The 71,461-nt window shown below is 45.5% G+C and overlaps 2 protein-coding genes across 2 annotated transcripts; both read right to left on the minus strand.

The window, feature by feature from the left end:
* Positions 1-3,560: 3,560 nt before the first annotated feature.
* On the minus strand, positions 3,561-41,369 carry RPF2 (ribosome production factor 2 homolog). The gene is made up of 10 exons (XM_058658856.1): positions 41,277-41,369; positions 39,769-39,901; positions 35,923-35,960; positions 31,151-31,190; positions 26,497-26,578; positions 24,763-24,839; positions 18,151-18,250; positions 11,699-11,801; positions 4,962-5,106; positions 3,561-4,150 (listed from the first exon to the last, which is right to left on the minus strand). The coding sequence occupies exons 1-10, from the start codon at positions 41,297-41,299 to the stop codon at positions 3,971-3,973; spliced, it is 921 nt and encodes a 306-aa protein (XP_058514839.1). The 5' UTR covers positions 41,300-41,369; the 3' UTR covers positions 3,561-3,970.
* Positions 41,370-44,975: 3,606 nt separating this feature from the next.
* Positions 44,976-51,652, minus strand: GTF3C6 (general transcription factor IIIC subunit 6). Its single transcript, XM_012925573.2, has 6 exons — positions 51,366-51,652; positions 50,979-51,059; positions 50,474-50,537; positions 50,216-50,260; positions 48,042-48,158; positions 44,976-45,305 (listed from the first exon to the last, which is right to left on the minus strand). The coding sequence occupies exons 1-6, from the start codon at positions 51,468-51,470 to the stop codon at positions 45,004-45,006; spliced, it is 714 nt and encodes a 237-aa protein (XP_012781027.2). The 5' UTR covers positions 51,471-51,652; the 3' UTR covers positions 44,976-45,003.
* Positions 51,653-71,461: the final 19,809 nt, after the last annotated feature.

Genomic DNA, 71,461 nt, shown 5'->3' on the forward strand with positions numbered 1-71,461 from the left:
AAATGGAATCAACCGACAACTCTTCGCTCCCAGGCACCCATGGTGGCTCCCAAGCCAAGAACTTCTAAGACATCTATGCAATAAGCTTCCCAAAATGTTGAGACTAAACTACAAGATACCCACGTGTCCCCAGTCCCCTTTATTGCTCTGCTTCCCACGCTTCTTCAGAATTAAGTGACTACACTGTCCTGGGAATGAGATTCTAAGCCATCTCCACCGGCCTTGTGCTTTCCATACCACCGCTCACCTATCCTGAAGTTGGGCTGCTCTGACAGTTAAGAATGGAAATCAGAATTCTATTGTCTCTGCTTAATCAGATTCCCTGCTGAAACCCTTCGCCATACTACCACAAAAGCAAACCCTTATTCATCATCCTTTGTATTTTTGGAAGAACTCTTAAGAACTTTTTAACATTGTGCTTAGGGATCCATGCCACTGATAAGTGTGCCCCATGCTTGGGGTTCTTGTCCTCTCAAATTTCTGCTGGGCTCTCAGATCATGGCTGGGTTCCTTAGGGTGTACCGTCACCAAGGTTCAAACACTGCAGTTTCTCTCAGCCTGGACCCTCCCCTTCTCTGGGCTGACTCTACAGCCAGATATCTGTCTTCATGAAGCACACTTGCTAGTGGCCTTTACTGATCGGTCTTCGAAGTCTCTGGCTAATCTTTACCCTAAAGAGGGAGGTGTAGACCTGTTTGTGGCATAAACCAGCTTTCAGTGAACCATGCGGATGGAAATGCTAAGTACCATACTCTTTTCCCATGTCAGACACCCCCCCAGGCACTAGAGGGTTAGACACCATGTTCCCTAAAGCAGTACCTCTACCCAGCCTATGCCACTTGCTTGGTCAGGTAAACGACTAGGAGAACCAGCTAGGGCATGAGGGAAATAAACTGCTCAACTTCATGGAAAATCTTCAGAGACATTCATAGAGGTTGCTTTACCTTCCAGAAATCCCTGATCTCACTGGTGGCAACTGGATGGATGAGAGAGGTGGCCGAGAAGCCTTGGCCTTGGCCTGGCTCCAGCTCTGGCTCCCCATGACTTCCTTACCTCAGTGGCTGCATCTGAACCTTCAGAAATACAGCCTGAGCTGGGAGTCCACGCCAATCGGCAGAAGCGCTAATCCTGAGGGGCAATGATCTTGGCTGGGCAAAAGCTTTGACTGCTGAGTTCCAAATGCTCCACTCTGCCTGGTGATAATCCGTTTTCATAACAACAGAATAGCCAGGAGAAGTCCACTCCATAGAGAATATGTTTACTTTGGCTCAGTTCTGCAGGTTCACATAATAAGACTGGTGCCCCACGCCCCGGTTGGGCATCAAGGCATAACTTACTTGCTGGCAAGCTTCACTTGGCAAAAGGGAGCATGTCTGTGCCACTCCTGATGAAGCCACCAGAATCATGGGCCCTCCACTGAGACAATGCAATCCACACAAAAGTTTCTTCCCTCAGTGCCACTAAGACCCTCGGTGCCACTTTAACACCCAGGCCTTTGAGGGAACACCCAACTAACACCCATCTCTGCCCAGAAGAAGACCCTGCCCCCGAGCTTGGAATCCACTTTCTGATTTTTGGAGGGCAAAGGCAAGATGGGTTGGAGATAGGTGCGTGGAGCAAGGATCCAAGGTGTTTCAACAATTGCTAACTGTAATACATCTATAAGCAAGATGATAAACTCCAACAATTCCCAGATATTAACCACATAGGACACAGAGGGACATGGTATCAAATCTAACAAGATGGTTATTCACTGAAACCAACCAACCAAAACCTACTCTAAGATAGTACCCCATCTTTGGTTAAGTCTGGCTGGAGTCAGCATGCAGGAATACTAGCAGAGGTCACAAGTGGCCAGTGAGGACAGGAGATCCCCACAGGCATCAGCTGGACCAAGCAGGGGTCAGGAATGGGGAAGGACTGTGCATTAATAATTTCTGACTCCGTTCTCATTCAGGATATGAATTCTTTTACTCACTTCTCATTCAGACATGATACGCAAATGCCTGGTTCAGTCACAAGATTCTGGTCTGGCTAAATATGTAATCAAGCAACAAACCTAAGTGATCCTGGGTCAGTTATGTATTTATTTACAAGCCTGAGTTATACAGAGAATCTGCCATCTTCTCTGATCACAATAGCTGGGGCTGAATCAGGCCAAAGCCAAGAGCTTCTTCCAGGTCTCTCGCACAGGTTCAGGGGCCCAAGCACTTGAGACACCTTTCACTTCTTTCCTAGGCACATTAGCATGGAGCTGGACTGGAAGCGGAGCAGTACATATGAGATGCCGACACTGCAGGCAGTGGCTTCACCTGCCATAATGCTGGCCAAGCAATGGGTTCCCATGAGAATGGAAAAGATGCAAGGCAAAACTGAGACTCCAGCTTCTGCCTGCTGCTCGCACATCTGCTCACATACATGCATGCACACACAAGCACAGGGGATCTCACATGAAATGAAAAAGAATGGCATGGGGCTCGGCGGCGTGGCCTAGTGGCTAAGGTCCTCGCCTTGATCCCATATGGCTGTTGGTTCTAATCCCGGCAGCTCCACTTCCTCTCTGTCTCTCCTCCTCTCAGTATATCTGACTTTGTAATAAAAATAAAATAAATCTTAAAAAAAAAAAAAAAAAAAAAAAAAAAAAAGAAAAAGAATGGCATTCCTACAACACCAAACAAATTACACTTTATATATGTTTGTGTTTTTATACCATAATTGGCTTGCGCATGTAGAAACACGTATATTTGCCGGAGAATCAGGTAATATAAATCCTCCTATCTGGAGAAACAAGTACGCAAGACTAACAAGAGAAAGCAGAGGCTTCTTCCTGTGTACCGCAGCACAGGGCTGGACTTCGAGAACCTTTCTTCTTTTTTTTTAAGATGTATTTATTATTTTTATTGCAAAGTCAGATATACAGAGAGGAGAAGAGACAGAGAGGAAGATCTTCTGTCCGATGATTCACTCCCCAAGTGACCACAATGGCCGGTGACGTGCAAATCCGAAGCCAGGAACCTGAAACTTCCTCCGGGGCTCCCATGCAGATGCAGGGTTCCAAGGCTTTAGGCCGTCCTCGCCTGCTTTCCCAGACCACAAGCAGGGAGCTGGATGGGAAGTGGAGTTGCCGGGATTAAAACCGGTGCCCATATAGGATCCCAGCATGTTCAAGGCGAGGACTTTAGCCGCTAGGCCATGCTGCCGGGCCTGACTTTGAGAGCCTTTCAAGACAAGCAGTCAGGCCCTGGCTGAATTCTCCGTCCGTGAGTGCCTTAACACAACCTGCAGCTGCCTAGGACTAACCAGGTCCCAAAGCGCCCTGTGACCTCAGAGTCATCTGTTCCTTTCTCCTTCTACTTCAGTGGGGGCTTCACTTCAGTAGCAGAGTCAACGAAAATACTTCATAGCAAGGTAAGATGCCAACATCAGGTAGCCAACCACCCTTTCAGACATTTGTATTTTAACGCACAAAGCTTAAAATCTCAAGTCAATCTCTTAAATGGAAATGGCTTCAGGAAAAATAATACGAAAGTATAAAATAAAAATCAGGCCATAGACACGTGTTGGGAGGTGGAGTAAATGTTTTATCTTAAGCTTTTGTACAGCTCCTTTGGGTCCTGTCTGCCTTCAAAGGCTCAAGGCTTTCTGTATTTATCTAGTGCTCCATCTAGAATTTTCTTTATAAGACCAGTGGTTACAAAGATCACACCTCTCTCACTCACCCACTGAGAGAAGAGTTTCAGGAGGACAGGAGACAGCTTATCACAGAGAAAAAACAGCTCACCAGGGAGTAAAGCCACAAGCAGGAAGCTCCAACTTAGGACGAGCACATTACTGTCCATAATATAAAATAAGATATTATGTAATAAAAATACACAATAAAATATTGCCAGAAACTCTGAACAAAACGAAGCTTGACAATTCTTTCAAGTAAACAGACTATAATAGGGCCATGGCTGTTAGCCAAATTCCATCAATTTTTTTTAATTCTCTTTGATTTTTCCTCCTGGTCTTCTTTTGTCCTTTCTGCAGGTCGCTTCTTCAACCCCTTCATTTTCCTGGTTTGTAGTTTGCTTAGATCTTGCTTCTGCATATGAATCTTCCCATAAGTTGTACCAAAAGTGTCATGGGAGATATTTTTCTTCTTCTTTGGCTAAGAAATAAGAATACGCATACATGTAGATATGCATGTACATGTACATTTAATAAGCTTCTATTATGAAGTAGAAAAAGCCCAGTCTATAGCAACTGTGTTCGTAATAATTTCCATCAGAGAGCAACCCTTCAAAGTCAAAGATTAAATTAAGGTGCTTCGATAAGTTCATGGAAGATGGAATTCAAACTTATCTGCTTTACCAAGAACATTTCGAAGTGCCCTCATTCATCCCCATATACTTTCTTCTCAAGCCTAAGTGTGCTTTAAGTGTGCACCTCAGGATCTTGTTAGAATGCAGATTCTAAACAAGCAGTTTAAAGGGTGGGTAAGCTGTCAGGTCAACTGCCAGACACATTTTGAGAAGACTACAGACTATATACTACCAATGGCCAAGCTGAGAGAATTCCCACCCTGGCTTAAGAAATTGTCATGTCATTTCAATCTCTCCTGGCATTCTAGACAAACCTTTCCAATATAGAATATGCTAAATGCACATGTTGTTTATATACTCTGTGCTTTAACCCGGGCTCCACAATGCCCAGAGATGATTCTTCCTTCTGAAGATGGCAGTCTTGCCTATCAGAAAGCTCTCGGGCAAACTGGACACCTGTCTTCTGCAGTTCTTTTGATTACGCTGTGTGCTTGGCCTATTTGGTTCTTTCTCCTTTTCTTGATTCTGAAAGTCTAGTTTTATGTATTTCATGGGTCTCTTTAAGTATATCCCTCAATATAAATAACACAACTTCATTTCGCGAAAAAAAAAATACACTATACAAATAAATATGACTGCACACTGTGGCTTGTGTACCTTGAGAGCTTTGGGCATTTTCATAGATAATTTATAAAGGTCATCTGATGCCAAGTGTGTCCTCCTCAGAACCATATCCAGTGAGGGTCCCATCTCTTCCAGTTCAATCCGAGGCGTTCTGCAACCAGATTTCTTCAAGAGCAACCTTTGTGAAACAGGGGGGAAAGAAATGCTGCTTTGACCCTTGCCAAAATGTGTTTATTCAAGAGAACTATAGTTCTAGAATAATGCTTAGAAAACTAAGCTTTGACAATACTTAATAAATTTAGGACAAGGATAGCCTTTGGATTATATATTTTGAAAGCTCAGAGAGACACAGTGGCATAGCAGGTAAAGCTACCACCTGTCACGCTGGTATCCCTTATGAGAGATGGTTTATGTCCCAGTCGCTCCACTTCCAAACCAGTTCCCTGCTAATGCACTTGGGGAAAACAGCAGAGGATGGTTCAAGTGTGAACCCCTGCCACCCACATGGGAGACCTAGATGAAACTCCTGGCTTCAGTCTGGCCAAGCCCTGGCTGTTGCAGCCACCTGGAGTCAAACAGCACATGGTAGACCTCTTTGTCTCTTTCAGGCTTGTCTCCCTCTTTCTCTGTAACTATGACTCTCAAATAAATAAATAAAACAAAAATTAGAAACAAAGTATAAAACATTGTTGGAAAACAGTGAGATTTTTCTAGGTCCAGTGTGATGGCTCAGTGCCTAAATCCTAGACTTGCAAGCAATGGGATTCCATATGGGTACCAGTTCATGTTTCAGCTGTTCCACATCCCTTCCCATTTCCTGCTTGTGGCCTGCGAAAGCAGTCGAGGATGGTCCAAAGCCTTAGGACTCTGTACCCATGTGGGAGACCCAGTGGAAGCTCCTGGCTCCTGGCCTCGGATCGGCTCAGATCTGGCCACTGCACCCATTTGAACTAGCAGACAGAAGATCTTTCTCTGTCTGTCCTTCTCTCTGTAAATCTGCCTTCCCAATAAAAAAAAATAAATAAAAATAATATTTTTTCTCAAAAAAGAAATGGAACCTTTTGACTTGACTTTGTCACCCCACTTATAGATATCCACACATATGAAAATAATTGTACAGGTGGATGCATACTGCAGCAGGTTAGGACCCACATTCCATACTGCACCACTGGTTCAGTCCACTTTCGATCAAGCTTCCTGCTAATGCACCTGGGAAAGCAGCAGAAAATGGCTCAGGTGCTTGGGTCCCTGCCGTTCATGTGAATCTGCTAAATGAAGTTCCTGGGATCCAGCTACAGCCTGCCCAGTCATTTGGGGAAAGAACCAGAAGACGAACCATCTGTGTCATTCTGCCATCACAAAAATGAAGAAACCTGATCTTCAAAACAGTATTCTTCCATGATTAACGAAGTCCTAGGACTATAAAAGTTAAATGAATCCATCCAAATGAACCTTTCCCTACAGCACAGATACTGGCTGGTCTCTGTGGACTGCAGCAAACTGAAGACTCTGAGCAAAATCACAACTTTCCACTATGTGCGGGCTGCAGCTGGAAAGACTTGCAAACTCTTTTGGGAAAGACACCACTAGAACAATCAAAAGCAATGAAGATAACATTATTGTTCCAGCAGGCAGCAGGTCTTCACAGGGAGAAAAAGGGTTGACTGAATGACAGTGTTGGTAAAAGAGCAACCCTTTCACACAACTACAGAAGAGGGAGAGAAGCAGGAGGTAAGCAGAGAAAAGGTGAACAGAACACATAGGCTGGGAACAGACAGCAGCAGGTGCCAAGAAGCAAAACCAAGTGTGCATTAAGGCCCAGTAGCAGCTCTCTGGTCCCAGGCATGTCACACACACACAGTCAACCAAGACAGCCCACCACGAGAAACCCGTTTGCTGGTTACATGGAGAGTTCCACCCCGAACACTTTGTATTGGACATTCACTTATGCTTAACTGAACAAGGCAAAACTAACAGCCAAGAATCTATAAAGAACATTAGTGTCAAGCACCAAGATCCCAAATGGATGCTGGTTCATGTCCCAGCTGCTCCAATTCCCACCTAGCTTCTTGTTTGTAGCCTGGGAAGTCAGTGGAGTATGGCCCAAGGTCTTGGGACCCTGAACCCACGTGGAAGACCCAGAAGAGGCTTCCAGTTCCTGGCTTCAGATCGTTCAATGCTGGTCATCGCAGCCATTTGGGGAGTAAACCAGCAGACAGATCTTTCTCTTCGATACTCCCTCTCTGTATATCTGCCTCCCAATAAAATAAATGAATCTTAAAAAAAAAGATATCAAGGGTACTCCAGGTCAAACAAGTACAAACAAAAATGCAAAATGAATTGTTAGCAGAGCACAGGCAAGAGACAAACCCAAGGCCAGGGCGACCTAAATGAGCGCTGTGAGGCCACTCTCTATTAGTGAGGTTCCAAGAGAAGAGACTTGAGGGTGGCCCACTGTGAATCCTTTTTTAGAGGCTCAAGTTGGCTGGCTGAGGGCATCGTTCCTAGGAGCTAATTCAAGGCCTAAGAGGCCACAAATCACTGGACTCTGCTGGGTGCCTGTACTTCTACACCCATGTGCACATTTTCAGTACTTTCAGATAAATGACAAGCACAATAATGAACCATAAAGGTCTCCCACCAAGAAACCAAGAATGCAGGTCCGAATTTCAAATTTTTAATTAAAATATTTTCTGTTACTTAATGACTTTTTTCCCCTTCCATTTGAGACAGAGAGCAGGAGACAGACTGCAGGGGAGAGGGACGAATCGGTCTTCCATTTGTTGGGTCTCTCCCAAAAGTTCTGTAACAGTCACAGGTAGGCCATACTGAATCTAGGAGCCAGGAACTCAGTGTGGGCCCTCCCACGTGGATGGCAGCGACCCCAGCACTTGGGTCATCATCTGTTCTCTCCCAGGGTGCATGTTAATTATACACTGGACAGGAAGGAAAGTAGTCAGAACTCAAACCAGGCACTCCCAACATGGAACGTGATGACCCAACCACTACATCAAATGCCCACCCAAAGTGCTCATTTTCGGCTAAATGGAAAATTATGTCAATCCAAAACAGCTAATGGTATGTCTTTGTTGCCAAAATTTCTCTAATGCCCCTTTTTATTTATACAAATGTCTTCCTAATAAAGTAGTTTTTTGAGCGGTACCTATAATTAAGGTCATTTCCAAACAACCGCGTATAACCTGCTGTGTTGCAACTACATTGAAGAATTACATTGCAGTGCCACAGCTTGCACCTCACTGAGTATGCTTACGGGCAGAAGAAACGGATCCGAGAAGGACAGGCTCCCACTCTCAGTTCGCTGTGTGTGGTCCCTGCAGATAGGCTCATCGTCCTCTCCCTTTGTTAAACTTTTAACAGTGAAGTCTAAAAAGCCCAGATACTATCGTTGCTCTTACAGGTTTAAAATTACTTAGGAGAAAACACATATACACTGACTTATCAATGTTTTATCACATTATGACTGCCTTATTTCTCCCCATAAGAAAATAAACTGCCACTTTTCTTCCCTTATATATTAAGTATATGCTAAGGGTCTCGGCATTTAAATTTAGAAGGATTTAACAGTCCAAGTTACAAAGAGATGGGGAGACAGAGACAATTTTCCATCTGCTGGTTACTCCCTAAATGGCCACAATGGTAGACAGTGGGCCAGATCAAAGCCAGGAGCTTCTCTTCAGTTTCCCATATGGGTGCAGGAATCTAAGCACTTGGGCTATTTTCCGCTGTTCTCCCAGCCATCAGCACGGAGCTGGACTGGAAGCAGAGAAGCCAGGACATGAATTAGTGCCCATATGGGATGCGGGTATTGCACACAAGCAATGATTTTCTACTACGCCACAATACCAGCCCCAATGCTACATTCTTCAAGTTAATAAGTTTTTCTTCAATGATAAATCAAAGCTGCCAATCTTTCAACCTTTAAAAAAACAATCTGGGGAATGGTATTGTGGCACAGTAGGTTAAACTGCTACTTGGGACACTAGCATACCAGATTAGAGTACTGATTCATATCCAGTTACTCTACTTCTGATCAGCTCCCACCTCATGTGGAAGTCGTGGGCTCCTACCACCCTGTGGGAAACAGATGGAATTCCACTTTCCTAGCTTTAGCTCTGACCAGTTCTAGCTATTAACACCCATCTGAGGAATGAACCAGAAGATCACAGATCTTCTCTCACTTGTCGTTCTGCCTTTGGAAAAGCAACCTACTTATGCATCCTCACAGAGCAAATGCATTAACAGAGAATTTATAAATTATTTTTAGGACCACGTTAGGCAAAAATGAAGACACTAGTTGAAACACTGAGCTAAAAAAAGCAGCCAAAACTAATACTACCTCCTCCATCCTTACCCAACGTACTGGGTTTCTCTTTTAGAAACAGACCTTTCGGGCCCGGAAGCATGGCCTAGCGGCTAAAGTCCTTGCCTTGAATGCCCCAGGATCCCATATGCGCTCCAGTTCTAATCCCGGCAGCTCCACTTCCCATCCAGCTCCCTGCTTGTGGCCTGGGAAAGCAGGCGAGGACAGCCCAATGCTTTGGGACACTGCACCCACGTGGGAGACCTGGAAGAGGCTCCTGGTTCCCGGCTTCGGATTGGCGCAGCACTGGCCATTGTGGTCACTTGGGGAGTGAATCATCAGACGGAAGATCTTCCTCTCTGTCTCTCCTCCTCTCTGTATATCTAACTTTGTAATAAAAATAAACAAATCTTTAATCAAGAAAAGAAACTTCCAGGTTTCCCTGTCTCCAGCCAAACACCAACTGCCGTAAATGTATCCCACATGTCCAACAACTGACCTCAGACCCTAACCTGTCGTCTTTCCCCTGATATAGGATCTAAGTCAAACTCTCAGTGCCACAAGGTGGTGGGGGAGAAAGGGCAGTGACCCAGCATGGACCCCTGCCGCTTTCCTCTCCAGAGAGCCAAGGCGGACAGGCTGATGGGCAAACACCACAGACTCCAAAACCCTCTTTGCCCATTTCTTGAGAAACTCTCGCTCAGAAATGCCCTGATTTCCCCCCTGCCATACACCCCTCTGGCAGACCTTCTATGCTTTCATTAGGTAAACTCCTTCACTGCAAAGCTTGGGTTTGCTTTCAGAAGTACACTAACACTTCCGGTTTTGCCTCTTTCCCTCCATAACCAATGCCATGACAGAGGAATATGCGACAGGTTACTAAATTTTCTGCTTCCTACTAAGGGTCCTAACCATATAGTGAATAAAACTCTCCAGAGAAAACAAGTGGTCACTCACACTGCAGAAATGATTATGGGATGCACAGGAAGAGGTCACCAGCACTATGATTTATTCCCCCTAAAGGGCATGTCAGAGGTTCTATTAATATATAATTTCATGTTCAGTGTTTGTTTCATCCAAGAAGCCCGGAACTACTTTACAGGCCTTATTAAAATTCACAAATAATGTGTGTGAATATTAACTACTACCCTTTGCACGGTGCTCAAGGGCTAATTTGCAGGGAGAAAGAGGAAAAGGACCCCAAAGTGTAGCCTGTGAGATGCCTGAGGCACTGAGGGAGGGGAGCCTCACTTTTTTGGCACATTCTCACCCAACCCGCACCCCTCAGCAGGACCTCGGGTCTCTAAATGGTATCATTACACTTGGCAGAGGAAGAAATGGAGGACCTGCCCCCGTCAGGTGACTCAGTGCGGTTCACGGGCAGTCACTGGGCTCGGCAGTGAAGCTCATCCTGGAATGACCCCATCTTCCTCCTCACCATTCCCCGACGGCACAAGCCCCTTGGGGCTAAGCTGACCCCTCCAAGCAGCACTTCACTCTGAACTGCATCATACATAGCACACCTAGAGCATCTGTAGATTTAAATTCCTCATCAGAGTCACTGATTCAAAAACATTTGCTTCCATGACGTAAGATGCCTGGCTATTCTGAAGGTGACTTCAGGAAACAGTCATCAGTAGAAACATGCAGTCCTGTGGGGTTGTTGTTGCTCTGAACTCTGAATTGAACATTTCCACTGTTTTGTCACCTGGATGCCTTTCGGCACACTTTACACCAAGAGTTTCTGTGATATCATCTTATCTCAAGAGGCACAGTTATAGCTCCTTAATCAGCATAGCACCTGCCTGCCAGAACTGATACTATATTTACTTACTTTGAAGGATGGCAAAATGAAATCCAACCAATGATTCTTACTCCTTTCAGAGTTCACTGCTTAAATTTAGGGCTTTGAGCTTCGTGTTGGTTGGCTAACTGGTGACCTGCTGCCCTAAACCCAGTTACAGGCAATCAAACAATACAAATATCCCGTAACCAAAACACATAGAAATGGAAGTTTTCAGATTGCAGAGTTTTCCAGATTTAGTGCAGCTGCCTAGACATTACTGAGTAAATAACCCTGAAGCGGCAACTCAAAATGCTCCCAAATCCAAAATCTTTTTGAGCATCAAGTGAGTGGTTTGGAACACAGAGAATTTTGGATTAGGCATTCCACGTGTATACACAGACGACAGAGATACCTTACTGAGCTGCAGGTGCAGAGAGAGTGCCATCTGAGGTGCTCTGGGACCTGGGAGAGCAGGTTTTGGTGGCACAGGCTAGCAGGGCAGCCGACACAAGGACGGGTGCAGAGTTGCTACCATGCTGGGCTGCCAGCTCTAAAAAACACATTTGGGGCCAGACACCAGTTCTAGGTCTGAGCTCTGGAAAACAGTCCCAGCACAATGCCAACCTGGAAGACAGAACACAGCAAGCAAGGAAGCACACTTACTTATAGCTTCGGAAGTAAATCTTCCCGTTCAGGGCGGTGAAGTGCAAAACGTACTCCAATCCAGCCAGGCGAATGTTTGGGACCGTGGGGCCTCGGAAGAAATCTAAAAGCACACAGAAAGTTAAAAAAAGGAAAACAAAACAAAAGACAGACAGGTGGTGCAAGAAACGACACAACTCTGGCCATTACAGCAATTGTGAAGTGAACCAGCGCACGGGAGAGATCCCTCCCTCTCCATCTCTCTTTCTATAAAAGCTCACCTTTCAAATAATTAAATGAATGTTCAAAAAAATCCAATGTACAGGACAGGCAGGTGAACATGACACACTCTTATCAATTTTACCAGGAAATGGTATTCTGGTCCCAATCTGCAGCCACCTTGCCTTTTTTGTCCCTTTTCCTGTTAGTCCCTCAGACAGGAATTATTGTCAGGAGTACAGGGACACACACCTCCCACTGTGTGCTCCTCCTCTCTCACATTCCACACGTCAGCACTGCTATCTAGAACAGGCACAGGTGTGTGCACCCACACACAGCAGCCTTCCCACTCCCCCACGCAAAAACCCTCAGGAACATTTTAGAACCCAGATTGCTGATCTAAAGGACACCATTCAAATGTTTTCCAAAAATTTGCCCAAACATGACTCTCCTTCAGTGATCCCATTAATAAAGTCCATCTGTTATGATACACTTATATGGAAGAATGATATAGCTGTAATTGTTGAAGGACTACACTGTTTTTATAACACAGGAGAAAACAGTGAAGACAAAGAGGGTTTGGAAGGGTGCAAAAGGAAACCTGAGCCTAAGGAACTATATCATGAAACATGTAAGAAAAAGAAAGAAAAATAAATAAACAAAAAGCATTCTTGACATGCAAGTTCCAGGCTTCTGTGTTTTCCCCATATGCTTTCACGAAGAAAACAAAGGGAGAACATGTTAAGAACAAAATAAATATCAAGGAACTTACTCTTTAGCAATTCAAAATGTCAAAGGCAGTAAATATAAAAAAACTTGGAATGTGTATCCAACAGTGCTTCACAGTACTCCTCTAATTCTAACACTGTACCTAACTGCCAAAATGATACTCCACTCCGGTGTGCATTGGTGGATCACAAACATGCATAAGGAGAAGGCTTGAGGAGGCAGGGGTGCCAGGGTCCGTGCAGTAGGTGTGAATGACACAAAGGTGTGAAGAGAACAGCTCCCTGCATGGCAGGGCCCAGGGAGCTTCCAGCTACTTGGCAGGGCCTAGCGGATTCATCTCTGACCACCTTGACGCAGTTTTCACTCCCTTTCGCATGGGCACTCAACCACCCCACTAAGAACTTTGTATTGAGGCATTGTCTGCCCCCGTGAGATGGCTTTTACAACCAACATGAGCTTAAGAGTTAATGTTACTGATAATGTCCTCGTGAGTGGGCCTTTAACTGCACACAGGAGTACATTCAAGCCCATGCTGTTTCCAGACACCTTATTGTGTACCTACCCATTGCCATAAAATCTGGCCCGGACATTTAGCATGCTTCCTGGGAAATGGCTTGATAAGAATTTTACAAACTAATGGAAATGATGGGAGTATGGGTTAAGGCTGTCAGGACAAAAAATATAGCTACTGGGACCCTAAAAGCTATCTTGTTACTGGGACCCTAAAAGTTATCTTGTTACTGTGACCCTAAAGGCTATCATGTTACTGGGACCCTAAAGGCTATCCTGCTAAGGCAAAAAATATAGTTACTGTGACCTTAAGGGTTAGCCTGTCCTTGCAACTCTTTAGAACATAGAAACTGTAGTTGCTTTAGCTGCTTTCATAATTTCTAACTAGAGGAAATATAGGCTGATTTCACTAACATCACAAAGATACACTTTTGATTATTGTTTGATCACTTATGAGGTTGTAGAACCTGCAGTTGTAGAGGAACTTAATGTTTGAAACCTTTTGTCTTAGATCTTTGTTTTTTCTCTTTTGATGTATTTCTCCCATTAAGTGATGGATAAGTTGTAGAATAAGAATTGTAGTAAGAGTGTATTACTGAATAAGATGTGTTGTCTACTGAGAAATTCTTGGCTGCAACGTTGGAATGGATAATACCCTGTCTTGAGGTGAAACAATTTGTAGAACTGTCTTTGGAAACACTCACTTGTCAATTGCAGAATTGAAACTTAAATGGAGTAAACTTGGCTCATTGCTAATTATAATTCTTTCCGCCGTTATAACTCTTGCTTTACTTGTTCAGATAACAAACTGTGTGAGCTTGCTGACCTAATGGCCTTTAGTGCCAATGGCCCGTAATCCCCATAGACCAAGACCCCGGACTTACTAACCCATACATAATTCAAGGTAGGGGCCTGGTTGTCACAGGTGGCGCCAAGGTTAGAGCCCAGACCTGAGGAGAGCGGATGAAGACTGGCAAACCAAGATAAGCAAGGAATGTGGGACCCTTCCTCAATCATTTCTCAAGAAGTTGTAAATTGTGCCCCCCTGAAGCTATGTCAAAATGCCCCTAAAAGAAAACTTTGTACTGCTTCTGTATAAATAAAGCGGACAGCTTTCTTGCAATGTCCACAATCATCAAGGAATCCTAGTGGTCCGTCTCTCCTTTCTTTCTCTCTTCTCCTTTCTACGCCTATCTCACGCACCCTTCTCGAGCTCCGAACTCTCGGCTGGAGCTGGACTCCGGCACAGGGGTAGTGGGCAGCACCCAGCAATCCCAAGGCAGACGTCTAATAGTACAGTATAATCTGATTAGAAAGGCACATGATGGGCCCGGCAGCATGGCCTAGTAGCTAAAGTCCTCGCCTTGAAAGCCCCGGGATCCCATATGGGCGCCGATTCTAATTCCAGCTGCTCCACTTCCCATCCAGCTCCCTGCTTGTGGCCTGGGAAAGCAGTCGAGGACGGCCCAATGCATTGGGACACTGCACCCGCGTGGGAGACCCGGAAGAGGCTCCAGGTTCCCGGCTTCGGATCGGCACAGCACCGGCCCGTTGCGGCTCACTTGGGGAATGAATCATCGGACGGAAGATCTTCCTCTCTGTCTCTCCTCCTCTCTGTATATCTGGCTGTAATAAAATGAATAAATCTTAAAAAAAAAAAAAAAAGGCACATGATATTGCCTACAAATGAATCCAGCTGGCAAAAATCCATTCCCTTACACAGGATGTACCAGGGCAGCAACTGTGTACAATGCACTGTGCTGGGTGTAATAGTGATAAAAAGATAACAACATACAGCCTTTTCCTCCCATGGGCCCAGTTTTCTAGACAGACTAGATATGAATACCAGCAACTGTAATTTAAGGCCGCACACAAAATACAATGTTCCAAAAATCCTAACCAGATACAGATGATTTCTGGTTTGCAAAGACTTTATAGAAATGGCAACTGCAAGCCTAGAGTGATGGCTCAGCAGCTGAATCCTCAGCTAAACCCTCAGTAGATAAATCTGCCAGGATCCCGTATAAGTACCAGTTGGTGTCCCGGCTGTTCCACTTCCCATCCAGCTCCCTGCCTGTGGCCTGGGAAAGCAGTGGAGGATGGCTCAGAGCCTTGGGACCCTGAACCCATGTGGAAGATCCAGAGGTGGCTCCTGATTCCTGGCTTCAGATCGGCTCAGCTGTGGCTGTTACAGCCACTTGGGAAGGGAAGCTCTTTCTGCATCTCCTTCTCTGTAAATCTGCATTTCAAAAAAAAAGGGGGGGTGCATTTGCATTGCAAAGGATTTGACAAGTGAAAGGGCAACAAGCATTCTAGGCTAAGGCCAACAAGAATTAAATAAGACTGCCATGTTAGAGGGAGTGACCAGCATCTACAAAACAGAAAATGGGATAGAGGCATGGCTGTAAAAGCTGGAAAAGATATCAAAGTTCCATTCTGTTCTCATGCTTTTACAAAGCAACAAAAGAACATCCAAGTAAAGATTTCCAATCAGCACTGGCATGTAGATTCAGAGTCCTAAAATATGTCAGTACTATTAAAGGACAGTACTATTTTTTTTAAAAGATTTATTTATTTTATTGGAAAGGCAGATATACAGAGAGGAAGAGAGACAGAGAGGAAGATCTTCCGTCCGATGATTTATTCCCCAAGTGACCACGACGGCCGGTGCTGTGCCGATCTGAACCCAGGAGCCAGGAACTTCTTTCCGGGTCTCCTATGCGGATGCAAGGTCCCAAAGCTTTGGGCCGTCCTCGACTACTTTCCCAGGCCACAAGCAGGGAGCTGGATGGGAAGTGGAGCTTTCAGGATTCGAACCAGCGCCCATATGGGATCCCGGCGTGTTCAAGGCGAGGACCTTAACCATTACGCTATCACACCGGGCCCACGACAGTACTATTAAACGGCACTTTTCAAAGAAAGGCTATCAAAACAAAAAAGTACTCAACGTAACAGGAGACTGGGACATTTATACAAGGACATTATACCCTTAAAACAAACAGTGTCTCCATATGGAACTATGGGGTGACCTCTAAAAGATAAATATCCCAACTAGAGAACCTTACGCTCAGTGAAGCAAGCCAATCCCAAAAGGACAACAGGGATGGGGGGAGAGGATGGGGAGAGACGGGAAAATCTCTGAGCCTATGGAACTCTATAATGAAAAATAAAAATTAAACAACCACACTGAGCTCTGACCAAAAAAAAAAAAAAGTGTTTGCTTAAATAAAAAAAAAAAAAAAAAAAGAAGTCTTACCCAACCAGAATCTGGATGGCAAAACTTTCACAAAATGTTGGTGAGGACGTGGCAAACAGAGGTCCTAGGGCACTGCTAATGGAACTAGAGCTTGCCGCACCACTCTGGAGAGCAAACTGGTTATGCACAGGGGAGTATTTCCAGACTCGGCAATTCTCCTTCCGAAAACGCAAAGGGACCCCCTAAGGTTTAAGTGTAAAGAACTACAAGCAGTTCAGGCGTCCACGCAGGGAAACGGCTCACAAGACACAGTGGATGCAGGTTGTGAGGCAATGGCTCCAATCCCACGCATCCTCAAAACACAGCACTGAGGGAAACACAGTAGGACCAGTGAGACCTACAGAAATTCAAGATGGACACAAGGCTCCTGGGCAGATCAACTTCTGCCCAGTGGTTAAGATGCAGGTGGCCAATGCTGTGGCGCCTGGGGGAGGGGCCTGGCCCTGGCTCCTGACCAGTTTCCTGTAAACACGGATGAGAGCTCCTTGCTTTTCAAACCGTTCAACAAAAAAAAAAAAAAAAAAGAAAAAGAAAAAGAAGAAAAAAGAAAAGAAAAGAAAAAAGTAAGGTGAATCAAGGACAAGTCTGAGGTTTTGAACTGGACTGATGGGGACGATGATTATCACTGCCAGGAAGGACGTCAACCCTTGATAACTTGTTCTTTCTCTACTGATCTACTGCTTCCTTCGAATATGCAACATTGACCAATGAACTCTGTAAAGTCCCCTTTGGTCAGCCCTGAGAAGCCGTCTTCCTCTTATGCTGCATGACCTATCTCACTGTGTTCCTCTCCGGCTGTCCTGCTTCTCTCTACAGACTTCCTGGGTTTCCTTCCCTGCTCTGCCTCACTGCACTCTGTGGTCATTCCTGCCATCTAGTGGAAGCAGGGGAAAAAAAAAGAAAGCAGCCTAACAAAATCTATTCAGATGACGCAAAACAAAGCACTCTCCCTTAGAACAAATTTCAAATGCTGATCTCACTAACAATAAATCTCTAGAAGAACCAGGGAAGAAAAGTCAGGAAGTCTGGGTCAAACAAGTAATACAAAGCTGGGCTAACAATGTAACTGCAAAAATACCCCCGACTTATATTGAAAGAACAGCCACTGCCTCTCAGGGATGCATTTCAGTTCCTGGAAAACATGGGTCAGAACCTATGGACAAAGCTGAGGGCTGCAGCGCCTGGGCACATTGTCATTATTTTTTTTTTATTTTATTTCGAATACTGTTTATATAGTTGAGGGATGCATGCCCATATAACAATGCCTTTAATTCAACAGAAACATGTAGGCATGGGGCCAGAGCTGTGGCTTAGTAGGTATGCCATCAGCATCCCAAGTTTCAGTCCTAGCTACTACACTGTGATCTAGTTCCCGAAGCTAATGCACCAGGGAAACCAATAGAAGGCAGCCTGGGTGCTCGGGTCCCTCCCTGCACCCACATGGAAGACGTGGAAGAAGCTCCGATTCCCCTGCTTCGGTCTGGTAGAAACTCAGCCACTGCGGCCATTTGAGGAGTCAGCAAACAAAAGAACTTCCTGACACACACAAGCATGTGCACACTTTCTTGCTCTCTTTATCTCTCCTTCTCAGGAGCTCTGCCTTTCAAACACGTAAGTGTTTAGGTACTGTCCTACTGTTGGTGCAAGGAAAGAATAGTCAAAAGGAAATAAAAAGGAAAAGGGAAAGAAAAGTTGCACACCTAGAACAAACTGGTAAAATGGCCTGAGTGACCTTGTATATAGTAAATATTATACTTACCAATAAGAAGACTTTTTAGTCTTCTATAGTCCTCCGTTACATCAAAATCATCACCAGCAAATATCAACATGGGCTTTGTGCCCTCAGGACATTTACTATTCTATGAAACAAACAAAACAATTATTTAAATACCAAAATCTAAACAGTTTTACATGCTGACTTTAAAGTATTCAGGGAGGGCATGGTGTGGCGGTCTAGCAGTTAAAGTCCTCGCCTTGAACACGCTGGGATCCCATATGGGCGCTGGTTCTAATCCTGGCAGCTCCATTTCCCATCCAGCTCCCATCCAGCTTGTTGCCTGAGAAAGCAGTTGAGGAAGGCCTAAAGCCTTGGGACCCTGCACCAGTGTGGGAGACATGGAGGAAGTTCCTGGCTCCTGGCTTCGGATCGGCCGTTGTGGTCACTTGGGGAGTGAATCATCAGATAGAAGATCTTCCTCTATCTCTCCTCCTCCCTGTATATCTGACTTTACAATAAAAATAAATGGAAAAAAAAAAGTTTTATTCACTTTCATTATTGAATAGGGAATCCAAAAAGATGTAATCTACATATTATCAATAGTCTATTATACAAAGAATAAAATTTAAAGCTACACTTAGAGACAGACATTTGGCACAAGGGGTAGGATATGACCTGCAACATCGGAATCCTTATGGAAGAACCTGGGTTCAAGTCTCAGCTGCACTCTGGCAGGTAGAAGGTGATGGTTCAAGTAACTGGGTCCCTGGCACCCTCAGGAAGTCCTGGAGGGAGTGCCTGGCTCCTGGACCAGCCCTGGCTACTGAAGGCATATAAGGAACGAATCAGCAGATGGGAGAACTCTTACACTGTCCCTCTGCCTCCACGTTAAAAACAAATTTAAAAGCTACACTTGCAAAAATCCACAAAACAAAACTCAGAAAAACAAAAAAGCGCTAACAGCCTGCCTCCAAGCACCAAAACAAGTTTATTTGCAGGGAAAGTACTTATGTGAAATGTATTTGAATTATTGGTCCCACCATGTTGTGCCTGCTATGCTACATAAAGGGTTTTCTTAATTTAATTTTACTTGAGAGGCAGACAGAGAAACACAGTTCCCTTGCTGATTTACTCCCTAAGAGAATTTGTAAATGACGGCTAACCTGGACATTTACATGGGGAGCAGTGTAACTACCTAAACGACAGAAAATATGGGCAAATCCTTACTCATGGAGCAGAAACTTTTTCTAAATGTATCCTGCTCAGTTCTGGATTTTCTATGCCAAGAAGAAAGTGGATTTGGTTGCCACCAAAGAGAAGATATTAGAACAGAAAAATGTTTGTAACCTGAAGAACTGATAGGAGGTAAATGGTTGTTGGTTTGAGCTACTAATTAATTTCGCTGAAAAATAATCAAATCAAGCAAACAAAATAAGACCAAATACGGCAACGACATACAGGGCAGAAAAACAGCCTGCTGTTTCCCTGCTCCCCAGGACGCTCTGGTTGACTTTCTCTGCTCTCAACACCCCAAACCAAACATGTGCACTCAGAAGATGGTAATGTGCCCAACAGACCGTCCAGATCCAAAACTCTTCCCCGACTGGCGCTCTCTGTGCCTGCCTGACCTGAGGGCTGTGGGGGCCCATATGTATAGTAGGTAGGACAAAGTAGGGCAACATCAACAAATCATCCTGAGCACAGTGCATAACAACTAAAAATACATCTTCCATTAAAAAAAACTGAACTATGATATAACATACTAAAAACATTGTACTTAGCAAGTCCTTGAAACACCCCTTTGAGAGCTATCAAGCAAAGGAAATAACTCTTAAAAATTATATCACATCCAGAAATTTTTCAAGTAAAGTACCCTGTTTACAATGTAAATGTAATCATCTTGGCTCAGAAATGGTTATTTCACGCCTGTTTTGCTCATGTGTGGTCATACCAGAAAACAGGCTTCTGGGGCAGGCTTTTGGCATGGTAGACACACTGCTCAAGACCTCAAAGGGCTAGTGCTGTGGAGAATCAGCTTAAGCCTCACCAGTTGCTCCACTTATGAACCAACTTCCTGCTAATAGTCTGGGAAAACAGAAGATGGCCCAAATGTTTGGGCCTGTAAACCCATGTTGGAGACCCAAAAAAAGCTTCTGGCTCTTGGCTTTGGATAGGACTAACTCAGGACAAATGCAGCCATTTGGAAAGTGAACCAGTAGATGGCAAATCGGTCTGTCCTCCTCTCTTTCTCTTTTGTAATAAAATAAAAATAAATAAAGCCTTTAAAAACTAACAAAAAAAGACAAGATTCCATATTGGCGTGCCTAAATTCAAGTCTGAGCTGGACTTCCAAGTCTATCTTGCTGTTAACATCCACCCTGAGGGCCCAGCGGCGTGGCCTAGCGGCTAAAGTCCTCGCCTTGAACGCCCCGGGATCCCATATGGGCGCCGGTTCTAGTCCCGGAGGCTCCACTTCCCATCCAGCTCCCTGCTTGTGGCCTGGGAAAGCAGTTGAGGACGGCCCAATGCATTGGGACACTGCACCCGCGTGGGAAACCCGGAAGAGGTTCCAGGTTCCCGGCTTCGGATCGGCGCGCACCGGCCCGTTGCGGCTCACTTGGGGAGTGAATCATCGGACGGAAGATCTTCCTCTCTGTCTCTCCTCTGTATATATCTGGCTGTAATAAAATGAATAAATCTTTAAAAAAAAAAAAAAAAAAAAAAAAAAAAAAAAAAAAAAACATCCACCCTGAGAGGTAGCAGGTGAGGGTTCAAGTCCTTGGGTTCCTGCCACCCAGGTGGGAGAGGTGCCAGCCTGAGTTCCTTGCTCTTAGCCTCAGCCTGGCCAACACAGGCCCCTTAGAGGCACCTGGGGAGCGAAGCAATGCTTGGGAGATTTGTAGGTCTAGTTTTTTATTTTTTAATTTTATGATACAGTTTTTCATAGGCTCTGGATTTCCCTTGCCCCCTCCCTAAGTTCTCTCCCCCACGAATGATTTTCCCTATATTATTACAATAGTACAGTCCTTCAGTCCTAAGTCTATCATTCCGCTATTCAAGTGTATCCTGACATTGCTATTACAGACAATGGCAGACAGTCCAGCATCCTATTGTCAAGACATTCCAAGAGTTTCATCAGGAGTGCATCTTTGCTTTGGAAGTAGAGATGCATACTGCATTGTATCTCCACATCTGGATATGGCAGCTCTATTATACAATTACTTTTTTTTTTTTTTTTAAAGATTTTATTATTACTGAAAAGCCGGATATACAGAGAGGAGGAGAGACAGAGAGGAAGATCTTCCATCCGATGTTTCACTCCCCAAGTGAGCCGCAACGGGCCGGTACGCGCCAAACCGATGCCGGGACCAGGAACCTCTTCCAGGTCTCCCACGCAGGTGCAGGGTCCCAAAGCTTTGGGCCGTGCTCAACTGCTTTCCCAGGCCACAAGCAGGGAGCTAGATGGGAAGTGGAGCTGCCGGGATTAGAACCGGCGCCCATATGGGATCCCGGGGCTGTCAAGGCGAGGACTTTAGCCGCTAGGCCACGCCGCCGGGCCCAATTACACAATTACTATATATTCCTTTAAATAAAAAACCATAAAGTAAAATCAACAACAGGAATAAAGTTAAAAATATTTACAACACCATGGAATTTAAATAACATATTATCAAATAACCAATGTGTCAATGAAGAAATAAAACAGAAAACAAAACGCCTTCTTGAGAAAATGGTGTTACTATATGATCAATGAGTCAATGAAGAATTTAAAAAAAGAAAAAACTATTTTGAAGAAGTAAAAAACAAAAAATATCAAAAATATCAAAAACATCATGGGTTGTAGCAAAAACAATCCCATCTTTTATTTTTTTAAAGATTTTTCTTTTTATTTTTATTACAAAGTCAGATATACAGAGAGGAGAGACAGAGAGGAAGATCTTCTGTCCGATGTTTCACTCCCCAAGTGAGCCGCAACGGCCGGTTCTGCGCCGATCCAAAGCCGGGAACCTGGAGCCTCTTCCGGGTCTCCCACAAGGGTGCAGTATCTCAAAGCTTTGGGCCGTCCTCAACCACTTTCCCAGGCCACAAGCAGAGAGCTGATGGGAAGTGGAGCTGCCGGGATTAGAACCGGCGCCCATATGGGAAGACCAGCATTCAAGGCGAGGACTTTAGCCGCTAGGCCACGCTGTGGGCCCCCATATTTTAAAAATAAATAAATAAAGGGGTGTGGATGTGGCGAGACAGCACAGCAAGCTAATCCTACACACACATACAGCTGGAAATGATGTAACCTAAAAGGCCAAGACGAGCCTCCTGCCCAGGTGGTTTGCCTCTATATTCAACGTGAGGCCACTGCTCTGCCCTGTCCCCAGTCAAGGGGGTTAATGACTACATGGGACCCGGCAAGACCCTTATTTCAAGGCTATAAGATAAAGATACTTTCATTAATAAACCTGGAAGGAATACCCTATTTTTAGAGGAAAACTGGGAAAGGTGGTGATTACATACCTGCTACAATTTAACACAACTATATCCTAAGCCTGAAAACCCCATAAAAACAAGTAAGCACAGCAGTTCAGAGTGCTACATCCCACATTGGAGTCTCTGTGTTCAAGCCCTGGCTCTACACTCAATTCCAGCCTCCTGCTGATGACTAACCCAGGTGGGCAACATGTGATGACAAGTCACCAGCTTGGGTCCTGGCCATGCACATCACAGACCTGGATTGAGTTTTTGGTTGGTGAATATCTGGAGAGTGAACTAGCTAATGGGAATTCTAAAGCTACATAAACAACAACAACAAAAACAAAACACTGAAAAACCCATACACTAGGGACTAGCTCGGTGGCCTGCAAGTTAAGCCTCCGCCTGCAGTGCCAGTATTGCCATATGAGCACTGGCTCAAGTTCTGGCTGCTCCATTTCCAATCCAGCTCCCTGCTAATGGCCTGGGAAGACAGCAGAGGATGAGCAGAGTCCTTAGACTCCAACACCCACGTGGGAGACCAGTAAAAAGCTCCTGGCTCCCAGCTTCAAATCAGTGCAGCTCTGGCTGTTCAGGTAATGAACTAGAGATGGAAGATCTCTTTCTCTCTCTCTTTATGTCTCTGTAAACAATCCAAGTAAAATAAATAAATCTTTAGTAAAATACAATACAACAAACTGACAATAATTAGCCAACTTTCCATGTTATACTGTCTCTTAAAGCCCCTGAGTCCTCGTCTAGGTTACATTAGCTGCATGTGAATTCAGGTCACCAATGGAACCTCTCTGAGTGGCAATTTCTGAGTAATACAATGGGTACATCACTTCAGCCTCATCTGGCACAGCTAAGAGGTCCAGGTGAAACAATGCACCTGTGGGGACAGACTCAGCCAGAAACAGAGCTCAGATGAAACATGCTGAATCCGGTCCCAGACAGGCGGTAGGCCAGTCTTCCGTCTTTCTGAGCTAATCTTTACCACTGGGTACTACTTTCAATTCCATAATCCCATTTTAACAATGCAGATACAAAGATGGAAGTCCTCAAGGAAGGCGGAGTCAGCAATTAGCAATTCTACTGTTAAAATTCTGTAGGCTCGGGCCCGGCAGCGTGGCCTAGCGGCTAAAGTCCTTTGCCTTGAAAGCCACAGGATCCCATATGGGCGCCGGTTCTAGTCCCGGCAGCTCCACTTCCCATCCAGCTCCCTGCTTGTGGCCTGGGAAAGCAGTCGAGGACGGCCCAAAGCTTTTGGGACCCTGCACCTGCGTGGGAGACCTGGAAGTGGTTCCTGGTTCCCGGCATCGGATTGGCGCGTACTGGCCCGTTGCGGCTCACTTGGGGAGTGAAACATTGGATGGAAGATCTTCCTCTCTGTATATCCGGCTTTCCAATAATAATAAAATCTTTAAAAAAAAAAAAATTCTGTAGGCTCATGCAGATTATCCTGGAGTGAAAGCAGGGATCAATCCAACAATTCTGGTATTTATTAGACCGCTTCACCTACATGCTGTGACAACACAGAGGAAAGGGGTGGCATTTTAAATTCTGGACTCAGACAAGCTTTAGTAAGTACAGTCTGAATTTCCCCTGAACAAAGACCCACATGTATTATACACTCCTTACCTACTCTTCTCAATTCAGGGGTACATATATGGTGAGGCAGTAAGTACATTAGGGATACTTGCTTTCCATACTGGTGCACTTGGTTCAAGTTCCTGCCAACGCATATCCTAGGAGGCAGTAGATGGCGGCTCTGGATGCTGGGTGCCTGGCACCTGTGAGGGAGACCTGAATCGAGCTGCCAGCTTCTGTCTTTAGTGGGGACCAGCGCTGGCTATTGTGGACATTTGGGGAGTGAACAAACAAATCTGCCCAGCTTGCTCACTTCCTGTCTCTCTGCCTTTCAAAAAAATGTTTTGTTCCGAAAAAGTAAAGGGGATAAAAAGATGTATTTTTTGTTTCAGATGATGGCGGAATAAAATACCAAATCCATACCACACATCAGTAGTCTTCACTACAAGATGTCATGAGTGTAAAGATCGTGAACAACAATACAATAAGAATAAGAAAAAAAAAAAAAAATACAATAAAATATATTAAAAAAAAAAATGTCACGAGTGGCCTACAGCAGCACTGTGAAGTATTTTTTGGTTTTTACCATCAGTTTCTTACCTTAATATCTTTTAGCGAGACAAACTTCTCAATACCTAATTCAATCATATCCAGCACATGGTAGTCATACATGCGACCTAGAAGGAAAATGAATTTGAAGCATGCATTTCTCCCAGTTGCCTGAACACATGTATTTACATATCCAGAATGACTTAACACCGACACGATCACTCTCCTCTTTCTCACCATACACCCCATACAAGCAAGCATCTTTTTAAGATTTTCAACTGTTCCCACCCCCTGCAGACCCTGGAGGAAAAAAAAAAAAAAAAAAAGAAGCATTTGCCCCACTCACCTTTCTCCATGTCTTAACCCTCCCAACATGGAAGTGTAGCCCTCTCAACTACGTAAACAATGTTAAAAATAAAATTTGAGGGGCTTGGCAGTGTGGCCTAGTGGCTAAGGTCCTCGCCTTGATCCCATATGGCCGCTGGTTCTAATCCCGGCAGCTCCACTTCCTCTCTGTCTCTCCTCCTCTCAGTACATCTGACTTTGTAATAAAAATAAAATAAATCTTAAAAAAAATAAATAAATAAATAAAATAAAATAAAATTTGAAAAGAAAGTTTTCAGTTGTACTTAAAATAGTGCTCAGAGAGTAGTCACAGAAAAGACTCAGGAGATCATGATGTTAGTACAACTCTTTTATTTTACAGACTACTCAAAGGGCACAGATGCTAGAACTTGTCTGTGCCAGACCAAATCTCAATACACACAGGCAAAGATTCTTTTTTCTTTTTTAAGATCTATTTATTTTTTTATTTGAAAGGCAGAATTAGAGAGTTCTTCCATCTGCTGGCTTATTCCCCAAACAAAGGAAAATAAAGTATTCTACCCCTAACATGAATTAACCCAATGTAGTCACCCAATCTTGGATCTGAACTACTGGAGTTAAATAACCTTTTTCTCTTTTTTATTTTTGTAAAGATTTAATTATTTTATTGGAAAGGCAGATTTTATGGAAAGGAAGAGAAAAAAAGATCTTCCAACCTCTGATTCACTCCCCAAATGGCCACCAACAGCAGGACCTAAGCCAATTTGAAGCCAGGAGCCTCCTCCAGGTCTCCCACATAGGTACAGGGTGCCAAGGCTTCTGGCCATCCTCCATTGCTTTCCCAGGCCGTAAGTATGGAACTGCATCAGACGTAGAGCAACTGGGATACAAACCAGTGCCCATATGAGATGTCAGCACTTGCAAGCAGAGAAGAGAGCCATTATGCCAGCCCGAATCTTTTTATACTTAGTTCTTTCTGGTATTTCACTGTAGTAACAAAAAGCCGATTTACAGAGTTGGGCACTATGGCACAGTGCATTAAACCACTGCTTGGGACGACCACATCCCACGTCGGCCAGTGCCTGGCTTGTGTTCTGACTACCAGCTTCTATTTCAGTTCCCTCTAGGTGAGAACTGGAGGCAGCAGATGATGGCTCAAGTACTTCGGTCCCTGCCATTCATATAGTAGGTTATATGAAGTGGCTGATTCGTGGCCTTGGTCTGGCCCAGCGCTGGCTGTTGCAGCCATTTGGAAAGAGGACTAGTAAACAAAAGACCTCTCTCTCTGCCACTCTGCCTTTCACAGAAATGAATGTTTTTTGTTTTTTTTTTTTTTTAAGCTGATTTATACAATTTTGTTGGAGCTTACTGTTTGCTCTTGGATTTTCAACACCTACACTTCATTTGACACACAGAGTTGACGCTTATAAATAAAAACAGTAACAAGTTATTGACACTTACCTAGTACTAGATTATTTGGTCGCTTCTTATTATGGGAACCAAACATAAATAACGAACAATCTGATTTCTTTGAAAAGAATTCCTATGTAAAAAAAAAAAAAATTCAATGAAATTCCATTTATTCAATATATAAATATAAGCACCTTTAGAATCTTGCCTCTAAACTTGAGAAAATACATCAGGTTTGTTCAGCAGAAGTTCACAATAAACTAAGTAGGAATATACAGAGGAAAATTACTAGCATCAACAGTATATCTTAGGGCCCGGCAGCGTGGCCTAGCGGCTAAAGTCCTCGCCTTGAAAGCTGGTCTTCCCATATGGGCGCCGGTTCTAATCCCAGCTCCACTTCCCATCCAGCTCCCTGCTTGTGGCCTGGGAAAGCAGTCGAGGATGGCCCAATGCATTGGGACCCTGCACCCACGTGGGAGACCCAGAAGAGGTTCCTGGTTCCTGGCATCAGATCGGCGCAGCACCGGCCCATTGTGGCTCACTTGGGGAGTGAAACATCGGACAGAAGATCTTCCTCTCTGTCTCTCTTTCTCTCTCTCTCTGCATATCTGACTTTGTAATAAAAATAAGTAAATCTTTAAAAAAAAAAACAGTATAGCTTAGCATATATTAAAAACATGCATGGGGCCCGGCAGCGTGGCCTAGCGGCTGAGGTCCTCGCCTTGAACGCCCTGGGATCCCATATGCGCTCCAGTTCTAATCCCAGCGGCTCCACTTCCCATCCAGCTCCCTGCTTGTGGCCTGGGAAAGCAGATGAGGACAGCCCAATGCATTGGGACACTGCACCCACGTGGGAGACCCGGAAGAGGTTCCAGGTTCCCGGCTTCAGATCGGCACGTACCAGCCGTTGCAGCTCACTTGGGGAGTGAATCATCAGACGGAAGATCTTCCTCTCTGTCTCTCCTCTCTATATATCTGACTTTGTAATAAAAATGAATAAATCTTTAAAAAAAAAAACATGCATGGTGGCAAACGTCTGGCACAGCAGCTAGCACACTCTTGGGCTGCCTGTATCTCATATCTGACAGTGCCTAGGTTCTGGACCACTCGTGATTTTAGTGTCCCGCTAATGCCCAACACTGTTGCAGCAGCTGATGGCTCAAGTATTTGTATCCTGTCACTCACTTGGGAGACCTGAGCTCCAGGATCCCAGCTTCAGAGACGGCAGATGAGAGATTTCTGCCTCTGTTCTACAAAGATAAGTGGCAGAAAGGACTTAGAAATGAGTAAAGGTCCAATAGGGTGGCAGGCTAGTTCTCCACCTGTGGCACTGGCACAATCATATATGAGCACTGGTTTGAGTCTAAGCTATTCCACTTTTGATCCAGTTTCCTGCTTACACTCTGGGAAAGCAGCAGATGGTGACCCAACATGAGATCTACATAGGAGACCCAGGAAGAGCTCCTGACTCCTGGCTTTGGATTGGCTCAGCTGCAGCTTTGCAACCATTTGGAGACTAAACCAGCAGATGAAAGATACCTATGTGTGTGTGTCTCTCTTTCTCTGTAACTCTGACTCTCAAGTAAAATACATAAATCTTTTAAAAGAAATTAAAGTAAATATTAAAAAAGCTTAAAAATATAAATTTTTTAAAAAATCAAGCATGCAGGAACTAGCGCAGAAGCATAATGGTTAAAGTCACTGCGTTGCATGCACTAGTATTGCATACAGGCACTGGTTCGTGTCCTGACTGCTCCACTTCCCTTCCAGCTCCCACCTTGTGACTTGAGAAAGCAGTTGAGGGTGGCCCAAAGCCTTGGGAACCCTGCACCCACGTGGGAGACCTGGAGGAAGCTCTCCTGGCTCCTGGTCTCGGACCGGCTGATGCCCGACCGCTGCGGCCACTTGGGAAGTGAACCAGTGGATGCAGGATCTTTCTGTCTCTCCTCTCTGTAAATCTGCCTTCCCAATTTAAAAAAAAAAAAAATCAAGCATCCATAAATACACAGATCTACATGAATTTACCAATATAATGATTTTGGATGTCCATAATTCAATTCAGGAGTTCCTAAAGTCTACAGCTACTTTGCACAGCTAACTGCATTGCACAGGAACCTTGCCCAGCTGGAACTATTCCCTGCTGTGCACCCAGCAGGGTCTGATGGGCAGGTCTATCACCTTCCAGCTCTATTCGGCTCTCAGAATTGCTGGAATCAATTACAGATTTGAAAGTGGAAATATAAATTTAAGATTCCAATTCCAGAAAATGCCTTTTACAGTACACTTTCTACAACTCATATTCTGCTTTGACTTACTACGATTATATTACAATGTGTTCTAGTACTAAAATCAGCTGAAAAGTCTTAATTAATGAGAGACAACTAAAAAATGACAGAATAACTGTGAATCTCAACTTGGCTTCACTGGTTACAAGAAGCTCGGAGGTGCAGGCTCATACAGCTTGGCTACCATCCACTCCATTTAAAAAAAAATAAAATAAAATTCATTTTATTTTTAATGATGTCTACATAGCTAAGAAGGATGCATGCCCCTGTGGACCATCAACCAGGGTCGGGGCATGGGTACCATCCATTTCCACGTCTAAGCAGGAGAAACTCCCAGTAGTGGGGATAAAGTCAGAGGCCAGAAATTCTCTCTGCCACATGCTGTGGCATCTGGACAAAGTGACCTTTTGAGAACTAATTTTAAAATCAGGGACAATAACACCTGCAAAAATTTGCAAGAGGAGTCAGTACTGTAGCTTACCTGATCAACCCTCCCTGAAGTACCCCATATGGGCACCAGTCAGAGTCTTGGCTGCTGTACTTCCAACCAAGCTCCCTGTTAGCCTTTGGGAAAACAGAAGATGGCCCAAGTGCTTGGGGCCCTGCACCCACATGGAAGATTCTGAACAAAGAAGCTCCAGACTCCTGCTTTTGCCTGGCTCATCCTAAGCCATTACAGCTGCCTGAACCAACAGACAGAAGTTCATGCACTCACTCTCTGTCTATCTCTAGTCGCCCCATAACTCTGCTTTCAAATAAATAAAACATGAATCTTAAAAGAAAAAAAGTTTGCAAGAGCTGCATGAATGTCCTATGTGAGCTGACCTTGTGTAGTTTCAGCTTGCAAGTAAGTATTAAAATTATTTATTCTCGGGTCCAGTGTGATAGCCTAGCATGTGTCGGGATCCTATATGGGCAAGGGTTCTAATTCCAGTGGCCTTGATTTCCATCCAGTTCCCTGGTTCCTGGCTTTGGCCTGACTCATGACTGGATGTTGCAGACATTTGAAGAATGGATCAGCAAAGGAAAAAGTGCTCCCTCTCTCCCATGCTGTCCTTCTGTCTTTCAAATAAACAAAACTTTTTTAAAAATGAAAAATAAAAAACAACTAACCAAGATATACAACTAGAGAACATCCCTTACCCAGGAAGTTTTACCTAAAAGGGCTGCAATAAGCTGTCTTTTGACCATTGATTATGCACTTTTTAAAAGGGAACTCAAATTTTTAAAAATATTTATTTTTATTGGAAATTTATATATACATAGAGGAGGAGAGACACAGAGGAAGATCTTCACTCCCCAAGCAGCCTCAGTGGCTGGAGTTGAGCCAATCTGAAGCCAGGAGTCCAGAGCTTGGAGCCTCTTCCCGGTTTCGCACATGGGTACAGAGTCCCAAAGCTTTGGGCCATCCTCAACTGCTTTCCCTAGATGCACGCAGGGAACTGGATGGGAAGCAGGGCTGCCAGGATTAGAATCAGCACCCATATGGGATCCAGCATGTATGAGACAAGGACTCTAGCCACTAGGCTATAGCACCAGGCCCAATCTTTTTCCTTTTTATTGGAAAGTTGGATATACAGAGAGGAAGAGAAACAGAGAAGATCTTCCATCCACTGATTCACTCCCCAAGCGAATGCAAAGGCCAGAGCTGCACGATCCAAAGCCAGGAGCATGGAGTCTTTTCCGGGTCTCCCATGCAGGTCCCAAGGCCTTGGGCCATCCCCCACTGCTTTCCCAGGCCACAGCAGGGAGCTGGATGGGAAGTGGGGCCACTGGGATCAGAACCAGTGCCCATCTGGGATCCTAGAGCATAAGAGGCAAGGAATTTAGCTGCTAGTCTACTGTATCAGGCCCAGGAACGCAATTTTTAAACATTCAATAAATATCCTTGCAAACATTACTAGTCTTAGTGAGGTATGTTTTTCTGTTTTTGTTTTTGAAAGAAGGCTTATGTCACATGAAAATTCTCTCACACACAATGAAACCTAATTTAAAAATCACAAATCAGGCCCAGCGTGATAGCGTAGTGGTTAAAGTCCTTGCCTTGCACGCACTGGGATCCCATATGGGCGCCGGTTCTAGTCCTAGCGCCCCTGCTTCCCATCCAGCTCTTCGCTTGTGGCCTGGGAAAGCAGTCAAGGATGGCCCAAAGTCTTGCGATCCTGTACCCGCATGGGAGACCCGGAAGAGTTCCTGGCTCCTGGCTTCAGACTGGCTCAGCTCCAACCGTTGCAGCCACTTGGGGAGTGAACCACCGGACAGAAGATCTTTCTGTCTCTCCTCCTCTGTATATTCGCCTTTCCAATAAAAATAAACAAATCTTTTTTTAAAAATCACAAATCATGAATTGGAGTACAACAGGAATTATTTTGAATAACCATTTTCATGCTCTCTCATATCAGAAAGACTCCTATACTTACCAATGATGTCTGATCCTCAAATGGTCTTGTAATATTTTTCCTAAGGATATTAAAAAAGTGTTCATGATTTCAATAATCTTGATATGTAAATTCAACTAAGATAATTTTATATTCAATTATTACATTCATAAACTGGAAGGATATTTATTCATGCTGATATTTATTTAGCTCCTGTTACATACCATACACTGTAATAGGAGCTAGAGGTACTATACCACTTGTCAAACAAGATGAGATACTTGCTTACACACAGCTTATATTATTGTGGGAAAATAATTACACAAAATGGGCTGTGGGGCCAGCACAATGGTTCAATTAACTGATCCTCCATCTGCAAGTGCCGGGAACGCAGATGGGCACTGGTTCAAGTCCCAGCTGCTCCACTTACCTTCTAACTCCCTGCTTGTGGCCTGAGAAAGCAGCCAAGGATGGCCCAAAGCCTTGGGACCCTGCACCCACATGGGAGACCTAGAAGAAGCTCCTGGCTCCTGGCTTTGGGTTGGCTCAGCTAGAGCCATGGCAGCCACTCGGGCAGTGAACCAGAGCATGGAAAATCTGTCTCCCTATCTCTCTTTCTCTCCGTAAATTTACCTTCCAAATAAAACAAATAAATCTTAAAACAAAGCAAAACAAAACAAAGAAACAACAACAACAACAACAAAAACAGTCGGTTGCATAAAAAAACCTAGCAGTTGTGAACCTTGCTAAAACACCTGCTGCGGGGGCAGTCATTGAGGTGCAACAGATTACGCCACAGCTTGGGCTGCCCAAGTCCCAAACTAGAACGCTAGTGTCCTGGCACCTCAGCTTCCAACCCAGCTCCCCACCCCTGAACCTTGGAAGCATCAGATGATGGCTCATGTACTTGGGTTCCGGCCACAAACATGGATTATCCACAGGGTGTTGCTGACTTCAGTCTAGCCCAGGTGCAGCTGTTGAGGGCTTTTGGGGTGTGAACCAGTGAATGGAGGAGCCGTGTGTGTGTGTGTGTGTGTGTGTGTGTGTGTGTGTGTGTGATTCTGCCTTTCAAATAAGCACATGTTTAAGAAAAAATAAAATATCCGCTGCCCCCATCACATTGACTCCCAGCTCTGGTTCCTAACTCCACCTTCCTGTTGGTGCAGACTCTGCAGCAGGTGATGGGTCAGGCACTTGGATCTCTGCCAGTCACGTGGGGTCCCAGACTGGGCAGGCCAAGACTCAAGCCAAGGACACTGCAGGCATTTGGCGAGTGAACCAGTGAATGGGACTCACTAGTTCTGTCTCAAACACTTGTGAAGGGGGAAGGGGAATGACAGCATTGTGGCATAGTAGGCTAAGTTGACGCTTGCAATGCTGGCACAGGTTCGAGTCCCTGTGGGGAGTGGCCGACCCCACATGGATTAGGGGCTTCAAGATGGTGACTGACCGAGTGCTAGGAGGCAGGACTTGCCCCGTCAGTTGGGCAGGCAGGAAGTCACAAGGATAGGCTAATTCTCCCTGGCTGCGATTGCTGGCCTATCAGATAGTGCTCCGTGGACCACGTGCAGAAGTAATTGGTGGAAGAACTGTATATAAGCAGCTCGCTTTCGGCAATAAAGGCCTTTTTGGTTCGCCCTCTCGTTTTGGTTTTGTCTCTCTCCTTTTTGGTTCGTGACATTCTGGTGGCCCTTACGGGGGAATACAGAAACGGGAAGAATTGGGAAGAAGGGTGGTGGAAAATGGGAGGAAGGGTGGCGAAGAAGCGGGTAGGAAAGCTTAGACAGACGGGGACAGGAGCAGCGGAGAAAAGGTTTTAAAACGCAGCCGCTTTTGCCAGTTTTTCCCGGACCTCCAAGAATATTCCTCGTCATTTTAGTGTCACTGCAGGGCGGCGACAAGTCCCAGCTGCTCCACTTCCCATACAACTCCCAAATGGCCTGGGAAGGTAGTGGAAGATGGCCCAAGTCCTTGGGTCCCTGCCACCTACACGGGAGACAGCAACTAAGTTCTAGGATCATGGCTTTGGCCTGGCCCAGCCCCTACCATGTGCAGTCTTTTGGGGGAGTGAACAATTCGTGAATGGAAGATTTCTCTCTGTCTTGTTTTCTCTCTCTGTAATTGCCTTTCAAAGAATTAAGTCAACAGTAAAATAAAAAAAGAACAAAAAAAAGAAAGAAGTCAAAAAAGCTAATAAAGTAATTATTACAATAAAAACACTGTAGTAAGTCAAAGTGAAAAGGTGAATTACTACTTAAACTGAACCTTGGATTTTTTGTTTTTGTTTTTTGGGGGATTTTATTTTTCTTAGAATGTCAGATATACAGAGAGGAGGAGAGACAGAGAGGAAGATCTTCCGTCTGATGATTCACTTGGGGCTGGATGGGAAGTGGGGGCTGATGGGACTAGAACCAGTGTCCATATGGGATCCTGGTGTGTCCAAGGCAAGGAATTTAGCCTCTAGGCTACTGTACCAGACCCAAACTTTGGTTGCTAACATTTTTAAAAATTTGAGGTTAAAGTTATTCTAAAAGGGAAACAGACTGAACAATTCTAAGCTACATATAGTTCATGCTTTTCAAAAAACTGAAAGGCAGCAGTGTCACTGGAATTCACTGGGCAAAGGGTATGATGCCGGTCACAAGTTCAGATACAGACCAGGCCCAGACTGCAAAGGGTCACATATGAGTGTCAAAGCAAAGTGTACAGATCAGACACTAGGAAAGCAACAGGAAACAAAGGTCAGATTTTGGCAGGAGAATGATATGATCAGATTTAAATTCTCCTTTTAAAGGATCACTCTGTCTGCTATATGACAATGGACTACACTACAACCACACAGAGCAATCTGAACAAATGCTATCACTGAATTATAACCCAGAAATACATAATAAATATGTAAGTTTACACTGATGGAAGCAACCTAAACAGGTGGAGAAGGAGCAGATTTTTCCTTCAGAATTGTAGTTTCTATAAAAGGAAATGAAGGTAACAGAATATCACCACAGTAAACACTGTTGGAAACAACAGCCCCCTAAAATTAATGAGCAAAAGTTTAGGAAAAAAGGACACAGCCCTATATCTTTGCAAGTTCCACACTAATAGACTCCACCAACCATGGATCCAAAAAATAGATTTTCAGAGTGGGCATTTGTAGCAGCAGTTAAAACACTGCCTGAGGCATCTACAGCCCAAGTTGGGAGAGCCTGGGTTTGCGTCCCAGCTCTGCTTCCAATTCTAGCTTCCCGCTAAGGTGCACCTGGACGGGGTCCCTTCAAAGTGGGAGACCAAGACGATTACCAGATCTTCACCTGCTTGGATCATTTGCAAAATGCCAACAATTGCTACAACCGGGTCTCCCCTGTGAGCAGCAGGGACCCAAGTACTTGGGTCATCATCTACTGCCTTCCCAGGCACATTAGCAGGACAGGAAGAGGAATAGCTGGCCCTTGAACCAGCACTGTTACGGAATGCAAGTGTCCCAAATGGGAGCTACTACAGCAACTGCCCTGACATAATTCTTTTTATTCCCTAATTAGTATGTACAACAGTTATTCACATATCTTTGCACTGTATTGGATATCATAAGCACTCTAGAAATTATCTAAAACATGTTGGAGCATGCAGAAAGGCTACATGCAAACACTACATCTTTTTCGTAAGTAACTGAGTGTCCTCAGATTTGGTATGCACAGGCATCTTAGAAACAATCCCCAGACACAGCAGATGACTGCTCTGTATAGTCCATGCACCATGTCCGAGCACCTTCTCCAAATACTAACTACAAAGGGAAAGATGATTTAACTGTGGTGAAGAAACCCAGCAGATGAGAAGGGTTAATGTCATGAATAGAAGACACACTGACATCCTTTGCAGCTTCTGCTAGGATTTACTGAGAAGCACTGAGAATTTTGTGACATTCTTGGCAAAAGGCATAAACTCAATGTAGTCATGAGAAAACTTGAGACAAACCCAAATGGAGGGATAATTTACTGACAGAACCAACATCAAAAGCCAAGGTCATGAAAGACAAAGACTTAACCATCACAAGCTGGAGAAGCCTACGGAGAAGGACAACTGAGACAGCAAAAGGCTATTATGTTAGGGCCCGGCGGCGTGGCCTAGCGGCTAAAGTCCTCACCTTGAACGCCCCGGGATCCCATATGGACGCCGGTTCAAATCCCGGCAGCTCCACCTCCCATCCAGCTCCCTGCTTATGGCCTGGGAAAGCAGTCGAGGACTGCCCAAAGCTTTGGGACCCTGCACCTGCGTGGGAGACCTGGAAGAGGTTCCTGGTTCCCGGCATCGGGTCGGCGCGCACCGGCCCGTTGCAGCTCACTTGGGGAGTGAAACATTGGATGGAAGATCTTCCTGTCTCTCCTCCTCTCTGTATATCCGGCTTTCCAATAATAATAAATCTTTAAAAAAAAAAAAAAAAGGCTATTATGTTAGTATGAAGAGAAACTGAAGAAACCAAGCAAACCTGTAATTTAGTTTAACATGGCACCAATGCTAATTTCTTAGTTTTCATCACTCTACTACATAACCATGGTATAACATGAGAAGTTGATGGGAGAAAGGTACACAGGAGTTCAAGTTTTTGCAACCTTCCTGTAAAGCTACAATTTTTTCACAGTAAAATGTATATGTTATAAGTATTCATGAACATCCAACATAAACGAAAAAAACAAAGTAGCTTCATGGAAAGAATTATGTTTTTCTATAACAAAATTTCTGCAAATGTTTCAAAATGGTGGTCTCTTTCATAATGCAACAAAATAATTTAAAATCAAGTAAAAGAACTCATGACTTACTTCTTATACAGCACTCCATATGGCTTTTTCAGTGCATACTGTAAAACATAAATAGTTTTCAAAACAAAACATTCTGAAAAGCAGAGATAAAAGTAAAGCATCCCAACACATACTCGACAAGCTTAATATTGGTCCTTACATCCTGCTGACTCCTGCTCAGCTCCCTTTTGATGATTTCAAATAACTGGTAAGTTTAATATTCCTAGCCTGGACTTTCTGAAGCAAAGGTTTCTGAGCACTTTCAACAGTCTGTGCAACTTAGATGGTTCCTTCCACTTCTTTAACTTTACCTAATCCATTCTCTCCAGGAAAACTATGTGAGAGTAGAAAGAAGAGCAGAAGAAAACAAAAAAATACATAAACTGTAGTAAGAAAGGCTAGCAGAGTTGAAGCTACATTGCCTAGATATGAGAACTCAGAAACTGGTGAGTGACAACCACAATCCTTGCAAGAGTTTAAACGCAGTCTAAGGGATATTCAGCTGCCAGGTAAGATGCTGGTTGGGAATACCCACACCCCTACTGTATTCTTTTTTTTTTTTTTAAAGACTTACTTATTTTATTAGAAAGGCAAAAATACAGAGGGAAGGAGAGACAAGAGAATAAGATCTTCCATCCACCAGTTCATTCACCAAATACCACAACAGCTGGAGCTAACCTGATGTGAAAATCCTGATACGAAATCCCCCTCATCTTCCTACATTTGTATTTATTTACCTGAGAAGCAAGAAGATGGAGAGAGACAGAAAGAAGGACAGAGACAAAGAGAACTCACACATGCTAGTTCACTCTCCAAACGCCTGCAGTGGCACGGGGTGCTGCTGGTTTGACACTGGGAGTCAGAAACTCAACATAGGCATCCCACCGAGAACGGCAGGGACTCAGTCACTTCAACTTCTACACAGGGCACTTCAACTTTCAATACTGCTTTTTTAAGCAATAAAACGTTTGAGGACTCCACTAAATATTTCCCTGTCTCAATGTAGTAAACATGACCTTTTCTTAACCACTCAGACTGATCATTATGAATGTTAACTATTATAATAGCATGTAGTCATATGCTGCTCTTAGAGCTTATTAAAAAAATTATTTATTTATTTACTTGAAAGGCAGTTACAGGAGAGAGTGAGCAAAAGGGAGACAGCACGTGCAATAGCCAGGGCGGGCCAAGGCAGAGCCAGGAGCCTGCTACTCCATCCAGGTCTCTCACATGGTTGACAGGGACCTAAGCTCTTGAGCCATCTTCTGCTACTTTTTCAGACCCATTAACAGGGAGCTGGAACAGAAATGGAGCAACTGAGACGAGTTGGAATCAGTGATCCAATATAGAATGCCAGCATCATAGGTAGATGATGCTGGCCCCTTAGAGCTTATTCAAATATGTGCTGGAGGCCCGGCGCCGTGGCCTAGCAGCTAAAGTCCTCGCCTTGAACGCCGGGATCCCATATGGGCGCCAGTTCGAATCCCAGCAACCCTGCTTCCCATCCAGCTCCCTGCTCATGGCCTGGGAAAGCAGTCGAGGACAGCCCAATGCTTTGGGACCCTGCACCCATGTGGGAGACCTGGAAGAAATTCCTGGTTCCCGGCTTCGGATCAGCGCAGCACCGGCCATTGCGGTCACTTGGGGGGTGAATCATCGGACGGAAGATCTTTCTCTCTGTCTCTCCTCCTCTCTGTATATCTAACTTTGTAATAAAAATAAATAAATCTTACAAAAAAAATTATGTGCTGGGAATAAAGGAAGAAGGGCAGTACCCCATTAAACACAACATTCAAACACTTTAAGAAAGCTGAAGCATACATTAAGCATTTAGAAAGCTGAACAATCACATTTAATAAGCATGGAGAGAGTTTAGTCAAGTTTTAAGTGTACATAATTACTTCGCTGATTCAACTCAAAGGTAAGAGCTGCATTGAAGGTTTAAACACTCAACTTACCAAATAATTACACCTACTATGCCTTTCACTCATTTATATCATATTTATTGAGCACTTACTATGTCCTTACACTGAACTAGACATTAGGCTATAGAGGGAGAAAACTACAGAGCTTGCCTTCATTATTCTAATGTCCCAGACTGAATGTTATCACCTCTCTCATCCAGCCTGCTTCACCCGACACATTCTCCAACTGGCATTACTGACCACCAGGCCCTGAGGTCAGGAATCTGGGAAGTTATACTTTCCACTAACGCCCAAGCTCTTCTACCCCCAACGTGTTTTCTCTCTGGCCAGCACCAGACTCCACCTTGCTTCACCCAGATGACAGCAATAGCTCTGCTGCTTCTTCACTCTCAGTCCTCTCTAACCAAGCCAGCTAGAAGTACCGATCAAATCTCTCAACTGAAACCTTGCAATGGCTCCACAGAGTTTCCTATTATTCCTATTATTATGTCATTCCTGCCTCCTCCTCTCACTTCATCTAGCCCACTCCCCTTTGGCCAGTCCTGTATGCTGTTCTCCAAATGCTTATGCTCCCTGACACCCCCTTGGGCACAGGCTCCTTCCTCAGCTTTACAGAGGCTCTTCTTCCACGTCTTGTTCCAAACTCCTTCCAAAAGAAGGGAAGCCCTCCTTGTGCGGGGGACCCCTGCAGTATGGTTCTAACTGTCTCCCATAGCACTGAATGCATGCCTCTAGCCCAGCACTTGCAATGCTTAACTTTTTTTTCACATTACGAACTACTTTGTTGGGACCAGCACATTGAACCACTGACCACAACTCTGGCATCCCACATCAGGGCACCAGTTTGAGTCCCAGCTGATCCACTTCCCGATCTAGCTTGCTGACAATGTCCTAAGAAAGCAACAAATGACCCAAGCACTCTGGCCCCTGCCACCTAGGAGATCTGGATATTGTTCCTGGCTCCTATTTTTGGCCTGGCGCAGTCCCAGCTTTTGTGGCCACTTGCAGAGTGATTCTCCCTCTGCTTTTCCCTTGCTGTAACTCTGCTTTCAAATAAATAAATAATTAGAGGGAAAAAAAAAAAAAAAAACAAGAGAAGAAAAGGAGCCTAGGCAAAACAGTGATCTGGTCCTTCCAGCCATCTGACAGAGTGAGTCGGTGCTACAGTATTCAGCCCATTAGTGCCCACCAACCATGACAGTACCACAGGCCACAACTGTGTCCCTGTCTGGCCCTGTGCCTGAGCTCACTGCAGACAGGGACCGTGTCCTATATAACTAATAACTCCCATAACCTAGCACAGTAACTGGCATTGCTGAATGTATAAGTACACAATTACATGCAGTTACGCCACTTTACAAATTAGATATCTTCCTAAAATGTACGTAAATTAAATTCCAATAATGAAAATTAGTTCAGGCTTATATCAAGGGAACAGGCTGCTTTAAGGCAAATCACTAGATAGTACCTTGGGTCAGGCAAATAATCTCTAACTTTAGCTTTTCTAAGGCTAATAGCTCAGGGATGACATGAACACCAACATATTTCCCCAGCAGCAACTCAGTTCCGTTAGTTTCTAAAGCGATTTCAATACCATTTAACTGCAAGGGTAGATGTTACAATACCAGTGGGGATATCTGATTCCCACATTAAGGTACCAGGGTCAGCACCCAGCTCCAGCTCGTGATTCACAATATCTGGCTATGGCAGATCCTGCAAGGCACAGGTGACAGTTTAAGTAACTGGGTTCCTGCCACCTACAAGGGACGTTTGGCTTGAGTTTCCAGCCAGCCGCTGGCTTCAGCCTGCCTCACCATGACCACTGCAGGTATCAGCGGGGTAAGCCAGGATGGGAGCTCTTTCTCCCCTCTTCTCACTCCATCTGCCTCTTGAATAAACACAAAAATGAAAAACTAAAAATAAATTCAAAATAAATACATACCATGTCTCTAAGGACTTGTGTTACTGTCGCATTTGCATTTCCCCCTTTAATCAGCATGGCATTTTTAACATTTTCATTAAGCTTCGGTTCTCTCTTCTCAAGGAATCTCTTGGCCCTTTTTGTTTTGGGTTTTCTGTTCAGAAAAGAATGCAAACCATTTTAACATTTTCCTCATATTGAAAAACGATGACTAATGTACAAATGCATAAAAAAAATCAATTTATTTGTTGGTTAGGACTCCATCATTAAACACTTTTTAGGGAACTATTAGTCAAAGGCACTTCATTATTGCTGGTAAGTACGTGTTCTGTTTGGATTGAGTCCTGCGGAACAGCAAGGTACACCTCTATTTGGGGTACCAGCACCCCATGTAGGAGCACTAGTTCAAGTTCCAGCTACTGTACTTGACATCCAGCATCCTGTCAATGTGCCTGGGAGGCAGCAGACAATGGCTCAACAACTTGGGTTCCTGCCATCCTTGGGGGACACCTCAGCAGAATTCCTGGCTCCTAGTTTTAGCCCTGGCTCAATCCTGGCTGCCACAGCCAGTTGGAGAGTGAACCAGCAGACACATCTCCCTTAATCCCTCTCCTTCACACTCCTGTCACTCTCCTTCAAATAAAAGTTTATTTAAGTGTTTTATTAGTTCGTAAAAAAAGTTTCCATTTTGACATTCCAACATTCTCTTCTGTTTTTTTTTTTTCTTAATTAAAAAATTAAGGACAGTAGCCCAGAGCAGAGGCTCAACTGGCTAATCCTCCCCTTACAAGCACCGTGATCCAATTTGGGCCATCCTCTGCTGCTTTCCCAGGTGAATCAGCAGGGAACTGGAGCAACTGGGACACCAACCTCCACTGGGATACCAGCCAGAAAGACACAGCAAGCAGCTCAATTCTCCACACCACAGATCCAACCGCTACCCCCCCCCCCAACCTGAGGATTCTACATTTGTATGTTAATATGGCAAAAAGTGCATTGTCAGTGTGCATATATTTCATGAGGTCTGTTACTTCTTATTAATCAGCAACTGCACCTGATGTTTCATTAGCTGTTTGTCCAATTAGTAAACAAGTTTACACCTTTGTATTCCCCAATACAGCAGGTGTGAAAACACTGCTAAGTTAATGAGTAAGAAACACTCACGTTAACCTGAGTGAACTGCGAGAAGCCCATACCAAATAAAAGCCACCATGTACAGAGGCTCAACACATTTTCTGAACGAATTTACTGAAGCCCTCAGATCCGAAGGCAAAGATAAATTTCCCGTGTTAGCGCGACCCGTCGCCCCTCCTCACAGAAGACACTGAACTCGGGTAAGACTGAAAGGGCAGCAGCACGGAGTCCGCCCAGGACAGCGCCCGGCAGCGTCCGACGCCGAGGGGCGCGCTCTCCGCCCCGCTCGAGCCCCTTCTCCCGGCTTCAGGACGCTAGCCTACGCCCACGGCCCCCGGAGGTCTCCTCCGCCCCGGTCACCGACGGGACCCCGGGGCCAACGCCTGCGTACTCACACAATCCGATCCAGAGGGTCCATCACCACCACAGCCGAGCCCAAAGAACACACGTGCGGCGGACAGCCTCCACAGTACCGACAGGCGGAAGCGGAAGCTACGCGTGACGCCACATCCTGGGACGACCTCAACGGCCATTTTGACTGAAACGCGTTTCGTTTCCATGGTTACCAATTTTGTCTAGGCTCCTTCCCGAAAATGAGGGTCCAAAGCAACGTTTGCAGTAATTTCTCTCGCAGCGGACTACCTGAACTCGGGAATTCAAAAACTACGCATCATTATTCATGGTTAGAAAGGGGTGCTGGAAAAGATGATGGGACAGTAGGCACTTGCAAAAGCCATGCAGAAAATAATATTGATGACAGAGAGTGTTTTGCCAGGTTTTTTTTTAATTGACATATTTCACATACCATAAAATCAATTCCCTTTACTGTTTATAGTCCCGTGAGTTTATGGTATATTTACAAAGATGCGTATGGGCCGTTACTGTAGCATGGCACACTAATCCTCTGCATGACGCTGGCTGGAGTCCGAGCTGCTCCACTGCTGATCCATCCTTCCACTAATGTCCCCAGGAAAGCAATGGACCAAGTGCTTGGACCCCTGCACCGAAGTGGGAGACCTGGGGGAAATTTGTGGCTTTAGCCTAATCCAGCCCATGTTGTTGGGGCCATTTGAGGAGTGAACCAATGGATAGAAGATCTCTGTCTCTCCATCTCTAACACTGCCTTGCAAATAAATCAATCTTAAAAAAAGAAAAAAGCCCACTATGATAGGGTTTGGAGAGCTGCTAGGTTGGAGAGATTGCACTGGTGGAAGTTCTGGCCTGCTTTTCCGACACCTTTGCCTACACAGCTCTTCCACAAGGCTGCTCCTGAATCGCATCTCTTTGCAGTAATCTAGTACGTAGACCTTTCTGAGTTCTTTCCTGCGTTCTGTGAGGGGTTCTAGTAAATCGTTAAACCTGAAGAGGGGGTTATGGGCCCATCCCATGTGTAGCCAAAAGGGACCCGCCACTTCAGAACCAGCAGGTAGGCAGCGGGGAACAGTCCTATGGAACTAAGAGCTCTCTATTTGCAGGATCTGATGGCAATTCCAGGTGGACAACAATGTCAGATCTGAGTTACAAAACACCCGACTGATACCCAACAGTAAAATGAATCGACTAAGGGGGAGAAAACCTCACATCTGATGTGACAACGAAATACTGACAGCAACAGGAGAAACAGAAGCTTCCTATCAATGGCATAATAGATTTTTTAAAATTGTTATATTTTTCTTTGAAAGGCAGATTTACAGAGAGAAGAGAGACACAGAGAAAGGTCTTCTCCCCAAGTGACCGCAGTGGCCAAAGATGAGCCAATCAGAAGCCAGGAGCCAAGAGCTTCCAGATCTCGTGTGTGGGTGCAGGATCCCACGGCTTTGGGCTGTCCTTGACTGCTTTCTGAGGCCACAAGCAGGGAGCTAGAAGGAAAATGGAATGGCTGGGACACAAACCAGCACCAATACAGGATCCTGACGCATGCGAAGCAAGGATTTCGCCACTTGGACATCACAACAGTCCTGGCATAACAGATTTTAAAATAATAATAATCAGGGCCCGGCGGCATGGCCTAGCAGCTAAGGTCCTCGCCTTGAATGCCCCGGGATCCCATATGGGCGCCGGTTCGAATCCCGGCAGCTCCACTTCCCATCCAGCTCCCTGCTTGTGGCCTGGGAAAGCAGTCGAGGACGGCCCAAAGCTTTGGGATCACGAACCCGCGTGGGAGACCTGGAAGAGGTTCCAGGTTCCCGGCATCGGATCGGCGCGCATCGGCCTGTTGCGGCTCACTTGGGGAGTGAATCATCGGATGGAAGATCTTCCTCTCTGTCTCTCCTCCTCTCTGTATATCTGACTGTAATAAAAATAAATAAAATATTTAAAAATAATAATAATCAGAGAGGGTTCTTATAGCATTTCATGGCTAGGAAACAGCCTTAACAGTAACAATGTTTTTGCTTAATTTTGTATCTGGGTTGAACTGTCTTGTCCTCCCAGCCCTCCTCACCACACCACCACCAAGCAAGTGACCTTTAAGAGGAAGGCAAGCGTGGAACTCAAGAGTAGGAAATTTGGTTACAGAAATAGAGGTTGGAAGGGCCAGTGTGTTGGCTCAACTGGCTAAATCTCCACTTTCCAGCACTACCATCCCATAAGGGCACCAATTTATTCCCAGGGGCTCCACTTCCCATCCAGCTCCCTGCTTGTGGCCTGGGAAAGCAGCAGAGGGTGGTCCAAAGCCTTGGGACCCTGCACCTGCATGGGAGACTCGGAAGAGCTCCTGGCTCCTGGCTTCGGATCGGCACAGCTCCAGCCACTGCGGCCGCTTGGGGAGTGAATCCTGGGACAGAAGATTCTCCTCTCTGTCTCTCCTCTCTGTATATCTGACTTCCCAATAAAAATAAATCAATCTTTAAAAAAAAAATTATAGCTGCATCAGTTCTGATATAATTAACATGTGATGTATTTCAAACTGTATGAAATTACTGGTTTTGGTCAAATGACAAAATAAATAATGCCAACTTCATATAACTTAATCTGCAACATTATCATCAAATTTATAAAATAAAAAAAGCTAGAGTGAGGAGATCTAGGTTATTGTCCCCATAAAACAAATATTACAGTTGAATTTTAGTGATTTTACTCTGAGAAAAGAGTGAACTTATAGTTGGAATACCAGAAATTGTATGCTTATCCTAAAGCACTTAAAAATTCTCAATGGCTAAATACTCACATTGCAAGCACCAGGATCCCCTATGGGCATTGGTTCATATTCCGGCTGCTCCACTTCCCACCCAGTTCCCTATTTGTGGCTGGAAAAAAAAGATGACCCAAAGCCTTGGGCCCTTGCACCTGCATGGAAGACCCAGAAGCAGCTCCTGGCTCCTGGCTCTGGGTTGGCTCAGCTCTGGCCGTTGCAGCCATTTGGGGAGTGAACTAACAGATAGATCTTTCACTCTGTCTTCCTCTCCCCTCATAACTCTGCTTTTCAAATAAGTAACATAAATGTTTTTTAAAACAAAAGTGGAAGCCAGAAGGCTAGGTCTGCGAGATAGGTTGAAGGAGGAAGTAACAAGAGAGATTCACAATGGGAAAATGACTTGATGCCTCATTGCTGGCTTTGAAGAAAAGCAGGCCAGGAGCCATGAAACGGGGGTAACTTCTAGAAGCTAAAAACTGCCCTAACCTGACAGACAACAGGAAAACAGAGCCTTAATCCTGCAACTGCGAAGACCTGAACTCAATCAAGAATGAAGAGAGCAAACAAACTGATTCACCTCCCCTAGAGCCTCCAGAAGAAAGAACATCATCCTGCCAACACCTAGATTTTATCCCAGGAAAGACCTGTGTTGGACTTCTAACCTACAAGGCTGTAGGGCAACACATCTGGGTTATATCAAGCCACTGTATCTGTGATCATTTCTGACAGCTGCAACAGAAAACACAGGCACTGACCTTGGTAAAAGCATTCTTCAGAGATGCAGCTCTCACGTGATTTAAACCATATCTTAAAAAAATTTTAATTCACATCCAGTTCAGAATGCTTCTGGTACATGCCCTGACATGGTTGTGCTGTGTCAGGAAGTGTTACACATTGCCAACAAAGACACTGTAGTGAACAAGTGAAGGCTACACAGCCAATTATTTTACACTTAGAAAAGTTCATGACCAGTCAGGAGAAACATTTCACCTAGGGGTGGTTTCTAAGGCAGCATCTTGAGTTTCCATAAAACCAGAATCTTTTTTCTGGGAAGAATGGGTGTCAGCAGAAGGACCAGAATTCTGCCCTGCCAGGCCCTGCAGCTTCTCCTGTTCGGCAATCAGCTCTGAACTGTCTTTCATTTGCACCTCCTGCTCTTCTAGCTCCGGAGGTTTATCTGAGGCTGCAGCTATTGCTTCTTCCTCTTCATGCTCGTGCAGGAAGCTACAGATCATGTTGGGTCTGAAGGAGAAATCATTGTCCTTGATTTGCAGCCATTCCACGCCGCCTAATTCAAGGGAGATGACAGAAGGAGCATCACAGAAAAGAAATTTTAGTTAAATATATTTTCCTTTCATTTAAATGTTCATCCTATGAAAATATGTCAACATAAAATACCAATTAAAGCCAAGCAGTGGGGTGCCTATAACTGCTCAGGAGTGAATCATATCGTTTCCATCTTCCCTGGAGATCTTGGAATGTTTATCAATTATCCATCCTCAAAATCAATAGATAATCAACTTCAATTACCACTTACCATCCCATGCCCTCTCCCTGCCCCAGTTCGATTCTCAGCTCATCCTGAAACATCACCTGAGCTCTCCCAGTCAATCCATGCCCTAAAGGAAACTTGTCACTTTGTTATAATTATCTCTTCAGCTATTTAATGTTCATAATATGATGGAAGAGTCTACTCTGTAACCTTTCAAGTCAGGACTCCCAGATTATTCTGGCTTGGAACTTCTAATTTAAACGAAACAGTTCTCCAACAAAGCCAAACAACTACCTTGTGATAAATGTTTATTCTTTTCCTTACCCAGTAAAGGCCCTGATCTCCCAATGAACTCTCACAATCAAAACTTGCTTTAGGTGCTGGCGCTGTAGCATAGGAAATTAGGCATCTACCTGCAGCACTAGAGTCCCACCTGAGTTGAGACCCAGGTACTCCACTTCCCATCCAGCTCCCTGATCATGTGCCTGGGAAGGCAGTTGACAAAAGCCCAAGTGATTGGGCCTCTGCACCCATGTGGGAGATGAGCTGCAGGACTCGTGGTTTTGGCCTGGCCCAGCCCTAGCTGCTGTAGCCATTTGGGGAGTAAACCAGTAGACTGAAGATCTGTTACTTCCCCTTCCTTTACTCTTCCAAATAAATAAAATTTTTTAGTTGCTCTAATAGTGCTAGTCACATTTTCTTGTCTGTTAATTACCCCTTTAGCTAAATATTTTCAAGGGATCCTCACAAATCTCAATAGCTAGCTCAAGCTATCTATTCTCCAAAATTCCTTCAGATGTCTTTAAAATACTTCAACCATCTTGCCACCTTATTCACTCCTCCATCTATTCCTATTCTCTGCCATAACCAACCCCTCCACCATTGCTTGTGGAAATTTCTTCACTGCTGGTCCCAAATTTTCATGTTATTCCTATCAAACAGCTGTTTAGTCAAAAAGTTACTAGTTTGGGCCCAGCAGCATAGCCTAGCGGCTAAAGTCCTCCTCGCCCTGAATGCGCCAGGATCCCATATGGGTGCCGGTTCTAATCCCGAATGCTCCACTTCCCATCCAGCTCCCTGCTTGTGGTCTGGGAAAGCAGTCGAGGACGGCCCAATGCTTTGGGATTCTGCACCCACGTGGGAGACCTAGAGGAGGTTCCTGGATCCTGGCTTCAGATCGGCACAGCACCAGCCATTGCGGTCACTTGGGGAATGATTCATCAGACAGAAGATCTTCCTCTCTGTCCCTCCTCTTCTCTGTATATCTGACTTTCCAATAAAAATAAATAAATCTTTAAAAAAAAAGTTACTAGTTCTTTTCATTCCAATTCTCCTGTAGCTACTGACTTCTATTTTTTTGGACTACTGTCTTAGTCATCCAAGCTCAAAACCTTGAAACCATTTTTTCCTGGTGCTTAGCATAATACTTGCAACATAACAGATTCTTGACTAGGATGAATGTGTTGAGTCACACCCATCCACATGTTTCAGTGGTAAATTACATTTAGCACGTAGGTTCCTAGAAGCTAAGGGTCACAACTCCTGTCTACTTCGCTCTACCATCAGGTGAATAACGCCGTTATGTCACCACAGCCAGCCTGCAACAGGGTCCTGATGATCTTTGGTTCATGTGCTGTGTAGTCCCTTCCCACACTGAAGAGGGCACAACAGAAATGACCAAGAAACTTCTAGGGCCAGTGCACAAAAGACACTGTGGGGGGATGAGCCAGCAGATGGGAGATTTCTGTCTACGTGTCTGTGCAGGTGTAGCTCTTATGCTCTTTCTCTTTTAAATAAAATAAAAACAAACCAGGACTCACTATTATGGTCCTAGACTCTTCCCCACATGGAAATTTAGCTTCTTCCAACTGTGAGCACCTTAAGAAGGCTGCAGCTGCTGTAAGTTTCCAGGGAGTTCCCTGGGGTTACACCTTTGGTGTCAGAACTGTGATCACAACATTCGTGCCACTGATAAGGAAGTTCTTATTAAAGAGAGGGATAGGGAATGAGAGACTACTGAATTCCCCAGGGCTGGTAAATCACATCAGATTATCTGGCAAACTCCCCATGGTCTTTTCCAATACAAAGCAGTAATTTCTTCTATGTCCAGTGTCCGTGGCTATAGCAGAATTCAGCTGAATTTTCAATCTGTACTTGGGCAAGGAGGCATCAGTCCTAGTGATTAAGACGCAGTGCCTGGCTCTGCATCCCACTAATGCCCGGCCTGGGAGACAGTGATTTTGGCTCAGATGATCGGGTTCCTCCCACCCATGTGGCAGACCTGGACTGAGATGCTGATTCCCTGCTTTTCAGCATCAGCCCTGCCTTGGCCACTGCAGACATTTAGGTAGTAAACCAGAAGACAGGAGCTTTCTCTCTCTCACCTTGGTACTTGCCAAGGAATGCCCTCCATTGTACTACACCAACAGTATTACACTCATTACCACAAAGTACAAGAATGTCCGGGCACCCAAACATTCCTGTCAAAGCCAATACTGGATCACCTATTTCCAGAGAAGTAAATGAACAAACCTATATTTTCTTCTTCTCCTTCCTTCTTTTCTGTCAGCAGAGTTCTTGTCATGCTGAGCTTCTTCATTGTGTGGCATTTATACTTCAGCACTGTTCTGCTACTGCCATCTGCATCCACTAGAACAAGCAACGAACACCAATTATCACACCAGGTAATCCTATCAAACATAACGGTGCCATGAAGTCCCAACCATTCTAGTTTCAGCAGTTAGATTAAACTACTACACATTAAGTATGGCGAATTCAAAGCGTCTCACCATCCTGCTCCAAGCATGGGCAAGTGACAGATCTAACGGCCTGACTCCAGGGGACACAAACACAAAGTTTCAGTATGAACTGAAGACAATGGGATCTATTCAATAGAACGTGGGAGGATTACAGGAATTAATACATGCAACATCTACAGTAGTGTCTGGAGCAGCTGTTTGGTCTCAGTTAATCTGCCAGTATCCCACACTGGGGTGCCTGGGTTTGAGTCCCAGGTCTGCTGCAGAGCGTACATTCCTGCTAGTGTGTACCTGAGAAGTAAGAGGGAACGCCTGAAGCAGTTGAGTACCCCATGAGAGACCCAGATTGAGTGCCTGGCTCTTGTGTTCAGTCTGCCCCAGTCCCGGCCATTGCAGGCATTTGGGGGTAACCTGGCAGGTTACTCTATCTCCTGTCTAACTCTCAACTGCATCTGTGGTGAACATGTAGGCTTAAAAGATACAAAACAGTATCTTGACATACAAAAACCTCCCAATAAATATTATTAATAATTCCTAGTGAAAATAGCAAAAACCAACATGTTCATGAACTAGAGAATAAATTGTGGTAGGGTCACAGAACGGCGTACTAAAGAGCAGGAAACAAAAATGAACTACAGCTATCTATCTCTTTAAGCGTTATTTATTTGAAAGGTAGAATGAGAGACGGAGAGGGAGAAAAACAGGACTTCAACACCTCGTGGTTCGGCCCCCAGATGTCTGAAAAAGGCTGCAGCCAGGAGCCTTAACTCCATCTGGGTCTCCCACAGGGTGGCGAGCGACATCATCTGCTGCCTTCCCAGGAACGTTCACAGGAGCTTAGATAACCACATGGGTGGCGTGATGCAAACTAGCATTCTATATGGGATGAATATGGGATGTCAGCTTCACAAACAGAGGTTCAACAAGCTATGGCACAACTGTGCCTCCAGAGCTATAAATATATATATATTTTTTTTAAATAACACTTTGCGGAGAACCCAGTGCAGTAGCCTAGCAGCTAAAATCTTTACTTTTCACACACCAAGAACCCATATGGGCGCTGGTTCTAATCCCAGTGGCCCCCACTTCCCATACAGCTCCCTGCTTATGGCCTGGGAAAGTAATCAAGGGTGGCCTGGGGCCTTGGGACCCTGCACCCGTGCAGGAGACCTAGAGGAGGTTCCAAACTCCTGACTTCGGACTGGCTCAATTCCGGCTGTTGCGGCTGCTTGGGGAACTAATCAACAGATGGAAGATCTTCTTCTCTGTCTCTCCTCTCTGTACATCTGACTTTCCAATTTTAAAAATTAACAAAATAAAAGAAAAAAGATTAAAAAGATAAAAATTAAAAAAAGAAAAGGGGTCCAGCAGCATGGCCTAGCGGCTAAAGTTCTCACCTTGCAAACGCCAGGATCCCATATGGGTGCCAGTTCTAATCCTGGATCCTGGCTTCGGATTGGTGCAGCTCTGGCCGTTGAGGCCACTTGGGAAGTGAACATGGAACAGAAGATCTTCCTCTCTGTCTCTCCTCCTCTCTGTACATCTGCCTTTCTAATAAAATTAAATGAAGAAGTCTGGGCCCGGTGGCGTGGCCTAGGGGCTAAAGTCCTCGCCTTGAACGCACCAGGATCCCATATGGGCGCCGGTTCTAATCCCGGCAGCTCCACTTCCCATCCAGCTCCCTGCTTGTGGCCTGGGAAAGCAGTCGAGGATGGCCCAATGCATTGGGACACTGCACCCACGTGGGAGACCTGGAGGAGGTTCCTGGTTCCCGGCATCGGGTTGGCGTGCACCGGCCATTGCGGCTCATTTGAGGATTGAATCATCGGACGGAAGATCTTCCTCTCTGCCTCTCCTCCTCTCTCTGTATGTCTGACTTTGTAATAAAAAAATAAATAAATAAATCTTCAAAAACAAATTAAATGAAGAAGTCTAGCAATCACATACCATTTTCCACATTTTCTTCAAATATAACACAGGTCCCAAGAGTGTCTGCAGGAAAAAGTGAAGACAGCTGGTTGAGCTCAAAGAGGTATCACTCTGAAAGACATATTTCAAGGGGCACAGCAGAGGGAGGCAGGGAAGGACAGAATATCATTATGTACTGTATCTATGAGCTATTTTCAATCTGTTTAAAAAAGAAACACGCAAATTAAAAGTTAAATTCAAAAGAAAGAAACTTCATCTACCCAATATCCTTCTAACCTTCATACTCCCCAGCAAAGACATAGCGGTCCACCTGCAGGATGGGCCTCTCGGTATCAATCCCCTACAACAGAATAAGGGAACAAACAAAACTATCATCAGAAAAAGCCTTCAAAACCAACCCGGAAACACCTGTCACAAGGCAGAACTTCTGGAGCATCTCCTTCTAGCAACTTCCAAAGTCAACTGCACTAAGGCTCCTTGCTCAGTGCCACTTCATTCCAGCTGGGGAACAGAGTCTGTGATACTCAGTATCCTCTTCCAGTTTGGGGCCAAAAGCCAGGAGATTGGTCCAACATGTTACCTCTTCCATGCCTTTATCTGTCTGCAGCCACACACTCAAGACACCCAATTCAAGTTGAGCATGTTCCCCTCTGGGCTACCTGCAAGGACCCCTGAGAAGCGCCCTCTTTGTAAAGTGCAAGCCATTATGCCGGTTCCTGGACCATTCATTCTTACTGTCCACGGAAGCAAAGCTACAATCCCCCAACTCCAGAAGACTCACCAAAATCTTGCATTTATTTTCACACTTGGAGAGAAAGTCCGAGTCCATAATTCCTGACAATTCCACCAGCACCAACTGCTCCTGTTGGACCAAAGAGTAAACATGCTAACGTGGCAGCAAAAGACCCTCAGCCACACAAGCTCCAAATTGTGAAACTGGGCCCCGAGTTGAGCCAGGTCCTAAGTGACGGTGGCGGCCTAAGGCAGGGTCTTCCCCATCTAAGTCGGGGCTGAGGCAGCTCCGCGCCCAGGGCAGGACGCCAGGGACGTGCGGCCGAGCCTCGCTCATGCCGGCCCGGGTCCCGAACTCCCTTCCCGCACGCAACCTGCGCGGCCATCCCTGAAACTGAGAAGCGGCCAAGGTTTGACTCGGCGCAACGCATACGACCTCTTCTTCCTCAACAGCGTCCTCCTGACGCCGCCGGCCGGTCGCCGCCATGGTCGCGCTCCTCCTCACACCCGCGTCACTCGTCGTGCCCGACCGAGCCGCCATCTTGGGTCCGGGCAGCAGCTCGGCGGGTTCCCTAAGGCTCCGCTCCCGGCAGGCGCAAACCGCTGCTGCCAGGACGCGAGATGGCGGCTGCCGCGGTCCGAGGTTAGGATCCCGGCCCGGCGTCCTCCTGGCTGGCGTCGGCTGGGGCGGGGCTTCACTGGCGTGCGACCCTCAACGAGCGCGGAGTTCTCGGCTGGGGGCAGCTGAGGTGTGGGGAGGACCTGCTCTGTAGGGGGACGGGAGCAGCGAGCCGTTGGGTGGATCGCAGCTGCATTTGTTAGACAGAAATTCTTTACTTAAAAAAAAAAAAAGACCTACTTGAAAGAGTTAACAGAGAGAGGGGCAAGATCTCCCATTTGCCTGTTCACTACCCAAATGTGGAAGAGGCCAGTAGGGTTTTTTTTTTTTTTAAGATTTATTTATTTGTGTTACAAAGTCAGATATACAGAGAGAGGAGGAGAGACAGAGAGGAAGATCTTTCGTCCAATGATTCACTCCCCAAGTGGCCTCCACGTCTGGTGCTATGCCGATCAGGAGCCAGGAGCCAGGAGCTTCCTCCGGGTCTCCCACACGGTTGCATAGGGCCATCCTCGACTGCTTTCCCAGGCCACAAGCAAGGAGCTGGATGGGAAGTGGAGCTGCAGGGATTAGAACTGGTGCCCATATGGGATCCTGGTGCGTTCAAGGCGAGGACTTTAGCTGCTAGGCCACGCTGCCGGGCCCCGAGGCCAGTGGGTTTTAACCCACGTGGGTGACAGGGGCCCAGACAGCACTTGTGGCCTTAAACATCCTTTTCCAGGCACAGAAGGAGGGAGATAGATTGCAAGCAGAGTAGCCAGACAAGAACCAGCACTGTTATATAGGTTGTTGGCAACACAAATTACTTTTTAAAAAAATGGTTTATTTATGTTTGAAAAGTTGAGTTACAAAAAGAGAGGAGAGAGATCTTACATCAGATGGTTCGCTTCTCAAGTGGCCAGCTGAAGCCAGGAGTCTGTCCTCCACAAGGGTGGCAGACCCCCAAGTGTTTGGGCTCTATTCTGCTGGTTTTCCATGCACATTAGCAAGGAGCTGACTCAGAAATGGGGCAGCAGGACTGGAACCTGTGCTCATTATGGGATGCCAGCATCACGGATGTCATCCCCACGGTTGACATCTGAAAAAAAGAAATTATTTGAAAGAGTTGGGGTTGGGGAGGGTGGATAGCTTCCATTTCTAACAGTCTAGTGTAATCAGGCTGAAGCCAGGAGCTTCTTTGGGGTCTTCTGTGTGGGGTGGCAAGGCCCCAAGCACTTGGACCATCTCTTGCTGCTTTCCCCAAGTCATTAGCAGGGAGCTAGATCAGAATGAAGTAGCCAGGACCGGGAGCAGTATCCACATGGGATGTCAGCGTCACAGACAGTGGCCCCCATAAGTGACATTTTAACAACACCAAAGAAGTCCTTGGGCAGACATCTTTGCTGGAGAGTTTTGTGTCAAGTTGTGCTTCTAAGGCAGTCGTTTGCGATAGTGCAGCAGGAAACAGATGTGGGCTAATTGGAAAAGCTGAGGGGGAAATCTTCCAAAAGTTTCCTTAGAGGCTGTTTGTATAAACAATAGCAAGCCAAGTCCCAAAACCTTCCAAGCCTAATTTGATACATTGCTTGTCAAGAGATTGCCTGTTGGGCTCGGCAGCGTGGCCTAGTGGCTAAGGTCCTCGCCTTGATCCCATATGGCCGCTGGTTCTAATCCCGGCAGCTCCACTTCCTCTCTATCTCTCCTCCTCTCAATATATCTGACTTTGTAATAAAAATAAAATAAATCTTAAAAAAAAAGAGAGGGCCCGGCGGCGTGGCCTAGCGGCTAAAGTCCTCGCCTTGAAAGCCCCGGGATCCCATATGGGTGCCGGTTCTTATCCCGGCAGCTCCACTTCCCATCCAGCTCCCTGCTTGTGGCCTGGGAAAGCAGTTGAGGACAGCCCAATGCATTGGGACACTGCACCCGTGTGGGAGACCCGGAAGAGGTTCCAGGTTCCCGGCTTCGGATCGGTGCGCATCGGCCCGTTGCGGCTCACTTGGGGAGTGAATCATCGGACGGAAGATCTTCCTCTCTGTCTCTCCTCTGTATATATCTGGCTGTAATAAAATGAATAAATCTTTAAAAAAAAAAAAAAAAGAGAGATTGCCTGTTTCAAAAGCCTTCACTTAAAATCTGTATGAAAAGATAGTAAGAGCCAGATGGCTACACACTGGGTGACTTCAATACCCACACTTAGGGCTCCTCACTCCATAGCCAGCTCCTGTAAAATCACAGCATCTGTCCTCTTCAGAGCCTCGGGTCTCAGCCTCATCTCTCTGATCCATCGGTCCCCTCCTCCCCTATTAAGGACTGTACTTTCTTTTCCTGTAATAAACCTTTTCTATTACTGTCAGTGTGTGCCTGTCTGAGGTTCAAAAGAATCCAGTCTCTGACTTTCGAGTCTCAACTCCAACAGCCATAGTTTGTGATCTGGGCCTAGGTGTCTATGAGTTTTGCTCCTTCATAACCTCTGGGCTTTGTGTAGTTTTGGTTATTATGTAGCAACGTTGATATCTAAAATCAGAAGCAATATACAAAATGTGATAAGTGAACGGCATCTTACTTTGCAATGGGACTGCAGTACAAAGATGTGCCACCACGTGAATGAACTTCAAACTGTGCCAAGTGAAAAGTCAGATGCAAGTGCCCACACACTGAATGATCCCCATGTATAGAGAATGTCCAGAATAGGAAAGGTTTTATTTATTTAAAATATTGAATTGAAAAGCAGAACATCTGAGAGAGAGCTGGAGGAAGAGACAGATCAAGAGAGATCTATGTGCCCAGTGTGCTTGGCTCACTGGCTGCATCCTCACCTTGCAAACACAGGGAAACTTCTGTCTTCTGGTTTCGAAGCGGTGCAGCTCCAGCCATTGCAACCATTTGGGAAGCGAACCAGCCCCACTTCCCATCCAGCTCCCTGCTTGTGGCCTGGGGAAGCAGTGGAGGACGACCCAAAGCTTTGGGATCCTGCAACCTTGTGGGAGACCCAGAGGAAGCTCCTGGCTTCGGATCGGCTCAGCTCCAGCCGTTGTGGCCACTTGGGGACTGAGCCATCAGATGGAAGATCTTCCTCTCTATCTCTCCTCCTCTCTTGTATATCTGCCTTTCCAATAAAAATAGAGGGCCGAATATGAAGTTGATAGGATCAAGCTGGACCACAACACCCATTGGTTCATGAGGAAGACAGGGCTGGAAACAGAACTGACCCAGCAATAGCAACGACCAGCATGTGCAAAAGCTGACTGGCGCAACAGATGATGTTGGACCCTGTACTAGCAAACTCACACCAGAATCAGGTCTGGGAACATCTCAGATGAAGTTTCTTTGGAGATTTCTCCAACTGAACTGCTGATCTCAGAACCCCAAGCATGAAGAGACTATGTCAGCCATTGGACTCTGAATAGGTTTCATCACAATTGGAACGGTGAGATTGGCAGCAATCCAGAACTGATGAACTATCAAAACTGCTTGAGCAGGATCCTCGGAGCGCGCCTCACATTGGCAATCTGGGATGGGTGGGAGGCTGGGTGGGGCTTTTCCCTTTGTTTCTCCCCTGACCCCAAATACAGGGAAAAAAATGACAGTATTAGTGTGGAAACAATGGTATTACCCACTTTCACCCTGTAGCCCTTGACCCTTTGTGCCCTAATCAACTAAGTAAGATTATTTAAAAATCATTTTTTAAAAAGTTAAAAAAAAAAAAAAAAAAAGAGCAAAGTTACAAAGAAAGGGAGAGACACAGAGAGGGCTGCCCTCTGCTAGTTCACATCCAGATGGCACAATGGCCAAGGTGGGCTGGTCTGTAGCAGGAAAACCAGAAGCGTCTTCTGAGTCTCTTGCATGTGCCTTCAGAGGCCCAAGCACTTGAGCTATCTGTCTCTGCCTCCCCAGGCCATAAACAGAAAGCTGGATTGGAAGTAGAGCCGAATGGACTCAAACTGGTACTGTATGGGATGCCAGCAACACAGACAGAAGCTTAGCCTAGAATGCTATGGTGCCAGCCCAGATAAAGCTAGTTTTAAACAGAATAAGGAAAAGAAAATTTCTCAAGCTGATAAAAGATAAGTCTTTGAAGCTGGATCAGGTCTAGGTGCCATGGCAGCTGCACACCAGATGTTTAATTTGGTTCTGTATCAAAAAAGAGATGGCACTTGCCGTCATCTGGCATCCTTCCTTCAACAATAAGCAAGGAAAAGCACAATTTTCAAGTACCTTGAGCTTTGTATTTTTTAAACTCTCAGATAAGGGAATATAAATGGCCCAACTGCCTGCTTGGAAGGACCATACATGAATTATTCTGTCACATCAGTGAGTTTCTTTGAGAGACTCAGACGTTCTCCTGTTGTTTTAAGAGTCCAAAGCATTTGTTCACACCTTAGGTCATGATAATTTGGGAGTTGAAGGGCACAAAACAGCCTCAGCTGTCCCTGTAGCTTGGCAGTCCTAACTGACTCCAGGGATTTTGCAAGAAGAGAGCATAGACAGAGGAATAAAGCATAGACACCTGGGTGTGACTGAAATCCCGTAATGGAAGCAAGAGTATTTCATGTGTTCTAAGCAGTGGAATTTCAATACCAAGAAATTCTGGGAGGCCCGGCATGATAGCCTAGTGGTTAAATCCTCACCTTGCAAACGCCAGTATCTCACATGGGTGTCAGTTTGTTTCCCCTTTTGCTGCACTTCCCTTCCAGTTCCCTGCCTGTGGCTTGGGAAAGCAGTGGAGGATGGCCCAAACCTTAGGATCCTGCACTCGTGTGGGAGACCTGGAAGATGTTCCTGGCTCCTGAGTTCAGATTGGCTCAGCTCTGGCCATTACAGCTACTTGGAGAGTGAACAAGCAGATCAAAAATCTTTCTGGAGCCCGGCGGCGTGGCCTAGCAGCTAAAGTCCTCACCTTGAACGTGCCCTGGGATCCCATATGGGCACCGGTTCTAATCCCAGCAGCTCCACTTCCCATCCAGCTCCCTGCTTGTGGCCTGGGAAAGCAATTGAGGACGGCCCAATGCATTGGGACACTGCACCCATGTGGGAGACCCAGAGGAGGTTCCTGGTTCCCGGCTTCGGATCGGCACAGAACCGGCCATTGGGGTCAGTTGGGGAGTGAATCATCAGACGGAAGATCTTCCTCTCTGTCTCTCCTCCTCTCTGTATATCCGACTTTATAATAAAAATAAAATAAATATAAAAAAAAGAAAATTTTTCTGTCTTTCCTTCTCTCTGTGTATCTGCCCTTCTATTTAAGAAATAAGACAGGTCCCGGCATGATAGCTTAGCAGCTAAAGTCCTTGCCTTGAATTCCCAGGATCCCATATGGGCGCCGGTTCTAATCCTGGTAGCCCCGCTTCCCATTCAGCTTCCTGCTTGTGGCCTGGGAAAGCAGTCAAGGACAGCCCAAAGCCTTGGGACACTGCACCCATGTGGGAGACCCAGAAGAGCTCCTGGCTTCGGATCGGCGCAGTTCCAGCTGTTGTGGCCACTTAGGGAGTGAATTATCAGATGCAAGATCTTTCTCTTTGTCTCTATTCTTCTCTGTATATCTGACTTTCCAATAAAAATAAATAAATTTTAAAAAGAAATAAGACAAATCTTAAAAAAAGAAAAGAAATTCTGAGGCTGGCAAAGTCTAGCAGTCAACAAGGTCTCTGGCTATGATGCGGTCATCCCATATTGAGCCCCTGTGTTCATGTGTGAGATCCAGAGGAGGCCCCTAGATCCTAGAGCCTGGCTTTGGCTCAGCTCAGCTCTGGCCATTGTGGCCATTTAGGGAATGAACCAGCAGAAGGAAGAGGTCTTCTTTCTCTGTAACTGCCCTTCAAATAAAAATAAAATAAATCTTTAAAAAAAAAACAGATTTACAGAGAGTAGGAGAGACAGAAAGATCTTCTGTCCATTGACTCACTCCCAAAGTGGCTGCCACAGCCAGAGACAAACCGATCCAAAGCTAGGAGCCAGGAGCTCCTTCCAGGTCTCCCACAGGGATGTAGGGTCCCAAGGCTTTGGGTCATCCTCCTTGCTTTCCCAGGCCACAAGCAGGGAGCTGGATGGAAACGGGGCTGGCTGGGATTTGAACCAGTGCCCATATTGGATCCTGGTGCATTCAAGGCAAGGATTTAACCAGTAGACTATCACACCAGGCTCAAAAGAAATCTTTAAAGACAGAGAATTCTGGACTTGGGAAAGTTGGCACAGGAAATAGGCTGGTAGTCAAAGATGCCCACATCCCATATCAGAATGCTTAGGGTAGATTCCTAAACTGTGACACCTGGTTACAGCTTCTTCTCACCATGGAAGATCCTGGGAGGCAACCAGGAAAGCTCAAGTAATTGTGTTCCTGCCACCTGCTTGGGAGACTTGGCTTGAGTTTCTGGTCTCCCAACTTTCACCCAGCCTAGTCATTGCCTTTGTTGGGATGGAAATTACCGCAACTAGTGCAACACGATCAGGGCTGGAGAGGGGACAATGAGAAAAGTGACAAACACAAGATAAAGACTACTAAAGCAGGTGGCCAGAGAGAAACACTCTTCTCTGAGGAAGGAGGTTGACCTAGAAGGCTCCATGCCTCAATCTTAGTGAACTGCCTGGGGAATCAAATTACAGGATTTGATGTAGCACAAACATTGATGGCCCTGTTCCATGTTGATGTTAACCAGCCAGTGCTTGATCAGAAAGCAACAGTGTGATCCCACAAACAGAAGTCAGCACATGACTGTCTCAAGGATATCTTTTTTTTTTTTAAAGATTTATTCATTTTATTATAGCCAGATATACACAGAGGAGGAGAGACAGAGAGGAAGATCTTCCATCCAATGATTCACTCCCCAAGTGAGCCGCAACGGGCCAATGCGCGCCGATCCGAAGCCGGGAACCTGGAACCTCTTCTGGGTCTCCCACACGGGTGCAGTGTCCCAATGCATTGGGCCGTCCTCAACTGCTTTCCCAGGCCACAAGCAGGGAGCTGGATGGGAAGTGGAGCTGCCGGGATTAGAACCGGTGCCCATATGCGATCCCGGGGCTTTCAAGGCGAGGACTTTAGCCGCTAGGCCACGCCGCTGGGCCCTCAAGGATATCTTCTTAAAGCATATAGTCCTGTGGCCTTGGACCATTGCCCAACTGCAGAGGCTCGCCCGCAAACCTCGACCTTGGTCTCAGGCTTGCTCACTCGCAGACTGTTGCCTGAAGAGTTTGACTTCAGTCTCCGGCATTGGCAGTCTCTGAACTCAAGATTCCAGACACAGTCTGTCCTGCTCTTCCTTATTAAGTCACACTGTTAATATTGTTATTATTATTTTTGCAAACTACCTACGGCAGGAATAAATGGGAATTGACTGTCTCTCCACCTCTTAAATATTAGAGAGAAAGGGAAAGAGAAGGATAAAGAGAGAGGCAGGAAGAGCGAGTGCTGGAGTCCAGCTCCAGCTGAGTTCGGAGCTCGAGAAGGATGCATGGATTGAGGTGTAAAGAGGAAATAAATGGACCACTACAATCTCACGATCATAACGGACAATGCGGGAAAGCTGTCCGCTTAATTTATACAGAAACAGTCAAACTCTGGCTCAGACTTTTTATGTCATGGTCAAGTGGGTGTTTCTAAGGGTAATTCGGCCATTTGTTTCACCTAAAAACTCTAGAAGTTGCTGCTACAATTCTTATTCTACAACTCAATCTTGTATCACAAAGAAAAGGAGAACCTAAAGACCCAGGAAAGAACGAAACCCTAAACACAGATCCCTTGATTAGCATAAGGTCAATGGGGACAGCCAAGACAGTATAATAAAAGGCCCTTTTGCAAGACATTATTATAGATGTTAACCTCCAAGCTCACAATGAGTAAAAAAGCCAACTCCACAGCAGCAAACAATGCCTGAATGGATTAAAATTCTTCCATAGGGTGGACTGGTGTCCATGTAAAGGAAGGTGGAGCTGCATTCAGGTGGCTGTAGAGACATCAGCAGGACCCTGCCATGAGGTGGGAAATTCCTTGCGACCCTGCCTGCAATGGAACAATACTCTTCACACCTTCCTGTCCCCCCACACCCACTGCAGACCCCAGCAAGGGAGAGAGAAGGAGGGAGAGAAAAGCAATGAAATGAGGGAAAATTGACAAGTCAGACTAAAAACAGCCTGCTGAGATGCAGAGGGTTAAGCTATTGCCTGTAACACCAGTATCTTATAAGAACACTGGTTTGAATTCTGTCTACTCAGCTTCCCATGCAGCTCCCTGCTGATGGACCTGGGAAAAAATCTGAAGTAGATCCAAGGGCTTAGACCTCTGCTATCTCACATTGAGAACCTGGATGAAGCTCTGGGCTACTTGCCTCAGCCTGGTCCTGCATGGCTGTTGTGGCCATTTGAAGAGTGACCTGGTGGATAGAATTTTTCTTTCTTTCTTTCTGCTGCAGGTCATTTCTAGAAAACAGTAGTGTGACTTGAGGCACAAGTCTTCTGTTAGTTATTTAAAAAGATGGGAGAGTTCTAGTTCATAGAATATTACTATATTATTACGCGCAGCTAATTCCCGCAACCTGGTTCTTTACTGTGAGCTGAAAACACCAGACACAAGGAGGTATCTTAGGAGGTTTATTCCAGAGGGGCAGGAACAGGGTGGAGGGGAAGGGGAGGGGGGAAGGGGGGCCGGAGGAAGAGGGGAGAGCAAAGAAGAAGAGCAAGAGAGAGAGAAGAGAGAGAGAGAGAGAGGCACCTGGGGGCCTTTTTGTCTGCCAGGTGTTGGGGGATGGGGTTTGGGAGGGATTGAGGGCAGGCCCCCAGGGGATTGGTGCCTGCAGGTGAATGCCTAGGGATGATTGGAGAGTGGGCGGAGTTGGGGAGGGGGCTGGAAGATTGGGGGTGGGATTCTCAGGTGGAATGCCAGGTTACATCTGATTGGTGAATGGCTGGACTGGTGCGAATTTCATGACCTATGAGGAAGAAGAAATGGCGCCGGGTCCAGGGAGGGATATTCGAATAACTCCTTACATCTTCTGGGTCGACCTCCATCCTCAGATAAGGGCTTTCCCCCTGGCTGCCTGTTTTTGTGTGCTTGTTTTTTTTTGTTTGTTTGTTTTTTGTTTGTCTAGATTTATTTTGTTTTTATTGGAAAGGCAGATCAAACATACAGAAAGGAGAGACAGGGAAAAAGACCACCCATCCACTGCTTCACTTCCCAAATAGCCACAATGATTGGAGCTAAGCCAATCTGAAGCCAGAATCCAGGAGTCTCTTCCAGGTTTCCCATGGGCCATCCTCCACTGCTTTCCCAGGCCACAAGCAGGGAGCTAGATGGGATCCCAGTGCTTGCAAGGTGGGAGATTAGCCAATTAAGCCATCACGCGGGGCCTGCTGTCTGCTTTGTAGTCTTTATCTCATGTCTCTCTCATTTCTTATTTTCTCAATTGTATGTTTTCCCCCTTTCCAGCCCTGTTGTTGCCACACTGGTTGTGGTTCTCTCTCATTCACTCACTCACTTTCACACTGTGCCTTTCAAATAAATTAATAAGTCTTAATAAAAAAATGTAATGGAGTTGGTATTACGGTACAATGGGATTAAGCTGCTGTCAGCAATGCTGGTATGTCACGTGATTACCATTCGGAGTCCTGGCTGCTCCACTTCTGATCGACTCCTGCTGAAGTGACTGGGAAATCAGTGGAAGACGGCCCAAGTGCTTTGGTCCCTGTCACAGATATTGGAGATCAGATGGAGTTCCAAGCTGCTAGCTTTGGTCTGGCTCAGTCCTGTAGCAGCCATCTGGGGAGGGAATCAGCAGATGCTACAACTCTCCATCTCTCCTTACTCTCTGTAACTCTGTCTTTCAAATAGATCTTTAAAAAAAAGAAATACAGCATTTGGATCTGGTGCAATAGCCTGGTGGCTAAATTCTTGCCTTGCATGAGCCAGGATCGCATATGGGTACAGGCTTGTGTCCCAGATTCTCCACTTCCCTTATAGTTTCCTGCCTGTGGTCTGGGAGGGCAGTTGGGATGGTCCAAGGCATTGGGACTCTTGCACCCGCGTGGGAAACCTAGAAGAAGCTCCTGGCCTCTGGCTTTGGATCAACTCAGAGCTGGCCGTTGCAACCACTTGGGAAATGAACCAACAACAAATCATTTATTATTTTTAAAATGTCATTTAAATTATGTGATCTTCATACAAATATATGGAATTATTAAAGAAAATCATTTTAACTGTAGTCAACAAAAGAATTCACAAAAACATCACATATGATTTCTGGAGAAATCTAAGTGGGGTGTCAATATTTAAAAGTCGGCCACTAGGAGGAGACAAATGACTTAGTTTGCTCTTCCTTTAGACTATTTATTTTTTTAAGATTATTTATTTGCGCTGTGTAGAAGACAAGGCTGGAGACAGAACTGACCCAGCAATTGCAATCACCAGCATATGCATAAGCATATTGGGGCGACAGTCTGTGCCGGACCCTGTACTGGCATGCACACACAAGAATCTGGTCTGGGATCACTTCAGATGAAGTTTTTTTTTTTTTTTTGGGAATCCCCCAATCGAACTGCCAGACTCAGAACCCCAACCATGAAGAGAATTTCAGGTTCCATGGTCTGACCATTGAGTGCAAATGTCAAAGCTGAGCTGTTGGCAACGCCCGTGTCGCCATGAAAACAGTTTTATACAGAAGGACAGAGAGAGAATATGTGCGTGCTTTCATCCACTGGTTCACTGTTAAAATGGACACAATAGCCAAGAGCTTCTTCCTGTACTTGTGGGTTTCCTACATGGCTGTGGTGCCCCAAGGAGTTGAGCCATCCTCTGCCATTTTCCCAGGTGCAGTAGCAGGGAGCTGGATTGGAAACAGAGCTGCCAGGACTAGAACCAGTGCCCATGTAGAATGCTAGTGCTTGCAGGCAGAGAATCAGCCTGTTGAGCCACCACACTGGTTATGCGTTTTCTAAATTAAGAAAAGTCTTAATTTAGTCTTAAATTAAGAAATTATTTCTTATTTCTAAATTGAGAAAAGTCTTAATTTGAGTGATAAACATTTAAAGCAAAATTCTAGTAAAAGAACCTTTGATACTAACATTCTGATTAACATGAACAGTTTATACTACATGAAAGTTTATACTCCATCAAGAAGCAATGAGAGGGCTCGGCAGCGTGGCCTAGTGGCTAAGGTCCTTGCCTTGATCCCATATGGCCGCTGGTTCTAATCCCGGCAGCTCCACTTCCTCTCTATCTCTCCTCCTCTCAGTACATCTGACTTTGTAATAAAAATAAAAAAAATAAATCTAAAAAAAAAAAAAAGAAGCAATGAGAAACTTTTATTCCTATCTTACTTTTTTATAAAAAAAGTTTTTTTTAATCTATTTATTTACTTACTTACTTGGAAGGTGGAGTTACAGAGAAAGAGACAGAAAGTGAGAGACAAGAGACAGAGAGACCTTTCATCTGCTGGCTCATTCTCCAAACGGCCTCATGGTTAAGGACCGGTCAGGCTGAAGCCAGAAACCAGGAACTCCCCCGGGGTCTCCCTTCTGGGTGCAGGATCTAAGCCCTTGCCCATATTCAGCTGCTTTTCTAGACACATTAGCTGGGAACTGGATGGAGCAGCCAGGACTAGAAATGGCGCGCTGCGGACTACTGATGTTACTTATTCCCTGCCCCACAATGCTGGGTCCCACACTGTTTTAGACCTGAAAATAAATGCTAGTTGGTGAGTTTTCAATCTCAGCTGCTTGAAAAGTAGCCCAAGGGCGTGGTTAAAATGCAGATTGCTTGGTGGGTGGGGGTGGGGGCTGTGTCTGGTTAAGCTCCTGACTGCACCACCACATTCCATTAGGGAAAGCAGTTCCAGACCCAGCTCCTGGCCTCTCATTCCGCTCCTCGTTAAGGCACTTAGGAAATCAGCCTAAAAGGGGGGGGGGGAGGGGAGGGAAAACGCAATGGCTGTTTTAACAAATCCTCCTATTTTGCAATGGAGGACGGGAATCTCGTGTGGGCGCCAGTTTGTCTCCCAGCTGCTCCACTTCCCATCCAGCTCCCTGCTTGTGGCCTGGGAAAGATGGCCACAAGCGCCTTGTGACCCTGCACCGGTGTGGGAGATCTGGAAGATGCTCCTGGTTCCTGGCTTCTGGTCGGCTTAGCTCCAGCCATTGCGGCCACTTGGGGAGTGAGCCAGCAGATGGAAGATCTTTCTCTCTGTCCTCTGATTCTTTCTGTAAATCTGCCTTTCCAATAAAAAGAAATAAATCTTAAAAAAAAAAAAAAAAAAAAAAAAACAGGACCCAGCGTCGTGGCCTAGCAGCTAAAGTCCTCACTTTTCACGCGCCAGGATCCCATATGGGCTCCAATTCTAATCCCAGCAGCTCCACTTCCCATCCAGCTCCCTGCGTGTGGCCTGGGAAAGCAGTTGAGGACGGCCCAATGCATTGGGACCCTGCACCCGCGTGGGAGACCTGGAGGAGGTTCCAGGCTCCCAGCTTCGGATCGGCACAGCACTGGCCATTGGGGTCACTTGGGGAGTGAATCATTGGACTGAAGATCTTCCTCTCTGTCTCTCCTCCTCTCTCTGTATATCTGACTTTGTAATAAAAATAAATAAATCTTAAAAACAAAACAAAACAAATAAAACTAAAAAAGAAAAAAGAAAGCAAGCAGTCCAAGATGGTATAGGTGCTTGCTGTTTCTTACTGTCTCTCCCTCTTGTCCATTCTTCCCATTCTCTCCCTTTAATATAAATAAACTAAAAATAAAACTACACATTGAAAAAATGAAAAAAAAAAGCAGATTATAAACTGCAATTTCTAGGAATAGATGGACCGCATGCTTTTTTTTTTTTTTCAATTTAAATCCATTTTTTTTAGACTTTTAAAAAGATTTATTTATTGGGGGCCTGGTGCAATGACCTAGCAGCTAAAGTCCTCACCTTAAACACGCAGGGATCCCATATGGTCACTGGTTCTAATCCTGGCAGCTCCACTTGTGACCAGTTACTTGCTTGTGGCCTGGGAAAGCAGTGAGGACGGTCCAAAGCCTTGGGACTCTGCACCCATGTGGGAGATCCGGACAAGGTTCCTGGCATTGGATTAGCTCAGCTCCAGCTGTTGTGGTCACTTGGGGAGTGAATCAGCACACTGAAGATCTTTGTCTCTCTTTCTCTCTGTATATCTGCCTTTCCAATAATAAATAAATAAATCTAAAAAAAAAAAACACAAATAGTTTATATTAAACCCTATAAAATTGGACACCAAACGAAAATCTGAAATGTAGTGGAATTTGTATTGATTGCGATTCAGCTGCCCCATCAGCTTTTTTTTTAAACATTTATTCGTTTTATTACAGCCAGATATACACAGAGGAGGAGAGACAGAGAGGAAGATCTTCCATCCAATGATTCACTCCCCAAGTGAGCCGCAACAGGCCGGTGCGCACCGATCCGAAGCCGGGAACCTGGAACCTCTTCCGGGTCTCCCACGCGGGTGCAGTGTCCCAATGCATTGGGCCGTCCTCGACTGCTTTTCCAGGCCACAAGCAGGGAGCTAGATGGGAAGTGGAGCTGCCGGGATAAGAACCGGCGCCCATATGGGATCCCGGGGCTTTCAAGGCGAGGACTTTAGCCACTAGGCCACGCCGCCGGGCCCTGCCCCATCAGCTTTTACAAGTACCTCCCCTTGGACATTCCAAACTGCTAAGATGATGTTACCAGTAAGCAGCTTGGTCAGCAAGTGTCAACAGGCCTGTCTGACATACCAAGCCCAACTTATCAGGGCTGATGTGGCGTTCTGTACATCCACACGACCTCTCCCAGCAAGTAGATCAAGAAAGACAGCCCCTCTGCCACCTGACTGGCCAATACCTTCATTTTAGACCCCACTACTCTACCCTCTCTCCTAAAATAAAATCTTCCTGCCTTGGCCAGGAGTCTCTGCACCTGCTTTAACCTTGGAGCCAGGTTCTCTGTTGCAGTAAAGTCACACAGTACAGGGCAAAAGAACAGGTCAAAGAGTCCCACATAACACAAGACACAGGCACCCTGCATGAGACCCCAGATACATACAGAAAATGCGCCCAAAGCATCAAGTTGGCTGACCAGGAGCTAAAAGCATTCTTTTTATGTTAGAACAACAGTATTAGAGAAGATTACAAAATCTATGTAACTTTTGAAGATACTGGGGAATACATATATTTAAAAAAAGTAAAGAAGAAACAGTAGTTAAAAGAGGAAGGAGGGCCTTAAGCTCTTCTTGGAATTGTATCTATGAAATATATGAAATCTGCTCTCTTTATACTAATAAAAGGAGAACTGGAATTCACCAAGCAATTTCTCCAAAGTGGGTAGAGAAAGATTTACAAGGACCTTAGCTACACTCCCTAAGTGTGTCCTCCTCTCCCCCACTCCCTTTTTTTTTTTTTTTTTTTTTTTTTTTTTTGCTGCTGTTACTCTAACAGCAGCTTTTATGGAAACGTTTAAGAAATGTTGGTCAAAAGTAAGTGGCAGAAGTACTGGCTATCAGTAGTCCTTATGATAAGATGGAGTCGGAGGAAATTGAGGAGATGAGGAACAGATGAAAAAAAATACAAATTACTATCTTTAAAAGCCTTCATGACTGAGTAAAAGAGTTGTTTATTTTGTAAGGATTTATTTATTTACCCCAGCTGTAGGAAACTTCCTAGACTGCCTTGTACGCTTGTACACTGCTAGAAGAAAAGCAGCTAGCAGCTGGTGAGTATTTTTTTTTAAGGCCAAATTTGTGTTAACTATGCCAGATTGTCAGCACAATTTTTTTTTTTTTTAAAGATGGTTGGAGAACTTCCTGGGTGTGTGGGTGCACCAAAGTGAACTGTTAATCAATAGACTTTGAAAAGATTTTCTCAGTGCTGGAGCAATGAAACCAGTGAGTTCTCAGAACTATCAAAACCACTCAGGTAACATTCTCAGAACACTGTTCCCCATATCAGGGTCTCTAAAGTGTCATCAAAAGACCATCACTCATCCCCAGATACTGATGTAGTTTGACAGCAAGAAGCGCCCCACTCCACCACCTCCCCCTGGGAACACAAGAGGGGGAGAAAACAAAAAACCCTGAAACATTTGTGCTATCCACCTTTCTCCATACCTGACATTCCTGACCTGTCAGAGGTCCACATGGGTGTACATCCTTCTCAACTATGTAAGCAATATTAAAGGACCCAGAGTGAGGACTCAGTAGCTAAATGAGGATCTTGCACACTACGGGATCCCAGATGGGTGCCAGTTCATGTCCTGGTTGCTCCTCTTACCACCCAGCTCCCTGCCTGTGGCCTGGGAAGGCAGTGGAGGGCAGCCCAAAGCCTTGGGACCCTGTACCTGCACGGGAGACCTGTAAGAAGCTCCTGGATCCTGGCTTCAAATCAGTTCAGCTCTGACCATTGCAGCCACCTGGGGAGTGAAACAGCAGATGAACGATCTTTCTGTCTTCTCTCCTTCTCTCTGTAAATCTACCTTCCCAATAAAAAGTTTTTAAAAAGTTTAGAAGAAAGCAATATTAAAAAGAAAATTTAAGAATGTAAGAACTGTTTATTGGGAAAGAAGCGTGACAGAGGGAGAGAACCTTTGTGCACTTTAACACCTACAACAGCCAAGGGTAGGCCACCCAGTCTCCCAGGTGGGTAGCAGGGGCCCAAGCACTTGGGTCATCATCTGCTGCCTCCCAGATGCACCAGCAGGGAGCTGAGTCAGAAGCAGAGGAACCAGGGTTGGGAATGGCACTCTGATATGGGATGCAGGTATCACGTTGCAGTTTAATCCTTCATCATAAGGTCTACTCCTGTATTGTTGTTCAAGGTTTATTTATTTATTTGAAGTGCACAGAAACAGAAGAAGCGAGAAAGTATCTATCTTTCACCTGCTGGTTCATTTCCCAAACGGCCAATCTTTCCAAGCCTAGGCTAAAATCACGAGCCCAGAAGTCCATTTAGTTTTCCATGTGGGTGGCAGGGGCCCAAGTTCTTTGGCCATCATCTACTACTTTTCCCAGACCGTTAGCAGGGAGGTGGATAGAAATTGAAGGATCTGGAACTTGAACCCTCTTTCTGATGTGGGATACAGACTTCACAAGCTTAACTTGCTGTGCCATAACACTGGTTGCCTTATTTAAAACAAACACAAGAAAAACAGGAAGAGAAATGGTATGGAGGGATAAAAGTTGTGCTTGGTTTTGAACACAAAGCTTGAACTCCTAAGTGTTCAATTTGAAGAATGTCAAGAATTTCCAACTCCAGAGTCTTCTTTATCTTAAAAAGTCAAGGGGGGGCCCGGCGGCGTGGCCTAGCGGCTAAAGTCCTCCTCGCCTTGAAAGCCCCGGGATCCCATATGGGCGCCGGTTCTAGTCCCAGCAGCTCCGCTTCCCATCCAGCTCCCTGCCTGTGGCCTGGGAAAGCAGTTGAGGACGGCCCAATGCATTGGGACACTGCACCCACGTGGGAGACCCGGAAGAGGTTCCTGGTCCCGGCTTCGGATCAGCACGCACCGGCCCATTGCGGCTCACTTGGGGAGTGAAACATCGGATGGAAGATCTTCCTCTCTGTCTCTCCTCCTCTCTGTATATCCGGCTTTCCAATAATAATAAAATCTTAAAAAAAAAAAAAAAAAAAGTCAAGGGGCTCCCATGCCAATGTGGCTGGTTTGTGGGGGCCTGAGAGTACATGCTTGCAGGGGAATTGGGGATGCACTGGCAGGGGTGTGAGGACCTAAGTGTTCATGTCCAGGCAGCCAGAGCGAGCCTGGAAATTTCCCCACCAGTCTGGGCCTCGGGTAGGATGAGGGGAGGGTATGGGTGGGGAGCGCTCCAAGTTAGCATGCCGACCTGGTGTACTGTTATATCTGGCCTGAAACTTTGAATGGGCCTGGATCTTGGGTGTGTGGAGTGGTAAGGTCACACACCAACACACATGCCAGGATCTTGGGACCCTGGTGGGTGGGCAGATCTTCAGGCAAGCATAACACCCCTGGGTTTCAGAAGGCTGGGTTGGAAAACCCATGATCTCCAGGGCACAGGAACTGTGCATTGATTACGGAAGGGGACAGAGGGATGTGGGGAAGAGAGGATCACAGAGGGAGTGTGTTACTGATGAGGAATGACTTCTGAGGGACCCCAGTGACAAGACAATTGTACTTGCAGGTTAGCAAGTCAGATTTTACAGAGGAGAGACAAAGATCTTCCATCTGCTGGTTCACTTCCTAAATGGCCACAATGGCAGGAGCTGAGTCAATCCAAAGGTAGGTGCTTTTTCTGCGTCTCCCATGTGGGTGCAGGGTCCCAAGGCTTTGGGTTGTCCTCCACTGCTTTCTCAGGCCATAGGCAGAGAGCGGGATGGGAAGTGGAGCTGCTGGGTTACAAACCAGGGGGCCCATATGGGATCCCAGCACATATAAGGTGAGGATTTTAGCCACTAGGCTACTGCACCCAGTCCAAATAAATTTTTTTTTTTAAGAAAGAAAATGTGAAAACAATGATTTTGCCCACTTCCCCTAACCCTCAGCCCTTCCCACCCTAATGAACTATATAAACATCATCAAAAATAAAATAAAATAAATTTCAAAAGTTTTCCTGAAAATAGGCTTCACGCAGATCGGTTCCTCCAAGGAGTGAGTGCAAGATCACATTAGGAAATACCAATGTGGGAAAGCCCAAGTTGTCAATATTATTGACATAAACGTGTGAAAAAATTTGACAATTTCACACTTTCATGTGCTAACCATGAGAAGCCTGTAAACATTTCTGTAAAGAAACCCTTAGGCATTTGTGGGCAGTTCATGGGAAGGGCGATTTGGCAGTTGCCTGTGCGGTGGCTTAGGACAGGAAACTTCTCTGTAGATTTCCAAGGAAGGGAAGGACAGGCCCCAGAAGGCAGGCAGGAGGAGTTAAAAGGAGGGGTAAGGGACAGTTTCAGCTGAAAAAGTAGGAAGATGTGGGTGGCTGCCTAAATGCGGAAGCTGGTAAAAGAGGAAGTCAGAAAAAAAAGCAATTTTCCAATTACGAACCTGAGAGCCTGAGAGTCAGGGAGGAAATATGGCACTGGTAACATGAGGTAGCTTGCCCTGGCCTCGCTGTCCAAACAGACGCCAGGGTGATTAACCGGGCCAGTGGTTCTCTCTCTCCGCCCCTCTGCCATTTTTCTTCTTAATATTTATTTATTTGAAATGCAGACAGATGGATATCAAGAAAGAGACAGAGATCCTCCATCTGCTGTTTTACTCTCCCCAAAATGTTCATAACAGCCAGGGCTGTATGTACCATGCCAGAGCGGATGCCCAAAACACGATCTGGGTCTCCCATGTGGGTGGCAAGGATCCAGGTAAACCATCACGTGCCTCCGCAGGTGCACATTAGCAGGAAGCTGGAATTGGGAGTGCTGTTAGGGCTCAAACCCAGACACTCCAATATGGGATGCAGGCATCCCAAGCTGTATCTTTTTTTTTTTTTTTTTTTTTTTTTAATTGGAAAGGCAGATTTACAGGGAGGAGAGACAGAGAGAAAGGTCTTCCATCTGTTGGTTCAGTCCACAAATGGTCACAACAGCCAGAGCTGAATCAATCCAAAGCTGGGAGCCAGGAGCTTCTTCTGGATCTCTCACACTGGTACAGGGTCCCAAGGCTTTGGGCTGTCCTCTACTGCTTTCCCAGGCCATTAGCAGGTAGCTGGAAGGGAAGTGGAGCAGCCAGAACACAAACTAGCACACATGTATGGGATCCGAGCACCTGTAATGTGATGATGTAGCTCTTGAGTCATCACATTGTTGCCTTCCTGCCACCCTTCCCCTGATACCACCATCAATGTCTTAGCCACTGTGCCAAATGTGTAGCCAGGGACAATGATTCTCAGGTGTGACTGCCAGTCCATGGTTGTTAGCATTATGTAGTGCTCTGTTAAAAGTGCACAGCAAAATTTTTGTTAGAAATTGCAAATTCTCTTGGGTCCAGCATGGTGGCCAAGCAGCTAACCACACACCGAGATCCCATATGGGTGCTGGTTCGAATCCTGGAAGCTCCACTTCCCATCCAGCTCCCTGCTTGTGGCCTGGGAAAGCAGTCAAGGACGGCCCAAAGCCTTTGGACCCTGCACCCGTATAGGAGACCTGGAGGAAGTTCCTGGATCTTGGCTTCAGACTGGTGTAGCACTGGCCATTGCGGTCACTTGGGGAGTGAATCATGGGACGGAAGATCTTCCTGTCTATCTCTCCTTCTCTTTGTATATCTGACTTTCCAATAAAAATAAAATAAATCTTAAAAAAATCGCAAATTCTCAGCCTTATCTAAATGCTGAGAGGAGACCCAGTAAGCTGTGGTTTAAGCTACCTTGAATGATTTTGCCGCACAATTAAGTTTGAAACAGGCCATTTAAAATTTTATTTATTTATCTATTTATTTATTTACTTACCTTTCAAGAATTTGATCTGGGACTACAGAGAAACCGAAGTTGCTTCTAGAGAGACTGTGAGTAAGCTGCAATGATGAGTAAGCAGGGTCATGACTAATGAGGGCGGGAAGACAGAGAGAAGAGGAAGAACAGGGACACATGCGGGCGTGCTCAGGGGACATATGCACCCAGCCTCGAAGTGTGCAGGGGATCTGTCCTCTTCCAGGTCTGTGTTTGCCCCCAGCTGTCCTCAGTTTCCTGTGCTCTAGGTCTCCATTGTTGTCATGAGTGTCCTTCAACCAGGCTTCCCCTGACTTGAGCCAGCCTGAATGAACCTATGCTCATAAGACATGACAAACCCATGTAGCTGCAAAATTGGCTGGGCAAAAGTTGAATTTGGGCTCGGCAGCGTGGCCTAGTGGCTAAGGTCCTCGCCTTGATCCCATATGGCCGCTGGTTCTAATCCTGGCAACTCCACTTCCTCTCTATCTCTCCTCCTCTCAGTATATCTGACTTTGTAATAAAAATAAAATAAATCTTATTAAAAAAAGTTGAATTCAACACCTAAAAGA

Source organism: Ochotona princeps, chromosome 1 (genome assembly GCF_030435755.1).
Source record: "Ochotona princeps isolate mOchPri1 chromosome 1, mOchPri1.hap1, whole genome shotgun sequence".
In the NCBI taxonomy this organism is placed as follows: Eukaryota; Metazoa; Chordata; class Mammalia; order Lagomorpha; family Ochotonidae; genus Ochotona; species Ochotona princeps.

Excerpts from the sequence above, each read along its gene's own strand:
- RPF2 (XM_058658856.1), bottom strand. The coding sequence starts at position 41,299 with ATGGACCCTCTGGATCGGATTGT. Across the intron at positions 39,902-41,276 it reads GACCCTCTGGATCGGATTGT|AAAACCCAAAACAAAAAGGG; the intron begins GTGAGTACGCAG and ends TTTTCTGAACAG. Across the intron at positions 26,579-31,150 it reads TTGAGGATCAGACATCATTG|GAATTCTTTTCAAAGAAATC; the intron begins GTAAGTATAGGA and ends TTTTTTACATAG.
- GTF3C6 (XM_012925573.2), bottom strand. The coding sequence starts at position 51,470 with ATGGCGGCTCGGTCGGGCACGACGAGTGACGCGGGTGTGAGGAGGAGC. Across the intron at positions 51,060-51,365 it reads ACGCTGTTGAGGAAGAAGAG|GAGCAGTTGGTGCTGGTGGA; the intron begins GTCGTATGCGTT and ends TTGGTCCAACAG. Across the intron at positions 45,306-48,041 it reads AGGAGAAGAAGAAAATATAG|GCGGCGTGGAATGGCTGCAA; the intron begins GTTTGTTCATTT and ends CCCTTGAATTAG.